This window comes from Amblyraja radiata, chromosome 6, assembly GCF_010909765.2.
Source record: "Amblyraja radiata isolate CabotCenter1 chromosome 6, sAmbRad1.1.pri, whole genome shotgun sequence".
Taxonomy (NCBI): domain Eukaryota; kingdom Metazoa; phylum Chordata; class Chondrichthyes; order Rajiformes; family Rajidae; genus Amblyraja; species Amblyraja radiata.
This window is the reverse complement of record NC_045961.1, coordinates 100,060,927-100,133,015: the sequence shown is the minus strand read 5'-3', so window position 1 is coordinate 100,133,015 and position 72,089 is coordinate 100,060,927. Positions and strand designations below refer to the sequence as shown.

General features: G+C 47.4%; 1 protein-coding gene across 1 annotated transcript; it reads right to left on the bottom strand.

Annotated features, from left to right (window-relative positions):
- Positions 1-38,521: 38,521 nt before the first annotated feature.
- On the bottom strand, positions 38,522-71,290 carry asmt (acetylserotonin O-methyltransferase). Its single transcript, XM_033022135.1, has 8 exons — positions 70,924-71,290; positions 67,096-67,270; positions 64,761-64,890; positions 60,725-60,793; positions 57,799-57,917; positions 54,115-54,255; positions 42,824-42,946; positions 38,522-38,733 (listed from the first exon to the last, which is right to left on the bottom strand). Exons 1-8 carry the CDS (start codon positions 70,996-70,998, stop codon positions 38,522-38,524), a joined length of 1,044 nt encoding a protein of 347 aa, XP_032878026.1. The 5' UTR covers positions 70,999-71,290.
- Positions 71,291-72,089: the final 799 nt, after the last annotated feature.

The window sequence follows — 72,089 nt, the reverse complement described above, 5'->3', positions numbered from 1 at the left end:
CAGTCTTTTCCGCTCCTGGACGGACAAGTTGCCGATCCAGGCCATGATGCAGCCAGTCAATATGCTCTCTACCGTGCACCTGTAGAAGTTCGAGAGAATCCTCCTTGACAAATCGACTCTACGTAATCTTCTCAGGAAGTGGAGGCGCTGATGTACCTTCTTTATATTTGCATCAGTGTTCTGGGACCAGGAAAGACCTTCGGAAATCAGGATTACAGTACCAGGGACCCGGGTTCGATCCTGACTACGAGTGCTGTCTGTATGGAATTTGTACCATGTGGGTTTTGTCTGGGTGCTCCAGGTTCCTTCCACACTGCAAAGACGTCTAGGTTTGTAGGTTAATGGGCTTCAGTAAAATAGCAAATTGTCCCGAATGTGTAGGATAGCAGATAGTGTACTGGGCGATCGCTGGCTATTGCGGACATGGTGGATTGAAGGGCCTGTTTCTGTGCAGTACCTCTAAAGTCGAAAACCCTAAGTCATTGAAACAGTTAACCATTGGACCACATTGTCATCATCTCCAACTGGATTTTATCATTCATTTACAGACTGGGGGCAATTTACAGTGGACAGTTATCTACCAACCTGTCTTTGGAATGTGTGAGTACACCAGAATATCCAAAGGATTCTATGTGTGTAAAGTACTATTGACACGGAGTCATTAAACTTCATAATAAGTACTTTAATCGGAATACATACAGAGACCATAGCAATAGGCGCTGTAGGCTTGAAGTCTTAAAGCCCTGTCCCACTGTACGAGTTCATTCAAGAGCTCTCCCGAGTTTTAAAAAAATCAAACTCGTGGAAGTACATAGAATGTATGTACCGGAGTTCGGGGACGTCTCTTAGCGGCTCGTAACGCTAACGGCAGGTACTCGGGAAATGCGGTAAGCTCGGGAAGACTCGTGAAGATTTTTCAACATGTTGAAAAATTTCCACGAGAGTCCCGCGTACCGACGAGCGGCCATTACCGTAAATCTCCGAATTCGATTCAGGGCAAACTCGGGAGAACTCTTGAATGAACTCGTACAGTGGGACGGGGCCATTAGGTAAAACTAAAACAGTATGGCTACTCGCATTCCACAAGATGACATAGTGGAAACCCGACATGGATTATGGATCGGGTCAGCTATAGAAAAACCAGACGTGGATCAAATCAGCAACAGTGATTGATCTCAACTATGTTGCCACAGAGAGACTGTGCACAGACATCATCTGAGGCCAGGACTGAACCAGGGTAGCTGGAACTCAAAGACAACAGTTCCACTTGCTGCATCATTGTGTGCTATGAAGAGTGAGAGTGCAGGACTTGCCTAAAGTATCCTCCACTGTTGCATCTGCTTACCAACCTGTAAATCAGTGACCAGCTGGGAGGCGTGATTACTGAATTGTATTATCTTGTCAGTTGCTCCATTTTATAGCAAGTCTCTAACAGAAGCGAAAGATTAATGTCAGAGAACTGTATGTTTAGAGATGTTTTCTTGGCGAGCCATTCATTCTTCACATCTCCCAAGGGCTTACAGCTCCTGCCTCATTGGAGGATACTTTAGGCAAGTCCTGCACTCTCACTCTTCATGTGCTGCTATCCCATCTTTAATAACTGATTCTAGCAGTTTCCCCACTACCGACATTAGACTAACTGGTCTGTAATTCCCCGTTTTCTCTCTCCCTCCCTTTTTAAAAAGTGGGGTTACATTAGCTACCCTCCAATCCTCAGGAACTACTCCAGAATCTAAAAAGTTTTGAAAAATTATCACTAATGCATCCACTATTTCTGGGGCTACTTCCTTAAGTACTCTGGGATGCAGCCTATCTGGCCCTGGGGATTTATCGGCCTTTAATTCATTCAATTTACCTAACACCACTTCCCGGCTAACCTGGATTTCACTCAGTTCCTCCATCTCATTTGACCCCCGGTCCCCTGCTATTTCCGGCAGATTATTTATGTCTTCCTTAGTGAAGACAGAACCAAAGTAGTTATTCAATTGGTCTGCCATGTCCTTGTTCCCCATGATCAATTCACCCGTTTCTGACTGCAAGGGACCTACATTTGTTTTAACTAATCTTTTTCTCTTCACTTATCTATAAAAGCTTTTGCAGTCAGTTTTTATGTTCCCTGCCAGTTTTCTTTCATAATCTATTTTCCCTTTCCTAATTAAGCCCTTTGTCCTCCTCTGCTGGTCTCTGAATTTCTCCCAGTAGGCTGCTTTTTCTGGCTAATTTGTATGCTTCATCTTTTGTTTTGATACTATCCCTGATTTCCCTTGTTATCCACGGATGCGCTACCTTCCCTGATTTATTCTTTTGCCAAACTGCCCCTGTCCCATTTAGGAAACCTGAACGGAAACCTCTGGAGACTTTGCGCCCCACCCGAGGTTTCCGGGCGGTTCCCGGAGGTTGCAGGTGGTTGCCGGAGGTTGCAGGTAGTGGAAGCAGGTAGGGAGACTGACAAAAACCTCTGGGAACCGCACGGAAACCTTGGATGGGGCGCAAAGTCTACAGAGGTTTCCGTACAGATTTCCTAAGTGAGACGGGCATTACTAAACTAAACTATCCACCTGTCCATCTTTGGAATCTGTGAAACTCATTGCCACAGAGAGCTGTGGAGGCCAAGTCAGTGGATATTTTTAAGGCAGAGATAGACAAATTCTTGATTTGAACGGTGTCAGAGGTTGTGGGGAGAAGGGAGGAAAATGGGAATTAGGAGGCAGAGATCAGCCATGATTGAATGGCGGAGTGGACTCGATGGGCCGAATGGCCTAGTACTACTCCTATAACTTGTGAACTTGTGACCTTTGGAAGACTAAGCAGACCTCTTTGGTCACCTCAAAACCTCAGCATGATACCGCAGCGCTCATACTAGCAAGCTAGACGCCATCCTCAACGACGCCATGTGGATCATCACCGGCTGCCTACGCCCTACTCTGACGGATCTTCTGCCGGTGCTCGCAGGTATCACACCCGCCAAGCTACGCAGAGAGTACTTCACCCACAGGCTGGTGTGTAAGACCCCATCAGATGCCAAAGATCTCTTGCACCAGCTCACCCAGGACACACAGCAACTGGGACCTCAACGCCTGTCATCTCATCGCCCCTTCTCCCGTCATGCAGCGACCCTCTGTGGTTCCGGTTTCAATACACTAGGAGCATGGAGAACCACCTGGGAACAGACTTCGCCACCTCCTCAATTCACTGTTGCACCGAACACCACAGACCCACCCAGCACGGACCTGGCCCGCAAAGAGTGGGTCGCCCTGAACCGGCTCCGTACAGGGGTCGGCCGGTTCAACGCCAACATGCCACGCTGGGGTCTGCCTGCGTGTGTGGAGCAGACCAGCAAACAGCGCAGCAGCGGCACGGCATTTTCGACTGCGCTGTCCTCAGCCCCCCTGGTGGAGGGGTAGACCTCACGGCCCTCGACACCAGCACATTGAACTGGCTGCAGCGCCTGGAGACCGTTACATAACTGTTCAAGAAGGAACTGCAGATGCTGGAAGATCAAAGGTACACAAAATTGCTGGAGAAACTCAGCGGGTGCAGCAGCATCTATGGAGCGAAGGAAATAGGCGAAGTTTCGGGCCGAAACCCTTCTTCAGACTGATGGGGGGTGGGGGGGGGGAGAAGGAAGGAAAGGGGGAGGAGGAGGAGCCCGAGGGCGGGCGGATGGGAGGGTGGGAGGAGACAGCTAGAGGGTTAAGGAAGGGGAGGAGACAGCAAGGGCTAGCAAAATTGGGAGAATTCAATGTTAATGCTATCCGGACGCAAGGTCCCCAGGCGGAATATGAGGTGCTGTTCCTCCAATTTCCGGTGTTGCTCACTCTGGCAATGGAGGAGACCCAGGACAGAGAGGTCGGATTGGGAATGGGAGGGGGAGTTGAAGTGCTGAGCCACCGGGAGTTCAGGTAGGTTATTGCGGACTGAGCGGAGGTGTTCGGCGAAACGATCGCCCAACCTCCGCTTGGTCTCACCGATGTAAATCAGCTGACATCTAGAGCATCACATCTAGACCGTTACATAACTGCTGCTGCCCCAAACGCAAGAAGAAGAACCACAAAACCCACAAAACTGGAGCGGGTGACCTACGGAGTACGTAGCTGAGTGGAGTTTGTACGTTCTCCCCGTGACCGCGTGGGGTTTCGCCAAGAACTTCGGTCTCCTCCCACACTCCAAAGATGTACAGGTTTGTAGGTTCATTGGTTTGTCCCTGGTGTGTGTAAGATAGTGTCTACCGGGAGGTCTATATTCAATGTGTATTTTGACTCTGGACTCATATTTAGATTATACCTGTTATTAATGTAATCCTGATCCCTATGTATCAATATCATTGTTATGTTTATCATTACTCTTTTTTGTTTTGTTTTTTAAACCTGGCTCGGACAAAACTTTGATTATTAATAACCAATCATCTGTTATTTGCACTTTATCATTTTATTTATTCATGTGTGTGTATATATTATATTATAGTATATGGACACACTGATCTGTTCTGTAGTCAATGCCTACTATGTTCTGTTGTGCTGAAGCAAAGCAAGAATTTCATTGTCCTATCAGGGACACATGACAATAAACTCACTTGAACTTGAACTTGAACTTTTGTTTTTTCTAATAATAAACAGATTTTAAAAGAAAGAAAGAAAGGATGGTGTTGATGCACGGGATCGCTGGTCGGCGCAGATTCGGTGGGCCGAAGGACCTGTTTCCGTGCTGTATCTCTAAACTAAACTAAACTAAGCTAAACTAAACTAATGGGTAAATTGGTAAACAGCAGCCTGAGGAAATCAGGAATTGTTGAAATGTACAATTCATTTCAGTCTCTGATAAGCAAAGCTCGTGCTTAAGGTTTGGATGCAGCTATACTACCTCGGGAGTCTACTGTACACATAGAGGTCATTAAAACAAGTGTAGTGGAGAAGCTGGAAGCAGCCAGGTTAGATTTTGTCACGTTCCAACATTACATGCTGGGATTTCGATACCTCCACAAATCAGGCTCTTCTTGAGAGAGCGGAGCTTGCGGTGAATCCAGATAAGACTTTTGATAGGCTTGTGCAGGCAGCTTACTGGAAGAACAGGAGCTGTCTGGCGTGGTGCCAGGTTACAGCAGGTGGGCCTGGGTTTTGGACAGTTTCTGCAGCAACAAACCTCCTTCTGCCAGGGCGAGACATCTGAGAAGGTTGTTCCTTCTTGCTGCGCTCAAGATGCTGGCTAATTGGATCCGGAATTCCAAGTATTTCTGAACTTTGAGGAGAGAAGACTGCGTCGGTCAAAACGTTATGCTTCGTTGTCGACTTCTCCTAGCTGACAATGATCTAGAAACATAGAAAGAGAAAATAGGTGCAGGAGTAGGCCATTCGGCCCTTCGAGCCAGCACCGCCATTCAATATGATTGTGGTTGATTGTGTACCCCATTCCTGCTTTCTCCCCATATCCCTTGATTCCTTTAGCCCTAAGAGCTATATCTTATGACCCTGTCCCACTTAGGCGATTTTTTCGGCGACTGTCATAGTCGGAGCAGGTCGCCGAAAAACCGTCGACTGGACCCCCCTACGACAATGTCTATGACAACCTACCACCTAGTCGGCATCAAGCTACGGCAAGCTACCGACAACCGGCAACCCATTAGGACGTCCACCTACGACAACCTAAGTCAACCCGCGACAAGCTACGACAGGCTATGACCCTGTCGGCAACAACTTAAGACAATTCAGTCGCTGGTACTTGTCGTCGGTTGGCGTAGGTAGTCGCCAATGGAATTCACCGGTCAGCACCGGCGACAACCTACGACAGCACCTACATCAGAAAACAAGCTACAATCATTGGTGTCACTTGACCAGCTAGATGCAGGAAAAATGTTCCCAATGTTGGGCCAGTCCAGAACCAGGGGCCACAATCTTAGAATAAAGGGGATGCCATTTAAGACTGAGGTGAGGAAAAACCTTTTCACCCAGAGAGTTGTGAATTTATGGAATTCCCTGCCACAGAGGGCAGTGGAGGCCAAGCCGCAGGATGGATTTAAGAGAGAGTTAGATAGAGCTCTAGGGGCTAGTGGAATCAAGGGATATGGGGAGGAGGCAGGCACGGGTTATTGATAGGGGACGATCATCCATGATCACAATGAAAGGCGGTGCTGGCTCGAAGGGCTGAATGGCCTCCTCCTGCACCTATTTTCTATGTGTCTATGTTTCTATGCGTCAAGCCAACTGTCGCCGACGGTTGCCGAAAAGTTTTGAACATTTCAAAATCCAACGGCGACCCGAAAAACGCTACGACTCTTTGGACGACTTGAGGACACTACTCACGAACATATAGGCGACACCCCACGACCATGTGGTGTCAGCCTAGTCGCCTGTAGTCACCAACAAAATCGCCTAAGTGGGAGAGGCCCATAACTCTCTCTTGAAAACCTCCAGTGAATTGGCCTCCACTGCCTTCTGTGGCAGAGAATTCCACAGATTCACAACTCTCTGGGTGAAAAGGTTTTTCCTCATCTCAGTCCAAAATGGCCGACCCCCTATTCTTAAACTGTGAGCCCTGGTTCTGGACTTTTGAACGGTTTCTGTAGCAACAGACAGGGTGGGTCTGCTGAGACGAATGTTCCTCAAGGTGTCCGCTAATTCTGGGACGACAGATGGCACAATGGGCTAAGTGTTCGGCTGGCAACCGGAAGGTAGCCGGTTCGAATCCCGCTTGGAGTGCATACTGTCGTTGTGTCCTTGGGCAAGACACTTCACCCACCTTTGCCTGTGTGTGAATGTGTGTGAATGTGTGTGAGTGATTGGTGGTGGTCGGAGGGGCCGTAGGCGCAGATTGGCAGCCACGCTTCCGTCAGTCTGCCCCAGGGCAGCTGTGGCTACAGAAGCAGCTTACCACCACCGAGTGTGACTGAGGAGTGAATGAATAATGCGATGTAAAGCGCCTTGAGTATTAGAAAGGCGCTATATAAATCCTATCCATTATTATTATTATTAATTGGGTCGGGGATTCCAAGTATCTCTGAACTTTGAGGAAAGAAGACTACATTGGTCTGGACGCAGTCAAAACGTTATGCTTCGTGGTCACCTCCCTTAGCTAACAATGTTAATCGATTCTACATTTTCATTGAGCTTCATCCCCTTTGATGTCTCGTTTTCACACCTTACCCTTCCATATCTCTAAGTTTCCCTCTCCCCTAACACTCAGTCTGAAGAAGGATCTTGAGCCGAAACGTCACCCATTCCTTTTCTCCAGGGATGCTGCCTGGCCCGCTGAGTTAAGGCCCTTTCCCACTTTCCTGAGTTACTCACGAACTCTCCCGAGTTTTCCCTTTGATTCAAACCTGGGGAATTACGGTAATAGCCATACTCAGTGCTATTTTTTTAACTCGTGGACATTTTTCAACATGTTGAAAAAACTTCCTGACTTACCTGATGCCCCGAGTTCCTACGGCTGGCATTACGAGCCGCTATGAAACATCTACGGACTCCTATGAGCTCACTACCGACATTATCCGACATTCCCCGAGTTCAAACCAAGGGGAAAACTCGGGAGAGTTTGTGAGTAACTTGGGAAAGTGGGACAGGGCCTTTACTCCAGCATTTTGTGTCTATCTTTAGTGTAAACCAGCATCTGCAGTTCCTTCCCACGCGTATCTCAAAACAGTACCACAAGATATTTTTGAATTGAAAATTTAAATGAAAGATACATACAGCGTGGATACAGGCCCTTCAGCCCACTGGGTCCATGCCGACCATCGATCATCTGTTCTCATTAGTAAGGCAGAGGTTCACTTGCACCACCTCCAACCTCATCTACTGTATCCGCTCTTCCAGGTGTCAACTTCTCTACATCGGCGAGACCAAGCGCAGGCTCGGCGATCGTTTCACTGAACACCTCCGCTCAGCCCGTCTTAACCTACCTGATCTGCCGGTGGCTCAGCACTTCAACTCCCCCTCCCATTCCTCAATCTGACCTTTCTGTCCTGGGCCTCCTCCATTGTCAGAGTGAGGCCCAGCGCAAATTGGAGGAACAGCACCTCATATTTCGCTTGGGTAGCTTACACCCCAGTGGTATGAACATTGACTTCTCTAACTACAGATAGCGCTTGCTTTTTCACTCCAACCCCTTCCCCTTCCCAGTTCTCCCGCTAGTGTTACTGTCTAAGATTGTTAAGGGTTTGGACACGCTAGAGGCAGGAAACATGTTCCCGGTGTTGGGGGAGTCCAGAACCAGGGGCCACAGTTTAAGAATAAGGAGTAAGCAATTTAGAACGGAGATGAGGAAACACTATTTCTCACAGAGAGTGGTGAGTCTGTGGAATTCTCTGCCTCAGATGGCGGTGGAGACCGGTTCTCTGGATGCTTTCAGGAGAAGCTAGATAGAGCTCTTAAAAATTGCGGAGTCAGGAACGGGGTACTGATTGAGGATGATCAGCCATGATCACAATGAATGGCAGTGCTGGCTCGAAGGGCCGAATGGCCTACTCCTGCACCTATTGTCTATTGTTTATTGTCTCCGATTACATTCTATCTTTGTCCCGCCACCTCCCCTGACATCAGTCTAAAGAAGGGTCTCGACTCGACCCGAAGATTAGTTAAAACAAATGTAGGTCCCTTGCAGTCAGAAACAGGTGAATTGATCATGGGGAACAAAGACATGGCAGACCAATTGAATAACTACTTTGGTTCTGTCTTCACTAAGGAAGACATAAATAATCCGCCGGTAATAGCAGGGGACCGGGGGTCAAATGAGATGGAGGAACTGAGTGAAATCCAGGTTAGCCGGGAAGTGGTGTTAGGTAAATTGAATGGATTAAAGGCCGATAAATCCCCAGGGCCAGATAGGCTGCATCCCAGAGTACTTAAGGAAGTAGCCCCAGAAATAGTGGATGCATTAGTGATAATTTTTCAAAACTCTTTAGATTCTGGAGTAGTTCCTGAGGATTTGAGGGTAGCTAATGTAACCTCACTTTTTAAAAAGGGAGGGAGAGAGAAAACGGGGAATTACAGACCAGTTAGTCTAACGTCGGTAGTGGGGAAACTGCTAGAATCAGTTATTAAAGATGGGATAGCAGCACATTTGGAAAGTGGTGAAATCATTGGACAAAGTCAGCATGGATTTATGAAAGGTAAATCATGTCTGACGAATCTTATAGAATTTTTCGAGGATGTAACTAGTAGAGTGGATAAGGGAGAACCAGTGGATGTGTTATATCTGGACTATCAGGAGGCTTTCGACAAGGTCCCACATAAGAGATTAGTATACAAACTTAAAGCACATGGTATTGGGGGTTCAGTATTGATGTGGATAGAGAACTGGCTGGCAGACAGGAAGCAAAGAGTAGGAGTAAACAGGTCCTTTTCACAATGGCAGGCAGTGACTAGTGGGGAACCGCAAGGCTCAGTGCTGGGACCCCAGCTATTTACAATATATATTAATGATTTGGACGAGGGAATTGAATGCAATATCTCCAAGTTTGCGGATGACACGAAGCTGGGGGGCAGTGTTAGCTGTGAGGAAGATGCTAGGAGGCTGCAAGGTGACTTGGATAGGCTGGGTGAGTGGGCAAATGCATGGCAGATGCAGTATAATGTGGATAAATGTGAGGTTATCCACTTTGGTGGCAAAAACAGGAAAGTAGACTATTATCTGAATGGTGGCCGATTAGGAAAGGGTGAGATGCAACAAGACCTGGGTGTCATGGTACACCAGTCATTAAACGTAGGCATGCAGGTGCAGCAGGCAGTGAAGAAGGCGAATGGTATGTTAGCATTCATAGCAAAAGGATTTGAGTATAGGAGCAGGGAGGTTCTACTGCAGTTGTACAGGGTCTTGGTGAGACCACACCTGGAGTATTGCGTACAGTTTTGGTCTCCTAATCTGAGGAAAGACATTCTTGCCATAGAGGGAGTACAGAGAAGGTTCACCAGACTGATTTCTGGGATGTCAGGACTTTCATATGAAGAAAGACTGGATAGACTCGGTTTGTACTCGCTAGAATTTAGAAGATTGAGGGGGGATCTTATAGATACTTACAAAATTCTTAAGGGGTTGGACAGGCTAGATGCAGGAAGATTGTTTCCGATGTTGGGGAAGTCCAGAACAAGGGGTCACAGTTTAAGGATAAGGGGGAAATCTTTTAGGACCGAGATGAGGAAAACATTTTTCACACAGAGAGTGGTGAATCTCTGGAATTCTCTGCGACAGAAGGTAGTTGAGGCCAGTTCATTGGCTATATTTAAGAGGGAGTTAGATGTGGCCCTTGTGGCTAAAGGGATCAGGGGGTATGGAGAGAAGGCAGGTACAGGATACTGAGTTGGATGATCAGCCATGATCATATTGAATGGTGGTGCAGGCTCGAAGGGCTGAATGGCCTACTCCTGCACCTATTTTCTATGTTTCTATGTTTCTATGAAATGTCGCCCATTCCTTCTCTCCAGAGATGTTGCCACTCCTGCTGAGTTACTCCAGCATTTTGTGTCTACCTTCAATTTAAACCAGCATCTGCAGTTCTTTCTTACACTCATCAGTTCTCTGTTGACCCACTTTTACACCACTCCCTACACACTGGGGGCAGTCTCACAATGGCCTATTAACCTATAGACACGCACGTCTTTGGGATTTGTGAGGAAACCGGAGCACCCGGAGGAAAGGAGCATCGCCACGGGGAGAACGAGCAAACTTACTGAAAGGCAGCGCCCAAGGTCAGGCTGAAAACAAGGGTCACGGGCGCTGTGAGGCGGCAGCTCTACCACCACTGTGCCACTGTGCTGTTAATTGGATCGGGCATTCCAAGTATCTCTGAACTTTGAGGAAAGAAGACCGCAGATTAGCCTGGATGCTGTCAAAACTTGGGCCAAAACACATCTCATCTGCCTAAACATCACATCTCAGGCCAAAACACATCTGCCTCAGAGGGCGGTGGAGGCAGGTTCTCTGGATGCTTTCAAGAGAGAGCTAGATAGGGCTCTTAACAATAGCGGAGTCAGGGGATATGGGGAGAAGGCAGGAACGGGGTACTGATTGGGGATGATCAGCCATGATCACATTGAATGGCGGTGCTGGCTCGAAGGGCCAAATGGCCTACTCCTGCACCTATTGTCTATTGTCTATTGTCTATCTCTAAACAGGCATCAGGGGATCTTTGTTGAATTGAATCGAACTGAATTGTATTGAAAGATAGGGCATGGAAATAGGCCCTTTGTCCCACACTGACCGTCAATCACCCGTTCACACTAGTTCTCCATCAACCCGCATTCTCACCCACTCCCCACGCACTAGGAGCAATTTTACAGAGGCCAATTAATCTGTAAAGCTGCGCGACTTTGGAATGTGGGAGGAAACCGGAGCACCTGGAGAAAACCCACACAGTCACAGAGACATTGTGCAAACCTCTACCGCTGCACCATCGAGAGCATCCTTACCAACTGTGTCACAGTATGTTATGGCAACTGCTCTGTCTCCGACCGGAAAGCACTGCAGAGGGTGGTGAAAACTGCCCAACGCATCACCGGTTCCACGCTCCCCTCCATTGAGTCTGTCCAAAGCAAGCGTTGTCTGCGGAGGGAGCTCAACATCGCCAAGGACTGATCTCACCCCAACCATGGACTGTTTACTCTCCTACCATCCGGGAGGTGCTACAGGTCTCTCTGTTGCCGGACCAGCAGGTCCAGGAATAGCTTCTTCCCTGCGACTGTCACACTACTCAACACTGTACCTCGGTGATTGCCAATCACCCCCCCCCCCCCGGTCACTCCTCCCACCAGGAAAAACACTATGACTGTATGCACGTAAATATATTTATTTATTGCTCATATTCTATGTCGCTCTTCCAGGGAGATGCTAACTGCATTTTGTTTTTCTCTGTATTGTACACTGACAACTTTACACTGATAAAGTTGAATCTGAATCTGAATCTGAATCTGAAACTACACAAAGACAGCACCCAAGGTCAGGATCGAACCCGGGTCTCTGGTGCTGTGAGGCACCCCTTGTCGACATGGGAACCATATTGGGCGTTTTTGTCCATAAAAGGCACCTTTGACAGTACAGCACCCCATCAGCACAGAACAAATATAACACTCACCTGAAATGTCTACAGTGTGAACCAAACCCATGATACGCTGTTGGATGCAGAGTCTCCACTTGATGGGCTAACTGGTACGCAGGGTGATAAAGAGAATGGTACGTTTAAGAAGTAGGAAGGAACTTCCTTAAGAATAAGGAGTAAGCCATTTAGAACGGAGACGGGGAAATTTTTTCTCACAGAGAGTGGTGAGTCTGTGGAATTCTCTGCCTCAGAGGGCGGTAGAGGCAGGTTCTATGGATGCTTTCAAGAGAGAGCTAGATAGGGCTCTTAAAAATAGCGGAGTCAGGGGATATGGGGAGAAGGCAGGAACGGGGTACTGATTGTGGATGATCAGCCACGATCACATTGAATGGCGGTGCTGGCTCGAAGGGCCGAAAGGCCTACTCCTGCACCTGTTGTCCATTGTCTATTGAACTGCAGATGCTAGTTTAAACCGAAGATCGACACAAAAAAGCTGGAGTAACTCAGCGGGGACAGGCAGCATCTCTGGAGAGAAGGAATGGGTGACGTTTCGGGTCGAGACCCTTCTACAGACTGGTTAGGGATAAGGGAAACGAGAGATATAGATGGCGAGATGTGGAGAGATAAAGAACATCGAATGAAAGATGCGCAAAAAAAAGTAACAGTGACAAAGGAAACAGGCCATTGTTATGCCCCTGTCCCACTTAGGAAACCTGAACGGAAACCTCTGGAGACTTTGCGCCCCACCCAAGGTTTCCGTGCGGTTCCCGAAGGTTTTTGTCAGTCTCCCTACCTGCTTCCACTACCTGCAACCTCCGGCAACCACCTGCAACCTCCGGGAGCCTCATGGAAACCTTGGGCGGGGCGCAGTCTCCAGAGGTTTCCTAAGTGGGACAGGGGCATTAGCTGTTTGTAGGGTGAAAACAAGAAGCGAGTGTGACTTGGGTGGGGGATGGATAGAGAGAGAAAGAGGGAATGCCGGGGCTACCTGAAGTGAGAGAAATCAATATTCATACCACTGGGTTGTAAGCTGCCCACAAGCGGAATATGGTGAGTTTATGGGCCAGCTAAGGAGTATTCATGGTTCAGAGGGTCTTTCCTTGTTTTCTCTGAGATGCTGCTCTGATTTCTGAAGGTGTTCTTGAAGCTTCAGTGGCAGCAAGAACAAAAATTCATCGAACGCACTTACTTGATCGTTTTGAAACTAAAGGACACGAGCAAATGTACATTGCTCTTGAAGTATTGTCACTGTTAGGAATGTGTGCCGATATAAATAAAGGAAATATTTTGGGCCTTTGTTCTTTCCCAAGGTAAGTAATCTTTTGCCCCTGTTTGCGTCCGTTTTAATAAAGCTACCACGTCGGTGTTTCGCCAGTCACCTTCTCCCAAAGGTATTCGGAAGGAAAACCAATTACTGTCACGAGTTAAATCACCTCCCTTTCAGTCTTACTGCTTGCGGCTAGACGGCAAATGAGAAACAAACCATGCGGTTCACAGAACATACTGGCAGCACATAAAATATTCCAAGTCTATTGAAAGCCGTCAGCTGCAGTGTGCTTTACTAATCACAAGCGGAACAGAGCCAAATACCAACACCTCCAAAAGGTGCTGCCATTTATTGCGCGCAAATAGCAAATTAAATTATTTAAAGGTGAATATTCCACCTTGATTTCTAATTTCACTTCCTAATTTCGCTGAGATTTCATAAATTCATTGTGATAGGAGCAGAACCAGGCCATTCGGCCCATCATGTCTGCTCCGCCATTCAATCATGGCTGATCTATCTTTCCTTCCTAACTACATTTCTCCTGCCTTCTCCCCATAACTCCTGACACCCATACTAATCAAGAATCTATCTATCTCTGCCTTAAATATATCCTCTGATAGAACTCTTAACGATAGCGGAGTCAGGAGATATGGGAAGAAGGCAAGAACGGGGTACTGATTATGGATGAACAGCCATGATCACATTGAATGGCGGTGCAGGCTCGAAGGGCCGAATGGCCTACTCCTGCACCTATTGTCTATTGACTTGGCCTCTGTTGAGGCTGGGGCGATCCCAACATTTAAGAAATTGATAGATAGGTACATGGATTGGACAAGTTTGTAGGGATATGGACCGAAAGCGGGCTGGTGGGACTAGTGTAACTGGGGAATGTCGGCCAGTGTGGGCATGGGCGGAAATCCCAGGGCGGGGGGGACAGGGGGGACACGTCCCTTCCATGCTTTGAGAGGTGGGGGATAATACTCCCCATGTTTTGTAATCTGGATTTTGAAATTCAGTGGAAGAAAATCTATTAAAATCTCCGCTTTCCGGGAGACATAGAAACATAGACAATAGGTGCAGGAGTAGGCCATTCGGCCCTTCGAGCCTGCACCGCCATTCAATATGATCATGGCTGATCATCCAACTCAGTATCCTGTACCTGCCTTCTCTCCATACCCCCTGATCCCTTTAGCCACAAGGGCCACATCTAACTCCCTCTTAAATATAGCCAATGAACTGGCCTCAACTACCTTCTGTGGCAGAGAATTCCACAGATTCACCACTCTCTGTGTGAAAAATGATTTTCTCATCTCGGTCCTAAAAGACTTCCCTCTTATCCTTAAACTGTGACCCCTAGTTCTGGACTTCCCCAACATCGGGAACAATCTTCTTGCATCTAGCCTGTCCAACCCTTTAAGAATTTTGTACGTTTCTATAAAATCCCCTCTCAATCTTCTAAATTCTAGCGAGTACAAGCCGAGTCTATCCAGTCTTTCTTCATATGAAAGTCCTGACATCCCAGGAATCAGTCTGGTGAACCTTCTCTGTACTCCCTCTATGGCATGAATGTCTTTCCTCAGATTAGGAGACCAAAACTGTACGCAATACTCCAGGTGTGGTCTCACCAAGACCCTGTACAACTGCAGTAGAACCTCCCTGCTCCTATACTCAAATCCTTTTGCTATGAGACAGTGGGGGTGTCATGGTTAAGCGCTTGTTAAATGTCTCTATTAACATCGTATTAACACGATGTGTCACCAACTGTGTTTTGACCTTCAAGTGTTACTGAAGGTATTCATGGAGAATTTCTTAAAGCTGTCTGATGCGGGTACAGTTACCATTTGAACTCATTGGATGTATTGGTGGATGGGAAAGATTTAAACATGGATCGGAATTAAACGGGTCAGGTCAGTCAGGGCTCCGGTCGAATGGGTTTCGTGGCTGGCTTGCAGGTAAGTCCCTGCCACCAGTCACGGTCACTCACATTATTTAGTATGTTTTTCCCATCTCTCTCTCTCTCTCTCTCTCTCTCTCTCTCTCTCTCTCTCTCTCTCTCTCTCTCTCTCTCTCTCTCTCTCTCTCTCTCTCTCTCTCTCTCTCTCTCTCTCTTCCCCCCTCCAAAGTTGGTTCTTCTGTTCATCTTTATTTGCTTCAGTTTTATTTGTTTGTGTTATTTATCACATTGTAGTTTTTGAAAGATTCAGATGCTTTCTGAGGGCTGAATCGGCTCTTACGTGGGGCCTTTCATCGCCCCACATGGCTTAAAATCGGCCGCAAGGGGTAGGATGGGGACCCACTGTCCCGTTTATATCAACGGGTCAATGGTGGAAAGGGTCAAGAACTTCAAATTCCTGGGCGTGCATATTTCCGAGGATCTCTCCAGGTCCCAGAACACTGATGCAATTATAAAGAAACCACATCAGCACCTCTACTTACTGAGAAGATTACGGAGTCGGTTTGTCAAGGAGGACTCTCTCGAACATCTACAGGTGCACAGTAGAGAGCAGGCTGACCGGTTGCATCGTGGCTTGGTTCGGCAACTTGTGCGTCCAGGAGTTGTAAACATTGCCCAGTCCATCATTGGCTCTGACCTTCCTACCATCGAGGGAATCTATCGCAGTCGCTGCCTCAAAAAGGCTGGCAGCATTCTCAAGGACCCACACCATCCTGGCCACACACTCATCTCTCCGCTGCCATCAGGTAGAAGGTACAGGAGCCTGAAATCTGCAACATCCAGGTTAAGGAACAGCTACTTCCCCACAGCCATCAGACTATTAAACACAACTTCAAACAGACTCTGAACTATAACAGCCTATTGCACTTTATCTGTTTATTTTTTTGTGTGTGTGTATATATATATATATTCTATGGTATATGGACACACTGATCTAATCTGTATTTAAGCCTACAATATTCTGTTGTGCTGCAGCAAGCAAGAATTTCATTGTCCTATCTGGGACACGACAATAAACTCTCTTGACTTGACTTGACTGCTTTGATGTGTCGTTTTCTCACCTTACCCTTCCATATCTCAGGTCTCCCTCTCCCCTGACTCTCAGTCTGAAGATGGGTCTCGACCCAAAACGTCACTCACTCCTTCTCTCCAGAGATGCTGCCCGCCCCGCTGAATTACTCCACCACTTCATGTCTAACTCAGATGTAAACCAGCATCTGCAGTTCCTTCCTACAATACTTACTCCATATTCTTGGTCAGTCACAACTCTATCCTTCTGCAACGGCATCTTTACCCCCTCGCCTAGACTTGTGTTCAAGCTATGTCCTGGGCCTTGAGGGAATGCCCTTTTAACTCCAAAGGTAGGATTTGCACATTCATCCAATAATCGGTCTTTGAATTTCAGTTCCTCCAGCCATACCTGTCATGTTTAACAGGCACTCAGTCTTATGTCCCTGTCCCACTTAGGAACCCTGAACGGGAACCTCTGGAGACTTTGCGCCCCACCCAAGGTTTCCGTGCGGTTCCCGGAGGTTGCAGGTGGTTGCCGGAGGTTGCAGGTAGTGGAAGCAGGTAGGGAGACTGACAAAAACCTCCGGGAACCGCACGGAAACCTTGGGGGGGGGGGCGCAAAGTCTCCAGAGGTTTCCGTTCAGGTTTCCTAAGTGGGACAGGGGCATTACCGAATAGTGAAAGGCCTGGATAAAGTGGATGTGGGGAGGATGTTTCCACTAGTGGGAGAGTCTAAGGTCAGAGGTCATACCCTCAGAATAAAAAGGATGTTCGTTTAGGAGGGAGATGAGAAGGAATTTCTTTAGTCAGAGGGTGGTGAATCTGTGGAATTCATTGCCACAGAATACTGTGGAGGCCCAATGGATGTTTTTAAGGCAGAGATAGATAGATTCTTGATTAGTACGGGTGTCAGGGGTTATGGGGAGAAGGCAGGAGAATGGAGTTAGGGGGGAGAGATAGATCAGCCATGATTGAATGGCGGAGTAGACTTGATGGGCCGAATGGCCTAATTCTGCTCCTTTCTCTCACGAACATGAACTTATGAGCTCAGTCGCTGTGGAAAATCTTTTATGGTAATGTCAAGGGTTCAGAGAAGCATAATGTTCCATTTTTAAATTCCGAGTGCAGTGTGCCCGGCACCAAATTAGCATATGTTTGGTTCTATCATCGTGAAGCAATCTCACGTCCACACTCCTTTGTTTCAACGGTTCGGAGGTCTTAATGTGGAAGGACAGGACGAGAAGGAGCCCGAGGCGGAGAGGACTACGAGAAAAAAATTAGCTTGGGACTGTGAGTGTGTGTTGGGGGGAGAAAGATCAGGTCACACGGATAACTTGGCAAACTGCATTTCACATGTCCAGACAGGTGGAGATCTATGTCAGTGTAGACTGTGGTAAATATATATATTTCATAGTCATACAGTGTGGAAACAGGCCCTTCGGTCCAACTTGTCCATGTTGACCAACATGCCCCATCTACACTAGTTCCATCTGCCCGCTCATATACCTCTAAAACTATCCTCTCCATGTCATAGAGTCATAGAGTAATACAGTGAGGAAACAGGCCCTTCGGCCCAACCTCTCCACACCGGCCAACATGTCCCATCTACACTAGTCCCACTTGCCTGTGTTTGGTCCAAATCCCTCCAAACTTGTGCTATCCACGTACCTGCCACGAAAGTTAGTTTCTTAAGCGTTGGGATAGTCCCAGCCTCAACTACCTCCTCTGGCAGCTTGTTCCATAAACCTACCACCCTTTGTGTGAAAATGTTACACCTCAGATTCCTACTAAATCTTTTCCCCTTCACCTTGAACCTATGTCCTCTGGTCCTCGATTCCCCTACTCTGGGTGAACGTTTTTGTGCATTTATCTCATCTCATATTCATAAGTTATAGGAGCAGAATTAGATAATTTGACCCACCAAGTCTATTCAGCCATTCATACCACCAGGGGGCGCCGACGATGGCAACCTCGCAACAGTCTGTCTGTCTTTTTGTTATTTTTAGTGTGTTTTAAAAGTTTGTTTTAATGTTCTCCGGTGTGTTTTATGTGTGGGAGGGGGTCGGGGGAAACATTTTTCAATCTCTTACCTTGCCGGAGATGCGATTGTTTTCCGGATCGTATCTCCGGTCGCTCTGCGGCCTAACATCATGGAGCTTAACCCTAACCTTTCTCGGGACTGACTTTGAGCCCCACCGCGGGGACATGGACTTACCATCGCAGCCGATCCCTTGCCTGGGATCCCTTGACACTCCAACCGCGGTCTATGGATTTCGCCATCAAAGAGCTCGCATTCTCGGGAAGAGACCAATGTGTTAGTGGCGGCGCCTAACGGCAGCGGCTCGACTACAGTCGTCTGTCTTTTTTTATTTTTGTCTTGTTAAATGTATGTCTTGAGGTAGTTTTTATTATTTTTTTATAGTTGTGTATATGTGGGGGGGCTGTGGGGGAAACCGTTTTAAATCTCTTCCCTGTGCGGGGACCCGACTATTCCCTGTCGGGTCTCGGATGTCGTTGGGCCTAACATCATGGAGCCGGCGGCGACCTCCGGCAGGGACTAACCTGAGGGCTCCAGTTGCAGAGCCTGCGGAACTGACATCGCGGAGCTGGCCAACTTCGGAGCGGGAAGAGCTGTGGTGGCGCGCGGCTGCGACCCGACTTTGGAGTTTGGAGGCGCCGGCTGCAGACCCGGTGGACGGGAACATCGGGAGCTCGCAGGTCCCTGGTGGGAGACCGCTTTTCCGATCTCCGCAACGGCGACTTCTCCCGCTGGAACCGCGGGTTTAAAGGACATGGAGCCGGGGCCTAACATCGCCCGGCGTGGCTTAAACGGCCTCAGGACTTACCATCGCCCACCGGGGGCTTTAACATCGGAGCCCCAGTTCACCTCGACACTGCAGTTGGACTGCTGGACCACGGGAGAAGGAACAAAGGGAAGAGATAAAGACTTTGCCTTCCATCACAGTGAGGCGATGTTGGAGACTCACTGTGATGGATGTTTATGTAAACTGTGTTAAGTGTGGGTCTTGGATTGTTTTGTAATGTAAAAAACTGTAGAAATTATATTTCGTTCAAACCTAGGTTTGAATGACAATAAATGCATTCTATTCTATTCTATTCTATGTCGGGAAACTCCAAAGAAGGTTTTGACCAGCCCCGACCCGGGGTCCGATCGCCCGGCGTGGGGCAGCTGAGATTCCCTCCTGATGCAGGAGCTTGATCGTCCCGACGCGAGGGCCCAAACGCCACCGGCTACAGGAGTTAAGATCATCCCGTCGACAGGAAGGCTCGAGGCCCCCGACTACGGGAGAACAAAGATGGGAAGAAATTGAACTTTTTTTGCCTTCCACCACAGTGAGGAATGTGGAGGAGTCACTGTGGTGGATGTTTATGTTAAAATGTATTTGTGTGTTCTGTTGCTTTTTATTGGTATGACTATACGGCAAATGAAATTCCTCGTATGTTGCAAAACATATTTGGCTAATAAAATAGAAATATGATTTATTATGATTATTATGAATTATGGCTGATCTATCTTTCTCTCAACCCCATTCTCCTGCCTTCTCCCCATAACCCCTGACACCTGTACTAATCAATAACCTATCAATCTCTGCATTAAAAATATCCAAAGACTTGGACTCAACAGCCTTCTGTGCCACCGTGTTCCACCAATTTACCACCTTCTGTAAATAAATTCCTCCTGTAGTTTAGTGTAGTTTAGTGTAGTTTAATTTAGTTTAGAGATACAGCATGGAGATAGAACATTCGGTCCACTGAGTCCGCATGGACCTACGATCCCCGCACACTAACACTCTCCTAAACACTCTAGGGACAATTTACATTTATACCAAGCCAATTAACCTACAAACTTGCGTAACGGGTCCCCTTCAAACGGATCCCCACACACTAACACTATCCTCTGCACACGTTGTCGTGGTGGAGAAGCTTGTGTGGTCCTGAGATCCTGAGAGCGATGCCGTCTGTAGCTATGCTCCTGGTAGGGCCACCCATGGCGGTAAGGTCGAGGGGGAGGTCTCTGACAAAGAGCAATCCAACCAAGACCTCAACGGTGGAACAGGCGGAGGATGTTCAATGACCCTACTGGAGCGTCACAACGGCTGGGAAGGCGGATGAAGGCTGCAGCAGAAAAGGACTTGGACTCCATGCCACTGGAACCTGACCCAGATCTGTCAAGGACTGTGTGGTGGCTGTCTTGGGGGTGAGGGGTGCGGGATGAAACCGAAGATCTCGGAGAAAACCCACGCGGTCACGGGGAGAACATACAAACTCTGTACAGACAACCACCCGTAGTTGGGATTGAACCTGGGTCTCTGGTGCTGTAAAGGCAGCAACTCTACCGCTGATTTACACGCTGCCCACTCCTCATCTCCCCTCTATAGGAGTGTCCAGCTTTAAGTTTCTGGGCAAGAAGGCACAGCAACGACTGTTCTTCCTGAGGACATTAAAAAAGACTGGTCTGCCCCAACAGCTGCTGACAACCTTCTACCGCTGCACCACAGAGAGCATATTAACGTATGGCATCTCTGTGTGGTATCTCAGCTGCACGGAGGCGGAGAGGAGAGCTCTTTAGCGCGTCGTCCACAGAGCCCAGAAGATTATTGGGACCCCGCTACCAGCCTTGGAGGGCATCTACCACACGCGGTGCCTCAGGAAGGCCGTCAGCATCCATAAAGACTCCTCACACCCTTGTAATGGACTGTTCGAACTACTTCCCTCCGGCAGACGTTACAAGGCCTTCTACGCCTGAACCTCCAGACTCAGGAACAGCTTCATTCCCAGAGCTATAGCGGCTGTGAACCGGCCCTGCTGAGTGCCCCCCACCCCCCCCCCTGGACTGTCTTCCTCGGATGGTCACGTCACACAGACACATCTGCACTTTAGTCTGTTGAACTGTTTTGACTATTTTACTGTTCTTTTACAAACCATGTTCTCGGGGTATCTAAATCTAAATCTAAAAGTTATTAGTTATTTATGTTATGACATCGGATGGAAGATGCATACCAAATCTCGTTGCGCTTATGTGCAATGACAATAAAATATATTATTATTATTATTATTATTATTATTATTATTATTGGTACGTCTATTCCTCTCATGATTTTGTACACCTCTATAAATTCACTCCTCACCATAAACCTATGTCTATTTATGCAGACTGAGCTGACGGGTCGGTCCCAAGTAAGAATAGTTGAGTCAAACATATCAAAGAAAATGAGCAGCCTTTGAATTGAATTGCAAGGCCCCTGAAGAATTACTAGGCTGTGTGACTCAATCCAACATTACCATAGATCGAGATACTTACCATTTCTTAGCCTGCCTGTGATCAAGCTAAATATAGCCATGTAAGGTTCATTAAGTATCATGCATTTCTGGAGCTGATACAGTGATGGAGCTAAAACTGTCCAGTTGTAACAATTTGCAAAACATTCAAAGACTCTCGATTACATTCTGTTAGTATCAAACTACTCAAATTTTTTTTTTCAGCTTATTTTAGAGGTACAGCACGGGAAAAGGCCCTTCGGCCCACTGACTCTGCATTGGCCAGCAATCCCCGCACACTAACACTAATCTCTGCACACCTTGTCGTGGTGGAGAACTGAGATCCTGAGAGCGATGCCGTCTGGAGCTATGCCCCTGGTAGGGCCACCCATGGCTGTAAGGTCGAGGGGGAGGTCTCTGACAAAGAGCAATCCGACCAAGACATCAACGGTGGAACAGGCGGAGGACGATGGCTGACCTTAGTGGAGCGTCACAACGGCTGGGAAGGCGGATGAAGGCTGCAGCAGAAAAGGACTTGGACTCCCTGCCACTGGATCCTGACCCAGATCTGTCATGGACTGTGTGGTGGCTGTCTGTGCACCAGTCTCCCCACGTTAAACAATGTCACGCACAGGCGTCCTCAGGAGAGGACAGTCATACTCGTTTTGAGTGACCCCCAATGATGATGAGGGACAATTTACATTTATACCAAGCCAATTAACCTGCAAACCTGCATGTCTGTGGAGTCTTGGCAGATATTTGCTTGTGGTTCAATAAAGTGATTGTGGAGAAAGTCACTCCAGCTTTTTGTGTCTATCTTCTGTTTAAACCAGCATCTGCAGTTCCTTCTCACACATTGCCTCGAGACCTTTCTTGTTCATGTACCTACCCAAATGTCTTTTAAATATGGCCGAAGATAGACACAAAACGCTGGAGTAACTCAGCGGGACAGGCAGCATCTCTGGAGGAAAGGAATGGGTGACGTTTCGGGTTGAGACCCTTCTTCAGACTGAAGAATTGCCCTTGCGCCCATCTCTACCGCATCGTCTGGCAGCTCATTCCGTGGTCTCTGATCCTGTGATATATAATTCAACACAGTCACGGTGGCACAGCGGTAGAGTTGCTGCCTTACAGCGAATGCAGCGCCGGAGACCCGGTTTTGATCCCGATTACGGGTGCTGTCTGTACGGAGTTTGTACGTTCTCCCCGTGACCTGCGTGAGCTTTCTCCGAGATCTTCGGTTTCCTCCCACACTCCAAAGACGTACAGGTTTGTAAGTTAATTGGCTTGGTAAATGAAAACAATTATCCCTCATGTGTGTAGGATAGTGTTACTGTGCGGGGATCGCTGTTAGCGCGGACCCGGTGGGCCGAAGGGCCTGTTTCTGCGCTGTATCTCTAAACTAAACTAAACTAAAGCGCAGCATCTTGCATTATGAATAGGTTTCCCCAACCATGGTCGACAGTTTGTGTCGGGTACAATTTAATAACAAAATAAATAAATCCTTGCAAGTTTTGTTTCCCTCCCTCTGCTCCCAATACATACGTTATCTACTGTGGAAACAAGGAACTGCAGATGCTGTTTTACAAAAAAACCCACACAAAGTGCTGGAGTAACTCAAGCGGCATCTCTGGAGAGCATGGATAGGTGACCTTCTTACACTTTAGAGGCACAGCCCGGAAGCAGCTCCTTTGGCCCGCTGAGCCCGCACCGACCAGCGATCACCCCACACACTAACACGCAACAAAAGCCTTTCACTGTACCTCGGTACGCGTGACAATAAACCAGACCAAACTGAAACTGAAACAATCCTACACACTAGGGACAATTTACAATTTTACAGAAGCCAATTAACCGACAAACCTGCACGTCGTTGGAGTGTGGGAGGAAACCGGAGCACCCGGAGAAAACCCACGCGGGTCACGGAGAGAACGTACAAACTCCATACAGACAGCAACTGTAGTCAGGATCAATCCCGGGTCTCTGGCGCTGTGACTCTACCAAGGATTAAATGGTGGAGCAGACTTGATGGGCTGAATGGTCTTATGATCTTTTTTTTTAGAAGTTTAGGAGTTTAGAAGGATGAGGGGGAATCTTCTAGAAACATATAAAATTATAAATGGACTGGACAAGCTAGATGCAGGGAAAATGTTCCCAATGTTGGACGAGTCCAGAACCAGGGGCCACAGTCTTAGAATAAAGGGGAGCCCATTTAAGACAGGTGAGAAAAAACTTTTTCACCCAGAGAGTTGTGAATTTGTGGAATTCCCTGTCACTGGATAGATTTAAGAGAGAGTTAGATAGAGCTTTAGGGGCTAGTGGAGTCAAGGGATATGGGGAGAAGGCAGGCACGGGTTATTGATAGGGGACGATCAGCCATGATCACAATGAACGGCGGTGCTGACTCGAAGGGCTGAATGGCCTCCTCCTGCACCTATTTTCTATGTTTCTATATGTTTCTTGCGTATGGCGTGCACAGCCTAAAGTTGTAGGACAACTTGTTCTATTTGAGTCTTATGACCTTATGACCATGTTCTCCAGGGATGCTGCCTGACCAGCTGAGTTACTCCAGCACTTTGTGTCTATATCTTGTTAATATACTGACTATACCCTGACTGTTATTCTCCTAACTAACAGCTGTTATGCTATCCCTAACGCACTCGGTGATTCAAACTGGCATCATTAAACTGCTACCCTAATATTTCTTCCCTCTCTTCCATACACGGTCCCGTTAACTTGATTGAACACGGCCGTCCCGGAGGTTGAAACGGCATTCAATATCCAAGGATGAGGTGTAACAAAAGTCTATTTATCACTGGTGTGAGACGAGATGTAGCTTTAGCACCATCCCTCACGCCCGCCAAAAGAAAATCCTCCTTCAGAACTAAGGCTTTGTCACCTGCGCTGTGAATGACCAGCAGACAGAAATTACCCTTCAGACGTCCTCCGCGGTAAATCAGTTCATCAGACAGGCAGAAAGCCTGGAGACTGCTCCAAGGTAGAGAGAGCGGGAGCGAGAGAGAGAGAGAGAGAGTGAGAGAGAGACAGAGAGAGACAGAGAGAGAGAGAGTTTAGAGAGAGATACAGCGCGGAAACAGACCCTTTGCTCCACCGAGTCCGTGCCGACCAGCCTTCCCCGCGCACTTATTCCCCTGTCCCACTTAGGAAACCTGAACGGAAACCTTTGGAGACTTTGCGCCCCACCCAAGGTTTCCGTGCGGTTCCCGGAGGTTGCAGGTGGTTGCCGGAGGTTGCAGGTAGTGGAAGCAGCTAGGGAGACTGACAAAAACCTCCGGGAACCTCCGGGAACAGGGGCATAACACTCTACCACTGCGCCACCCTGCCGCCCAAGCATTAGTCCAGCACTTGATCGGTATATGGACGGGAAAGGAATGGAGGGTTATGGTCTGAGTGCAGGTAGATGGGACTAGGTGAGAGTAAGTGTTCGGCACGGACTAGAAGGGCCGAGATGGCCTGTTTCCGTGCTGTAATTGTTATATGGTTATATGGTTACTTAGTGTCTATCCTCTAATTAGATTTCTGAGCCTTGGTACAATGCACTTATGTGACACTTGGCAGCATTTGAACATTTCAGGGGTTATGGGGAGAAGGTAGGAGAATGGGGTTACATAGAAACATAGAAAATAGGTGCAGGAGGAGGCCATTCGGCCCTTCGAGCCAGCACCGCCATTCATTGTGATCATGGCTGATCGTCCCCTATCAATAACCCGTGCCTGCCTTCTCCCCATATCCCTTGACTCCACTAGCCCCTAGAGCTCTATCTAACTCCCTCTTAAATCCATCCAGTGACTTGGCCTCCACTGCCCTCTGTGGCAGGGAATTCCATAAATTCACAACTCTCTGGGTGGAAAAGTTTTTTTCTAACCTCAGTCTTAAATGGCCTCCCCTTTATTCTAAGACTGTGGCCCCTGGTTCTGGACTCGCCCAACATTGGGCACGTTTTTCCTGCATCTAGCTTGTTCAGTCCTTTTATAATTTTATATGTTTCTATAAGATCCCCCTCGTCCTTCTAAACTCCAGTGAATAGGTTAGGAGGGAGAGATAGACTTGCTTTCCCTCTATTTTTAAACATTGTGCCAGACCAACAAGTAATTTATTGACAATCTCTCACAACCTTGAGGAGGTGGCAGTAAGATTGCTTCTTGATCCTCTGACAATCCTTGTGATGATAGCAGCTCCCAGATCTCTAAGAGGTTTTAAGGTGGCAATTGTTGTTCAGACTTGAAGTAAACGCTAGTATATCCGCTGAGGTTAACTCTAAAGTCCAAAGTCTAGTGTGAACGAGTGTTAAGCTCCGTGACTAGGATACTTCCTACAGTACAAGTTCACATGTTATAGGAGTAGAATTAGGCCATTCAGCCCATCGAGTCGAGTGCAGCGTAGGTTCACGAGATTGATCCCTGGGATGGCGTGACTGTCATTTGAGGAAAGATTGAAAAGACTAGGCTTGTATTCACTGGAGTTTAGGAGGATGAGGGGGATCTTGTAGAAACATATAAAATTATAAAAGGACAGGACAAGCTAGATGCAGGAAAAATGTTCCCAATGTTGGGCGAGTCCAGAACCAGGGGAGGGACTTTCTGGAGCGCTAGTATGGGTGGTGTGGGCTGAAGGGACTGGTTTCCAGAGGGCTAGTATGGACATTGTGGGCCGAATGGATTCTTGGGCTGACGGCTCACTCAGTCACTCAAGCCTGTTGGTCAAGATCAGACTTTTAGTAATATAGATATAGTACTAACACACTAATCTACATCCTCCCTCTTAAAGAATTAAATGCAAATATAAAACTACTGATTATACAGAGCACGTATAGTATGTGTCAATAAACTAGAGAAAGTTCAAACTTAGCCCGGGTAATTTACCGTGGGCTTACAAACACGACCTGCACGTGTACGATACAGTCCTGCATCTCCTCCCTTCACCGGAGACACGATCGGTGGTCAAGGAGGTGTCGGAGATTGAAACGGCATTCCCGGCGTTGAAACAGGAGACTTTGGCACGGGTGGAGGCGGCGTGGCCATGGGCGAAGTAAGCGGATCAGAAACAGGTTGTGGTGCTGGTGCAGTCGGGTCGATGTGGATGGAAGTACACTGGTGCGGTCAGGATAGTACGGAGGAGGGGCTGGCTCACTAGCTCGCTAGAATTTAGAAGATTGAGTTTAGACTACTCGCTAGAATTTAGAAGATTGAGGGGGGATCTTATAGAAACTTATAACATTCTTAAGGGGTTGGACAGGCTAGATGCAGGAAGATTGTTCCCGATGTTGGGGGAAGTCCAGAACAAGGGGTCACAGTTTAAGGATAAGGGGGAAATCTTTTAGGACCTAGATGAGAAAAACATTTTTCACACAGAGAGTGGTGAATCTGTGGAATTCTCTGCCACAGAAGGTAGCTGAAGCCAGTTAATTGGCTATATTTAAGAGGGAGTTAGATGTGGCCCTTGTGGCTAAGGGGATCAGAGGGTATGGAGAGAAGGCAGGTACAGGATACTGAATTGGGTGATCAGCCATGATCATATTGAATGGCGGTGCAGGCTCGAAGGGCCGAATGGCCTACTCCTGCACCTATTTTCTATGTTTCTATGTTTCATTCACAGGCTGGATATGTTGCCTATTACATCTGTAGGTGCCGCCATCGACGTTGACCAAGTATGAACTCAGTGGCTCAGAGGCAGTTCCTGAAATGACACCGATGCGGCCGTGACCTTTATCGGTTTGCAGACGCACCACCTGTCCCTCGGATAGCGGTGGAAGCGGTCTGCTCGTCTTATCATACCACCCTTTCTGAACGTCGCGCTCTTGTTGTAGGCTGGACTGGACTTCTGACGGCAGGAACACATGCAGTACCAATGCCTGTTTCGCCGCAGGCAATGTGGCTCGGGTCTGCCCTGATATCAGACGCTGAGCGGGTGAACACAATATCGGGTCGCGGGAGATGTTGCGCTCCAATTGCACTCAGAACCCACTTCTGACACCATGTTGAAATGATCAGACTCACACATAGTGATTAGAATCCATAGTCTCTTATTAGCAACTCTGCGGAGGAAACACAAGGTGCTTTAGTCTCCATGAATTCAGCTAGTCTAACTAGAGAGAGAGAACTCACTATCAAGCCTGTGGGCGGATCAGCAGTATGAGTGATAGACAATAGACAATAGGTGCAGGAGTAGGCCATTCGGCCCTTCGAGCCAGCACCGCCATGCAATACGATCATGGCTGATCATTCCCAATCAGTACCCCGTTCCTACCTTCTCCCCATATCCCCTGACTCCGCTATTTTTAAGAGCCCTATCCAGCTCTCTCTTGAAAGCATCCAGAGAACCTGTCTCCACTGAGACAGAGAATTCCACAGACTCACCACTCTCTGTGAGAAAAAGTGTTTCCTCGTCTCCGTTCTAAATGGCTCACTCCTTATTCTTAAACTGTGGCCCCTGATTCTGGACTCCCCCAACATCGGGAACATGTTTCCTGCCTCTAGCGTGTCCAAGCCCTTAACAATCTTATACGTTTCAATGAGATACCCTCTCATCCCTCTAAACTCCAGAGTGTACAAGCCCAGCCGCTCCATTCTCTCAGCATACGACAGTCCCACCATCGCGGGAATTAACCTTGTCAACCTACGCTGCACTCCCTCAATAGCAAGAATGTCCTTCCTCAAATTAGGGGACCAAAACTGCACACAATACTCCAGGTGTGGTTTCACTAGGGCTCTGTACAACTGCAGAAGGACCTCTTTGCTCCTATATTGGATTCCTCTTGTTATAAAGGCCAACATGCCATTCGCTTTCTTCACTGCCTGGTGTACCTGCATGCTTACTTTCATAGACTGCTGTACAAGGACCCCAGATCCCGTTGTACTTCCCCTTTTCCCAATTCGACGCCATTTAGATAGTAATCTGCCTTCCTGTTTTTGTTACCAAAGTGGATAACCTCACATTTATACGCATTAAACTTCATCTGCCATGCATCTGCCCACTCCCCCATCCTGTCCAAGTCACCCTGCATTCTCATAAGGAAGGTGCAGCATGCATAATCTGGGTGGCAACATATATACTGTATATATTACCAACACACTAATCTACAGTGCCCAAGTTCATTCCCAACTTCACTTTGCTGGTGAGTGCAAAGGGGAGTTCAAGGACTGCAATAAATGCAGACGTCTATCACTTAAACTCAGTGAACTTTTCAGATGACATTTCCACGGGGCAGGTCATTGCTGCTGATATGTGCGCTGGTGATAGCTGCCAAACAACGCCGCAAGGCTCCTTCCAGCTTTTATCTCAATAACTCTGTCCACTGTGACAGCCCTCCTAGGGGGAAAGCAGCAGAGATCTCTCTCTGGTGTGCCTGACATATATATTTTGTTGTTCTTTTCTCCCCTTGGTGAACGAAAACAGGAAGGGATTGAAGATGGAGCAGGAAGCGCGGGGTCTGACGGATAACCTCAGCGTTGCTTCCCCTGGCTCTTGGCTGCAGGAGGAAATGTATAAAAAGAACATTTTGCTTCTCCGCTTGCCCAAACAAATGAATGTCACTTAATGCGGTCATCTTCTTGTGTGCGTGTGTGTGTGTGTGCACATATTCATATGTGCATATATGTGTGTGTGTGTGCGCGCGCGCATATGTGTGCATGTATGTTTGTGTATGTGTGTGCATCTATATGTGTGTGCATGCATGCATGTGTGTGTGTGTCTGTATGCATGTGCATGCATGTGTGTGTGTGTGTGTGTGTGTGTGTGTGTGTGTGTGTGTGTGTGTGTGTGTGTGTGTGTGTGTGTGTGTGTGTGTGTGTGTTTGTGTGTGTGTGTGTACGGATGCATGCGTGCATATGTGTAGGTGTGCGCGCATATGATTGCATGTGTGTGCATGTGCGTGTACGTATGTGTACGTGTGTGCATCTGTATGTGTGTGCATGCATGTGTGTGTGTATGTGTGTGCATCTGTATGTGTGCACGCATGTGTGTGTGTGTGTGTGTGTGTGTGTGTGTGTGTGTGTGTGTGTGTGTGTGTGTGTGTGTGTGTGTGTGTGTGTGTGTATGTATGTATACACATGTGAGTTAGAGTCACTGAGTCAGAGAGTGATACAACACAAAAGCAGGTCCTTCGGCCCAATTCATCCATGCCGACCAAATGCCCCATCTGAGCTAGTCCCGTTTGGCCATTTTTGGCCTGTATCCCTCTAAACCTTTCCTATCCATGCATTCCAAAGAATAAAGTCCTCTCCCGCTCAACCTTTCCCTATAGTTTTAGGCCGTTGAGTCGAGGTGACATCCTCGTAAATCTTCTCTGCACTCTCTCCAACTTAATTCTTGATTAGTACAAGCGTCAGGGGTTATGGGGAGAGGGCAGGAGAATGGGGTTAGGAGGGAGAGATAGATCAGCCACGATTGAATGGCGGAGTAGACTTGATGGGCCGAATGGCCTAATTCTGCTCCTATCACATGACCTTAATGATATCCTTCCGATGGCAGGGTGACAAAAACTGAGCACAAGAGGGCAAATGTGGCCTCACCAATGTCTTGTGAACCTGTAACATAAAGTGTATTCTTATATGACCTTGGTTAGGCTTTGTTGCTGGAAATGCTAAGTGAATCTGAATAAACAAGAACCCACCCCTGATCTTTCATGGCAGCTAATCTAAGGGCAGTGCGGTGGTGTAGCGGTAGAGTTGCTGCCTCACAGCGCCAGAGACCCGGATTTGGTCCTGACTATGGGTGCTGTCTGTATGGAGTTCGCACGTTTTCCCTGTGGCCACGTGGGTTTTCTCCGGGTGCTCCAGTTTCCACGCACATTCCAAAGATGTGCAGGTTTGTAGGTTAAATGCCTTCTCTAAATTGTCCCTAGTGTGCAGGATAGAACTGGTGTAGGGGGGATCGCTAGTCGGTGCGGATTCGGTGGGCCGAAGAGCCTGTTTCCGCGCTATATCTCTAAAACTAAAACTAATCTCTGGAATTCTCTGCCACAGAATGTAGTTGAGGCCAGTTCATTGGCTATATTTAAGAGGGAGTTAGATGTGGCCCTTGTGGCTAAAGGGATCAGGGGGTATGGAGAGAAGGCAGGTACGGGATACTGAGTTGGATGATCAGCCATGATCATATTGAATGGCGGTGCTGGTTCGAAGGGCCGAATGGCCTACTCCTGCACCTATTGTCTATTGCCTCTTCCCATTGCAGTAAACATTAGCACTTTTAAACATGCTTCCCAAGACAAAGTATGCATCCACAGACACTTCCCCACGGGACGAATCACCATCTGGTTTGGCTAAGCGAAGAGAAAGTTCTCCGAGCAAAATCACGAGTTGGAATAAACATGGAAATGTTAAAATGTGTTTCCACAACATGTTAATCAATCCTCCTCGTCAAACCCTAATCTCTTTGTGCGCTTGTTCTTTTTAATGTTTTATCGTTGCCTAGCTGAGACTTACATTGGAACAGCATGGTGGCACAGCGGTAGAAACATAGAAACATAGAAAATAGGTGCAAGAGTAGGCCATTCGGCCCTTCGAGCCTGCACCGCCATTCAATATGATCATGGCTGATCATCCAACTCAGTATCCTGTACCTGCCTTCTCTCCATACCCCCTGATCCCTTTAGCCACAAGGGCCACATCTAACTCCCTCTTAAATATAGCCAATGAGCTGGCCTCAACTACCTTCTGTGGCAGAGGATTCCACAGATTCACCACTCTCTGTGTGAAAAATGTTTTTCTCATCTCGGTCCTAAAAGACTTCCCCCTTATCCTTAAACTGTGACCCCTTGTTCTGGACTTCCTCAACTTCGGGACCAATCTTCCTGCATCTAGCCTGTCCAACCCCTTAAGAATTTTGTACGTTTCTATAAGATCCCTCCTCAATCTTCTAAATTCTAGCGAGTACAAGTGGAGTTGCTGCCTTACGTCACCAGAGACCCAGGTTCGATCCTGACCATGTCCGCACGTAGTTTGCACCTCCTCCCGAGTGACCTGCGTGGGTCTTTTCCATGATCTCTACTTTTCCTCTCACACTCCAAAGATGTACAGGTTTCATACGGTCATAAGGAATGGGGGGGGGGGGGATCATGACAGGAGCCCCCTGGTGGCGATCCCCGGAAAAGACGACACGATACACTCTGTGGCGCGTCGGGTGGCCAATTCTACCAACACGTTGGCAACTACGGAAGCCAGCAGCGAGCTTTACGTCGTCTGACATACGAGCGAACGATAAGGAATGGGAGTAGAATCAGGCCATTCGGCCCGTCAAGTCTACTCTGCCATTCAATCACGGCTGATCTCCCTTCCCCTCTCAACCCCATTCTCCTGCCTTCTCCTCACAACCTCTGACACATGTACTAATCACAAATCCATCTGTTTCCACACAGTATGACTCTATGAATACTGGATACTGAATACTTGGATACTGAGTTGGATGATCAGGGCCGAATGGCCTACTCCTGCACCTAATTTCTATGTTTCTATGTTTCTATGACATATATATATTTACACTGAGATACATTGAGCTGTGCTACAGTCTACACTGACTTAGATCTCCACCTGTCTGGCCATGTGAAATGTGGTTTGCCAAGTTATCCATGTGACCTGATCTTTCTTCCCCCAACACACACTCACAGTCCCAAGCTAATTTTTTTCTCACAGTCCTCTCCGCCTCGGGCTCCTTCTCATTCTGTCCTCCCGCATTAAGACCTCCGAACCGTTGAAACAAAGGAGTGTGGACGTGAGATTGCTTCACGATGATAGAACCAAGCATATGCTAATTTGGTGCCGGGCACTCGGAATCTCAAAATGGAACATTATGCTTCTCTGAACCCTTGACATTACCATAAAAGATTTTCCACAGCGGCTGAGCTCATAAGTTCATGTTCGTGAGAGAAAGGAGCAGAATTAGGCCATTAAGTCTACTCCGCCATTCAATCATGGCTGATCTATCAACCCCATTCTCCTGCCTTCTCCCCATAACTCCTGACACACGTACTAATCAAGAATCTATCTATCTCTGCCTTAAATATATCCACTCTCCTCTCATCTTACAAACTTTTAAATGTTTTTATAGTACCTGTCTTAACTACCTCCTCTGGCAGCTCGTTCCATACACCCACCACTGTCTGTGTGGAAAATGTATCACTCAAGTTCTTATTAAATCTTTTCCCTCTCACCTTAAACTTATTTTTCCCCTGGTTCTTAATTCTCCTACTCTGGGTAAAAGACTGTGAATTCTCCTCATGATTATATACACATCTATAATATCACCGCTCATCCTCCTGCACCCAATGGGATAAAGTCCCTGCCCGCCCAACCTGTACCTGTAGCTCAGGTCGTTTCGCCGAACACCTCCGCTCGGTCTCACCGATGTAGATCAGCAGACATCTAGAGCAGCGGATGCAATAGATGAGGTTGGAAGAGAGGCAGGTGAACCTCTGTCGCCGAACACCTCCGCTCGGTCCGCTTTAATCAACCTGACCTCCCGGTGGCTCAGCACTTCAACTCCCCCTCCCACTCCATATCCGACCTCTCTGTCCTGGGTCTCCTCCATGGCCACAGCGAGCAACACCGGAAATTGGAGGAACAGCACCTCATATTCCGCTTGGGGAGTCTGCATCCTGGGGGCATGAACATTGAATTCTCCCAATTTCCAGTAGCCCTTGCTGTCTCCTCCCCTTCCTGTCTCTCCCTCAGCCCTCGGGCTCCTCCTCCTCCTTTTTCCTTTCTTCTCCCTGCCCCCCCCCCCCCCCCCCCCCCCCCCCCATCAGTCTGAAGAAGGGTTTTGGCCTGAAACGTTGCCTATTTCCATCACTCCATAGATGCTGCTGCACCCGCTGAGTTTCTCCAGCATTTTTGTGTACCTTCGATTTTCCAGCATCTGCAGTTCCTTCTTAAACACTTTACCTGTAGCTCAGGCTCTCAAGTTCAGGCAACATATGTGATGACCTTTTAAATGTAGATGAAGCTGGATCAGGAAGAAGCCTGCACAATTATGACTGATGTAGAAACAGCGAATGCAGATGCTGATTAATACACAAGGACACAAAGTGCTGAAGGAACTCAACGGGTCCGGCAGCAATTCTGGAGAAGACATCTCAACCCGAAACATCACTCATCCATCCATGTTCCCCAGAGATGCTGCCTGACCCGCTAAGCACTTTGTGTCCACGATTAGTGATGCTCTACCTCATCTCCTTTATTGCCCAATACGGTCCTCTAGATAGCCTGAAAATCTATTGATCTAAAAATCTATTCATCTTCACCTTGAATATAGACAATGGCTTGCGATCAAAATAGTTTGAGTGAAAAGAATTCACATCGCAGTTCTAAAAAAAATCAACGTTTATCCTTGCGCTTCTCGTTCCTCATTCCAAAAGGGATTCACAGTTGCTACATCCACACTCATAAATTCCTCTCATAACATATAAAATTATAAAAGGACTGGACAAGCTTGATGCAGGAAAAATGTTTCCAATGTTGGGCGAGCAGAACCAGGGGCCACACACAGTCTTAGAATAAAGGGGAGGTCATTTAAGACTGAGGTGAGAAAAAACTTTTTCACCCAGAGAGTTGTGAATTTATGGAATTCCCTGCCACAGAGGGCAGTGGAGGCCAAGTCACTGGATGGATTTAAGAGAGAGTTAGATAGAGCTCTAAGGGCTAGTGGAATCAAGGGGTATGGGGAGAAGGCAGGCACGGGTTATTGATTGGGGACGATCAGCCATGATCACAATGAATGGCGGTGCTGGCTTGAAGGGGCAAATGGCCTCCTCCTGCACCTATTTTCTATGGTTCTATGTTTCTATGTTTCTATCTGTAAAGTTTAGTTTAGAGATATAGCACGGAAACAGGCCCTTCGGCCAACTGAGTCTTCATCGACCAGCGATCCCCGCACACTAACGCTACCTACACACACTAGGGACAATTTGCAATTATACCAAACCAATTAACCTGTAAAGCTGGATTACTTCAATGGGGGCCACGTTAATGGATATTTTTAAGGCAGAGTTCGATAGATTTTTATTAATCGTGCACAATAACATCTTTTGGACCACAAAAAGAAGCACCACCTCCAGTAACTGTAACCTCCAAGGAACTGCAGATGCTGATTAATACACACAATGATACAAAGTGCTGGAGTAACTCAGCGGGTCAGGCAGCATCTCTGGAGAACATGGATAGGTGACCTTTTCTTCAGCCCTCCAATGATGTACAGGTTTGGATTCGGTAAGTTGTACAATTTAGTTTAGAGATACAGCGTGGAAACAGGTCCCTCGGCCCACCAAGACCGCGCCGACCAGCGATCCCCGCACATTAACACTATCCTACACGAGGGACAATTTTTACATTTACCAAAGCCAATTAACCTACCAACCTGTACGTCTTTGGAGTGTGGGAGGAAACCGAAGTTCTCGGAGAAAACCCACGTAGGTCATGGGGAGAACGTAAAACTCCGTACAGACAAGCACCTGTAGTCGGGATCAAACCAAGGTCTCTGGTGCTGTAAGGTAGGAAAAGTTCATAGGGATACGGGTTGGGACGTTTCAGGTCGGGATCCTCCTTCAGACTTGAGCTCCGCTGCTGTCTGTGTGGAGTTTGCACGTTCTCCGTGTGGCAGTAGCACGTTCTCCTCCCACATCCCAGAAGCATGCCTGTAGGAGTAACTCAGAGGGTTAGGCAGCATCTCCTGGGAACATGGATAGGTGACGTTTCAAAGGATCGCGATCGGAGATAGATAGATTATTGAATGGTATAGGTGTTAAGTCAAGTCAAGTCAAGTTTATTCGTCACATAAGGTTTACTTATAATCTTATGATCATGTTTTTATACACTTCTGTAAGATATCACCAGTCGAAGCATTCTCTGCATCCCAAATATTGCTTGTTTAATGATAGGTAGGCAAAAAAGCTGGAGAAACTCAGGTGGTGAGGCAGCATCTATAGAGGGAAGGAATAGGCGACGTTTGAGCAAAGACTGATGATAGTCTTTTAGGCAGCCATATTTCCTTGTGACTTAGGAAGACATTTGGTCCATCGAGTCTATGCCGGTTTCAAGTACAATCCCTTTCCCCACTATTTTTCCCTGTAACTTATTCTCATCTACTTCCCATCCACTTCCCACAGATTCCACCATTCACCTAAGCACTAGGGATAATTTTAAATGGCCAATTAACCCATCAACTGCAGAAACAAGGAACTGCAGATGCTGGTTTACAAAAAAATGCGACACAATCTGCTGGAGTGACTCAGCAGGTCAGGCAGCATCTCCGGAGAACATGGAGAGATGACGTTTCCGGTTGGGATCCTTTGAAACGCCTCCCATCTATGTTCTCAGGAGATGCTGCCTAACCCTCTGAGTTACTCCAGCACTTTGTGTCCTTTTTAAAACCGTATCAACTGACATACTTCTGAATCATAGTCATAGAGTGATACAGTGTGGAAACAGGTCCTTCGACCCAACTTGCCCACACCGACCAACATGTCCCGGCTACACTTGTTCCACCTGCCTGCTCTTGGTCCATATCCCTCCAAATCTATCCCATCCATGTACCTGTCTAACTGTTTCTTAAACGTTGGGATAGTCCCTGCCTCAACTACCCCATCTGGCAGCTTGTTCCATACACCCACCACCCTGTCCAGAGATGCTTCCTGACCGGTTGAGTTACTCCAGTACTTTGTGTTCTTTTCTGTATGAACCAACATCTGCAGTTCTTAAAGGTTGCAGTTACTGGAGGCAGTGTTGTCAAAAAGGTGTTGTTGTGCACGATTAATAAAAATGCGCGTGACATGGCCAGAGAACAAAACAATGACGTTTAACTCTTTAGAGATGCTGGTATGCCAGACCGGGGCGATCCCGCACAAAGAAAGCACTGCTGGACACTTTGGAAACAGTCTTAAAAGATTCGCAAAAGTATAATGTTTCAGCCTGCATTTTCCCAGATAATTTAGATGTTTACTTAGCTGAGTGTGCCCTCTAGTGGCAAGTGTCCACGTGCAATTTAATCTCAAAAATGGAGAGCACGTCAATAGACAATAGACAATAGACGCAGGAGTAGGCCATTCGGCCCTTCGAGCCAGCACCGCCATTCAATGTGATCATGGCTGATCATCCCCAATCAGTACCCCGTTCCTGCCTTCTCCCCATATCCCCTGATTCCACTATTTTTAAGAGCCCTATCTAGCTCTCTCTTGAAAGCATCCAGGGAACCGGCCTCCACCGCCCTCTGAGGCAAGTCCTAGAATAATGAGTCACCAAATCATTCAAAATAGTAACAGGCCCTTCAGCCCACTGAGGGGATTGAGGGGTGTTTAGTTTAGTTTAGTTTAGTTTAGTTTAGTTTAGTTTAGTTTAGTTTAGTTTAGTTTAGTTTAGTTTAGTTTAGTTTAGTTTAGTTTAGTTTAGTTTAGTTTAGTTTAGGTAGGCACAAAATGCTAGAGTAACTCAGCGGGACAGGCAGCATCTCTGGACAGGGTGGTGGGTACAATCCAATACAATAGAGTTTCAATGCAATACAATTTCAACACAATACAATACAATAATACTTTATTAGCCAAGTATGTTTTGCAACATACGAGGAATTTCATTTGCCACACAGTCATACAACTAAAAAGCAACAGAACACACAAAATACATTTTAACATAAACATCCACCACAGTGACTCCTCCACATTCTTCACTGTGATGAAAGGCGAAAAAAAATTCAAATCTCGTCCCATCTTTGTTCTCCCGCGGTCGGGGGCCTCGAGCATTCCGTTGACGGGACGATCTTACTCCAGGGCCCGACTAGCAGGAGGTCAAGCCCTCCGCGTCGGGGCGATCGAGCTCCTGCATCGGGGGGGAATCTCAGCTACCCCGCACCAGTGATCGGACCCCGGGTCGGGGCTGGTCGAACCTTCCGCGTCGTTTGGAGCTTCCTGACATCGGTTTCTACCCGAGACTGCGAGCTCCTCGATGGTGAAATCCGCAGGCTGCGGTTTGAGCGTCGATCCCAGGCAAGGGATCGGCTCCGATGGTAAGTCCACGGTCCCGCGGTGGGGCTCAAAGTCAGTCCCGAGCGAGACCTCTAGCTCCACGATGTTAGGCCGCAGAGTGACTGGAGATACGACCTGGAAAACAATCGCATCTCCGGCAAGGTATGAGATCGGAAAAAAGTTTCCCCCTCCCCCTCCCCCTCCCCCTCCCCCTCCTCCTCCCCCTCCCCCTCCCCTCCCCCTCCCCTTCCCCTTCCCCCTCCCCCTCCCCTCCCCCCCTCCCCCTCCCCCTCCCCCCACATAAAACAAACCAGAGAACATTTACACAAACTTTAAAAACACAGGAAAAATTACAAAAAAAAGACAAAAAAACAGACAGACCGTTGGCGAGGCTGCCAATCGTATGGCTCCCCTGCTGGTAAGTTTCGGGTCGAGACACTAAGTTTAATTTTGTTTAGAGATACAGTGTGGTAACAGGCCCGTCGGCCCACCGAACCCACACAGAGAGTGGTGAGTCTGTGGAATTCTCTGCTTCAGAGGGCGGTGGAGGCAGGTTCTCTGGATGCTTTCAAGAGAGAGCTAGATAGGGCTCTTAAAGATAGCGGAGTCAGGGGATATGGGGAGAAGGCAGGAACGGGGTACTGATTGGGGATGATCAGCCTTGATCACATTGAATGGCGGTGCTGGCTCGAAGGGCCGAATGGCCTACTCCTGCACCTGTTGTCTATTGTCTATTGTCTATTGACGACGTAGGCGTCTGAAGAAGGGTCTCGACCTAAAATATCTCTACAGCTATGCTGCCCGACCCACTGAGTTATCTATCTTCGGTGGGCTGGAGTGCCTGTTTCCATGCTGTGTCCTCAAAACTAAAGTAAATCAATATGTTGAGGAAGCCTGAAGGTAGACAAAATTGCTGGAGAAACTCAGCGGGTGCAGCAGCATCTATGGAGCGAAGGAAATAGGCGACGTTTCAGGCCGAAACCCTTCTTCAGACTTGAGGAAGCCTGATCAATAGACGGCAGCTCATTTTCTGCCCAAAATGGCATCGTAAATTTTCCCCGTCCTCTGGACTTGCACATCCGTGAATCCGGCCAGCTCCAGTAGGTTGGCATACTCTGAGGCCATTCGTTCCTTGCCCTCTGTCTGTACTAGCATATTGAGAGAGTACAGCTGAGCGGTGAGGGGGCCTCTGCGATCTTCATTCAATAAGGCTTCAATCAGGAGCACTCCACCACCTAATTAGAAGCAGCAACGGATAGAGCCATGAGCTTTGTATTAGCTTATTGAATCTATTAATATTCTATTCTATTGCAGTGTCGGGGACCCGGGTTTGATCCCAACTATGGGTGCTGTCTGTACAGAGTTTGTACGGTCTCCCCGTGACCTGCATGGATTTTCGCCGAGATCTTCGATTTCTTCCCACACACCAAAGATGTGCAGGTTTGGTAAAAATGTAAACATTGTCCCTCGTGTGTGATAGTGTTAGTGTGCGGGGATCGTTGGTCGATGCAGGCTCGGTGGGCCGAGGGACCTGTTCCGCGCTGTATCACTAAACTAAACTAAACTATTCCATTCTTGTCGACCCCTAATTACTCCTGAACCCAAAGACATTCAATAACATTACACAAGGCACATCTCTCCATGGAAGATAGACATAAAATGCCGGAGTAACTCAGCGGGTCAGGCAGCATCTCTAGCGAAATGGAATGGAATGGAATAGGTGACGTTTCGGGTCGAGACTGAAGAAGGGTCTTGAGATAGGGTCATGAGGCTGAATAGACAATAGATTCTTCTCACCTATTCCTTGTCAACGTAGGTTTACAAGGTTAATTCCCGGGATGGCGGGACTGTCATATGCTGAGAGAATGGAGCAGCTGGGCTTGTACACTCTGGAGTTTAGAAGGATGAGAGGAGATCTCATTGAAACATATAAGATTGTTAAGGGTTTGGACACGCTAGAGGCAGGAAACATGTTCCCGATGTTGGGGGAGTCCAGAACCAGGGGCCACACAGTTTAAGAATAAGGAGTAAGCCATTTAGAACGGAGACGAGGAAACACTTTTTCTCACAGAGAGTGGTGAGTCTGTGGAATTCTCTGCCTCAGAGGGCGGTGGAGGCAGGTTCTCTGGATGCTTTCAAGAGAGAGCTAGGTGGGGCTCTTAACGATAGCGGAGTCAGGGGATATGGAGAGAAGGCAGGAACAGGGTACTGATTGTGGATGATCAGCCATGATCATATTGAATGGCGGTGCTGGCTTGAAGGGCCGAATGGCCTACTCCTGCACCTATTGTCTATTGTCTATAATAGAAATGCTGCCTCACCCGCTGAGTTACTCTTGCATTTTATGTCTATCTTCGGTGTAAACCAGCATCTAAAGTTCCTTCCTACACTCTGTGCCAAATGGAATTGAAATTTCCTATTCTCAAGGAGACTGTGAACAAGGCAAACACAAAAAGCTAAAGTAACTTAGCGGCTCAGGCAGCATCTCTAGAGAAAAAGAATAGGTCGATAGAATCTATTTAAGAAAGAACTGCAGATGCTGGAAAAATCAAAGGTAGACGAAAATGCTGGAGAAACTCAACGGGTGAGGCAGCATCTATGGAGCGATAACATCGGTGAGACCAAGCGCAGTCTTGGCGATCGCTTCGCCCAACACCTCCGCTCAGTTCGCAATAACCAACCTGATCTCCCGGTTGCACAGCACTTCAACTCCCCCTCCCATTCCGAATCCGACCTTTCTGTCCTGGGCCTCCTCCATGGCCAGAGCGAGTCCCACCGTAAATTGGAGGAGCAGCACTTCATATTTTGCTTGGGTAGTTTACACCCCAGCGGTATGAACATTGACTTCTTCAATTACAGGTAGTCCTTGCTTTCTCCCTCCTTCCCCTCCCATTCCCAGCTCTCCCACAGCCTACTGTCTCCGCCTCTTCCTTTCTTTTTCCCGCCCGTCCCACATTAGTCTGAAGAAGGGTCTTGATCGGAAACGTTGCCTATTCCTTCGCTCCATAGGTGCTGCCTCACCCACTGAGTTTCTCCAGTATTTTTGTCTAGAGGTGAATAGATTCTAGGTTGCTTGTTTAGTCATTTACTCATGACCCTATCTCAAGACCCTTCTTCAGTCTCAACCCAAAATAACACCTATTCCTTTCCTCCAAGGATGGGGATGTGGATGGAGATAAGGTCCTCGGGACATTGCTTTTCTCCCAATGGATTAAGCAACTAATTCTCTTCGTCTCTCATGCCCTAGCCACTACTTTCCAAGTAAGATTAGGACCTGGAGTTTGAACCTGACACACAAGGGGTGGCACGGTGGCGCAGCGGTAGAGTTGCTACATTACAGCGCCAGAGACCCGGGATCGATCCTGACTGCGGGCGCTATCTGTACAGAATTCATACGTTCTCCTTGTGACCGCGTGGGTTTTCTCTGGGTGCTACGGGTTCCTCCCACGTTCGAAAGACGTGCAGGTTTGTAGGTTTGTTGGAAGGAACTGCTAATGTTAGTTTAATCCGTAGATAGACACAAAAAGCTGGACTAACACGCGGGTCAGACAGCATTTCTGGAGAAAAGGTGGCGTTTCAGGTTGAAGGGTGTAACGGTGGGTCTTTTGTGTCCATCCAGGTTTGTAGGTTAATTGGCTTCTGTAAATTGTCCCTCGTGTGTTGGATTGAACGAGTGTACGATAGTGTGTAGGATAGAACGAGTGATCTGCAATCACTCATTACTATGGTCAATACCAGAGATGCTGGCTGACCCGCTGAGTTACTCCAGCACTTTGTGTCTATCTAAACTAACTCCGGACCCGACCTTCAGCAGTTCCAACAGGCTCACTGCTCCCACGATTTGCCGGAGATTTTCTGGGATAGGCATGGATATCCAATCTCAACAGAGGCATCAAAGATACAGATGGTTCGTTTTCTACAGGAGATAAATTACACATAGGGCGGCACGGTGGCGCAGCGGTAGAGTTACTGCCTGACAGCGCCAGAGACCACGGGTGCTGTCTTTACGGAGTTTGTACGTTCTCCCCGTGACCTGCGTGGGTTTTCTCTGAGATCTTCGGTTTCCTCCCACACTCCAAAGACGTGCAGGTTTGTAACCTAATTAGCTTGGTAAAAATGTAAATTGTCCCTAACTTCCTTTGTCGTTTTACACTCAATTTTATATATTAGATGTTATATTTTTATATAAATCTGTATTTTTGTTTACATAGAAACATAGAAACATAGAAATTAGGTGCAGGAGTAGGCCATTCGGCCCTTCGAGCCTGCACCGCCATTCAATATGATCATGGCTGATCATCCAACTCAGTATCCTGTACCTGCCTTCTCTCCATACCTTCTGATCCCCTTAGCCACAAGGGCCACATCTAACTCCCTCTTAAATATAGCCAATGAACTGGCTTCGACTACCCTCTGTGGCAGAGAGTTCCAGAGATTCACCACTCTCTGTGTGAAAAAAGTTCTTCTCATCTCGGTTTTAAAGGATTTCCCCCTTATCCTTAAGCTGTGACCCCTTGTCCTGGACTTCCCCAACATCGGGAGCAATCTTCCTGCATCTAGCCTGTCCAACCCCTTAAGAATTTTATAAGTTTCTATAAGATCCCCTATCAATCTCCTAAATTCTAGAGAGTATAAACCAAGTCTATCCAGTCTTTCTTCATAAGACAGTCCTGACATCCCAGGAATCAGTCTGGTGAATCTTCTCTGCACTCCCTCTATGGCAATAATGTCCTTCCTCAGATTTGGAGACAAAAACTGTACGCAATACTCCAGGTGTGGTCTCACCAAGACCCTGTACAACTGCAGTAGAACCTCCCTGCTCCTATACTCAAATCCTTTTGCTATGAAAGCTAACATACCATTCGCTTTCTTCACTGCCTGCTGCACCTGCATGCCCACTTTCAATGACTGGTGTACCATGACACCCAGGTCTTGCTGCATCTCCCCTTTTCCTAGTCGGCCACTGTGATTTTATGGAAAGCACTTTGAGTTGCATTCAATTGCATGAAAAGTGCTATACAAATAGTTCTTATTATTATTATTATTATTATTATTATTATAGTGTGTGATGGATAGTGTTACGGTGCGGGGATCGCTGGTCAACGATCCCCGCACTCGATGGGCCGAAGGGCCTGTTTCCGCGCTGTATCTCTAAACTAAACTAGACTACATATAATGTTTTTAAGAAGGATGTCTGAAGAAGGGTTTTGGCCCGAAACCTTGCCTATTTCCTTCGCTCCACAGATGCTGCTGCACCCGCTGAGTTTCTCCAGCTTTTTTGTGTACCTTAGACTACATATAACCCTTTACCTGGGGAATACCCACCTGGTTTACAAGCTTTGTGGACTTTGGTGAGCAGTTCCACGCATTTATCCTGAGACCAGTCATGAACTATTCTAGCCAGAATGTAGAGGTCCGCTTCAGGGATGGGATCTTTGAAGAAGTCTCCTATATTTGGAGAGAACATGGCATTAACATAAAATGTAGAACATGGAACGTAGACCTTTAATCCAAGATGGCGTCCAAGCAAGGCGAGTCTCCGCGTGGATCTGCAATCGCTCATTACAATCGCTACACTCTTTTAAACCTCTAGTCATGGAGTCACAGTCATTCAATGTGGAAGCAGGCCCTTCGGCCCAACTTGCCCACATGTCCCAGCTACACTAGTCCCACCTGCCCGCGTTTGGTCCATATCCCTCCCAATGTGTCCTATCCATGTACCTGTCTAGATGTTTCTTAAACTCCGCGATTGTCCCTGCCTCAACCACCTCCTCTGGCAGCTTGTTCCATACCCTTTGTGTGAAAATGTTACCCCTCAGATTCCCGTTAATTTTTTTTCCCCTTCACCTTAAACCTGTGTCCTCTGGTCCTCGATTCATCTACTCCGGCCAAGAGACTCTGTGCATCTACTCCAACAGCAACTATCCTACGCACTGGATGATTCAATTGTGATCATAGAAAGATGGAAATTAGGTGCAGGAGTAGGCCATTCGGCCCTTCGAGCCTGCACCGCCATTCAATATGATCATGGCTGATCATCCAACTCAGTATCCTGTACCTGCCTTCTCTCCATATCCCCTGATACCTTTAGCCACAAGGGCCACATCTAACTCCCTCTTAAATATAGCCAATGAACTGGCCTCAACTACCTTCTGAAACAGGTGAATTGATCATGGGGAACAAGGACATGGCAGACCAATTGAATAACTACTTTGGTTCTGTCTTCACTAAGGAAGACATAAATAATCTGCCGGAAATAGCAGGGGACCGGGGGTCAAATGAGATGGAGGAACTGAGTGAAATCCAGGTTAGCCGGGAAGTGGTGTTAGGTAAATTGAATGGATTAAAGGCCGATAAATCCCCAGGGCCAGATAGGCTGCATCCCAGAGTACTTAAGGAAGTAGCCCCAGAAATAGTGGATGCATTAGTGATAATGTTTCAAAACTCTTTAGATTCTGGAGTAGTTCCTGAGGATTGGAGGGTAGCTAATGTAACCCCACTTTTTAAAAAGGGAGAGAGAGAGAAAACGGGGAATTACAGACCAGTTAGTCTAACGTCAGTAGTGGGGAAACTGCTAGAATCAGTTATTAAAGATGGGATAGCACACATTTGAAAAGTGGTGAAATCATTGGACCAAGTCAGCATGGATTTATGAAAGGTAAATCATGTCTGACGAATCTTATAGAATTTTTCGAGGATGTAACTAGTAGAGTGGATAAGGGAGAACCAGTGGATGTGTTATATCTGGACTTTCAGAAGGCTTTCGACAAGGTCCCACATAAGAGATTAGCATACAAACTTAAAGCACACAGTATTGGGGGTTCAGTATTGATGTGGATAGAGAACTGGCTGGCAGACAGGAAGCAAAGAATAGGAATAAACGGGTCCTTTTCACAATGGCAGGCAGTGACTAGTGGGGTACCGCAAGGCTCAGTGCCGGGACCCCAGCTATTTACGATATATATTAATGATTTGGACGAGGGAATTGAATGCAACATCTCCAAGTTAGCGGATGACACGAAGCTGGGGGCAGTGTTAGCTGTGTGGAGGATGCTAGGAGGCTGCAAGATGACTTGGATAGACTGGGTGAATGGGCAAATGCATGGCAGATGCAGTATAATGTGGATAAATGCGAGGTTATTCACTTTGGTGGCAAAAATAGGAAAGTAGACTATTATCTGAATGGTGGCTGATTAGGAAAGGGGAGATGCAACGAGACCTGGGTGTCATGGTACACCAGTCATTGAAAGTAGGCATGCAGGTGCAGCAGGCAGTGAAGAAAGCGAATGGTATGTTAGCATTCATAGCAAAAGGATTTGAGTATAGGAGCAGGGAGGTTCTACTGCAGTTGTACAGGGTCTTGGTGAGACCACACCTGGAGTATTGCGTACAGTTTTGGTCTCCTAATCTGAGGAAAGACATTCTTGCCATAGAGGGAGTACAGAGAAGGTTCACCAGACTGATTCCTGGGATGTCAGGACTTTCATATGAAAAAAGACTGGATAGACTCGGCTTGTACTTGCTAGAATTTAGGAGATTGAGGGGGGATCTTATAGAAACTTACAAAGTTCTTAAGGGGTTGGACAGGCTAGATGCAGGAAGATTGTTCCCGATGTTGGGGAAGTCCAGAACAAGGGGTCACAGTTTAAGGATAAGGGGGAAATCTTTTAGGACCGAGATGAGGAAAACATTTTTCACACAGAGAGTGGTGAATCTCTGGAATTCACCACTCTCTGTGCCCCTGCATTCCTACTTTTAATGACTGGTGTACCATGACACCCAGGTCTCGTTGTATCTCCCTTTTTCCTAATCGGCCTCCATTCAGATAATAGTCTACTTTCTTGTTATTGCCACCAAAGTGGATAACCTCACATTTATCCACATTATACTGCATCTGCCATGAATTTGCCCACTCACGCAGCCTATCCAAGTCACCTTGCAGCCTCCTAGCATCCTCCTCACAGCTAACACTGCCCCCCAGATTCGAGTCATCCGCAAACTTGGAGATGTTGCCTTCAATTCCCTTGTCCAAATCATTAATATATATTGTAAATAGCTGGGGTCCCAGCACTGAGCCTTGCGGTACCCCACTAGTCACTGCCTGCCACTCTGAAAAGGACCCGTTTACTCCTACTCTTTGCTTCCTGTCTGCCAGCCAGTTCTCTATCCGCATCAATACTGAACCCCCAATACCGTGTGCTTTAAGTTGGTATACTAATCTCTTATGTGGGACCTTGTCGAAAGCCTTCTGAAAGACCACTGGTTCTCCCTTATCCACTCTACTAGTTACATCCTTGAAAAATTCTATAAGATTCGTCAGACATGATTTACCTTTCATAAATCCATGCTGACTTTGTACAATGATTTCACCACTTTCCAAGTGTGCTGCTATCCCATCTTTAATAACTGACTCTAGCAGTTTCCCCACTACCGATGTTCGACTAAGTGGTCTGTAATTCCCCGTTTTCTCTCTCCCTGCCTTTTTTAAAATGTGGGGTTACATTAGCTACCCTCCAATCCTCAGGAACCACTCCAGGATCTAAAGAGTTTTGAAAAATTATTACTAATGCATCCACTATTTCTGGGGATACTTCCTTAAGTACTCTGGGATGCAGCCTATCTGGCCCTGGGGATTTATCGCCCTTTAATCCATTCAATTTACCTAACACCACTTCCCGGCTAACCTGGATTTCACTCAGTTCATCCATCTCATTTGACCCCCGGTCCCCTGCTATTTCCGGCAGATTAATTAAGTCTTCCTTAGTGAAGACAGAACCAAAGTAGTTATACAATTGGTCTGCCATGTCCTTGTTCCCCATGATCAATTCACCTGTTTCTGACTGCAAGGGACCTACATTTGTTTTAACTAATCTTTTTCTCTTCACATATCTATAAAAACTTTTGCAGTCAGTTTTTATGTTCCCTGCCAGTTTTCTTTCATAATCTATTTTCCATTTCCTAATTAAGCCCTTTGTCCTCCTCTGCTGGTCTCTGAATTTCTCCCAGTCCCCTGATAGGCTGCTTTTTCTGGCTAATTTGTATGCTTTGTCCTTTCCACCGACTGGTTAGCATGCAACACAAGCTTTCCACTGTACCTCGGTGTACATGACAATAAACTAAACTGTAAACTATAACAACATTGCAAGCGACAGAGCAGGAACAGGCCCTTTGGCCATCAGTCTTGACCCGAAACGTCATCTATTCCTTTTCTCCAGAGACGCTGCCTGACCCGCTGAGTTACTCCAGCTTTTTGCATCTATCTTTGGTCCACAATGCCTGTGCTGAACATAATGCCAAGGACAATGTTTATTAAGTTAGCAAGCTGCTGATATAGGAACCATTTAACGAATAACTTCAGAGGGAAAATATATAATTAATGGCATGACCCCTCACATCATTGATGTATAGAAGGATCTTGGGGTCCGAGCCCATAACTCCCTGAAAGTGGTAACAGAAGTAGATAGAGTGGTAGGTAGATAAAATGCTGCAGAAACTCAGCGGATGAGGCAGCATCTATGGAGCGAAGGAATAGGTGACGTTTCGGGTCGCGACCCTTCATCAGACTGATGTGGGGGTGGTGGAGGCGGGAAGAAGAAAGGAAGAGGCGGAGACAGTGGGCTGTGGGAAAGCTGGGAAGGGGAGGGGAAGGAGGGAGAAAGCAGGGACTACCTGAAATTGGAGGTCAATGTTCATACCGCTGGGGTGTAAACTACCCAAGCGAAATATGAGGTGCTGCTCCTCCAATTTACGGTGGGCCTCACTCTGGCCATGGAGGAGGCCCAGGACAAAAAGGTTGGATTTGTAATGGGAGGGGGAGTTGAAGTTCTGAGCCACCGGGAGATCAGATTGGTTAATGCGGACCGAGCGGAGGTGTTGGGCGAAGAGATCGCCAAGCCTACGCTTGGTCTCACCGATGTAGAGCAGCTGACACCTGGAGCAGCGGATGCAATAGATGAGGTTGGAGGAGGTGCAGGTGAACCTCTGCCTCACCTGGAAAGACGGCTTAGGTCGTTGGATGGAGTCAAGGGGGGGAGGAAAAGCGACAAGTGTGGCATTTCCTGCAGATGCAATGGAAAGTGCCAGGGCAGGGGGTGGTTCGGGTGGGAAGGGACGAATTGACCAGGGTGTTACGGAGGGAGCGGTCTCTGCGGAAAGCTGAAAGGGGAGTAGATGGGAAGATGTGGCCAGTGGTGGGGTCCCGTTGGAGGTGGCGAAAATGTCGGAGGATTATCTGTTATAAACTGTTGTAATCGGTTATCTGTTGGGCTAGATAGAGTGGTGAGTGAGTCATATGTTATGCTTCAGGGAATGAAGTGCAAGAGTCACGAGTCATGATGTAGCTCTATAGGACTTTGCTTAGGCCGCATTTGGAGTATTGTCTGCAGTTCTGGTCGCCCCATTACAGGAAGGATGTGGAGGCTTTGGAATGGGTGCAGAGGAGGTTTACCAGAATGAACTATAGGTTGAAATCACTTCAACCCCTCCCTCCCATTCCCAATCTGACCTTTCTGTCCTGGGCCTCCTCCATTGTCAGTGAGGCCCAGCGCAAATTGGAGGAACATCACCTCATATTTCGCTTGGGTAGTTTACACCCCAGCGGTATGAACATTGACTTCTCTAACTACAAATAGCCCTTGCTTTCTCTCTCCATCCCCTCCCCCTTCCCAGTTCGCCCTCCAGTCTTACTGTCTCCCCTAGGGTTGCCAACTGTCCCCTATTAGCCAGGACATCCCGTATATTGGGCTAAATTGGTTTGTCCCATACGGCACCGCCCTTGTCCCGTATTTGACCGCTACTTCTCGGGTCGAGGGGACTGTCGGGTCAGAGCGCCGCGTCCGGCCCCGCCTCACCCGTCCCGACGTAGTGCAGCCCATGGAGTGCAGCAGCAGCATCTCGCCCGTGGCCCTGTCGGTCGGCAGCCCGGCCAGCTGTCCGAGCTTCGGACCTTCGCTTACCGCCGACACCACCACCACCACTCCTCCTCATGGCCGATCATCGGTTCATGAGGTGGATGGGGTGCGTGCAGCAGAACACAAAGCACAAAGCCCAGCCGGCCGGGCCAGCTGAGGAGCTGTGACCTGGGCCGCACGACATCGCGTGCAAAGTCTGGCGCCCGGGCCAAAACTCCTCAGCTGGCCCGCCGGCTGGGCTTTGTGTGCAGTCCAGCAACTGGCAAATGGTAAATGGCAACCCTAGTCTCCGCCTGCATTCTGTTTGTCCCGCCCCCTCTCAGTCCGAAGAAGGGTCTCAAGCCGAAACGTCGCCCATTCCTTCTCTCCAGAGATGCTACCTCACCCGCTGAGTTGCTCCAGGCAGATAACACAAGGCAGATACACCTGGCGACACAACCAGGTGCTGAGGTGTTTTGTAGCTGAACTCGAGTGCAAAAGAGTTACCACCAACGCCATGCCTATCAATGCCCAGAAAGCATTCCCGCAAAGACCATCCTTCATCCGGGAAGGAGACAAACGGAGGACTAACCCCTCGCCTCTCATGCCCACTGAACGCAGCCAGGGACTGGGAAATACGTGTTGACCGAGGCCAGAGGCTTTCGGTCCCAGTTGAAATCGCAGTTACCAACCTGTGACCAGACCTCGTTCTCTGGCCCAACTCCTGTCGGCGTGTTTTCATCATTGAGCTGACGGTCCCATGGGAGGAGGTTGTGGATGAGGCTTATGAAAGGAAAAAGCTTTGATATTCAAACCTTGCAGCAGAGGCAGAGGAGAGAGGTTGGAGGGTAAGGTGTGTGTCCAGTGGAGGTGGAGTGCAGGGGCTTTGTAGCCAATTCCATCGCAAGGCTCCTGAGGGAAGTAGGAGTCAAAGGGCAGGCACAAAGGAGGGCAACAAAACAACTTGCCAATGCCATCAAACGGAGCAGTCACTGGCTGTGGCTGAAGAGGAAAGATGCTGTCTGGGCTGCCATGTGACCATCTAGAGGGTAACAATAATACACACACCCAGGTCTGATCAATGTGCCTCGACTGAGTGTCTTGTGATAAAAGGCCGAAACTGAAGATGTGTCTGATTGTTAGCAAATTCATCCCCAAGAATGTAAATTGTAGTGAAATCTTAGGGATTGTAACATCCAGAACTACTAATCAATTAGCATTTTGTGTCTACCAGAACGACGCGTGTATTATGGGGTATTAGCCATAGGGAGAGGTTGGACAAACTTGGATTGTTTTCTCTGGATCGCTGGAGGTTGTGGGGAGACCTGATAGAAGTATCTAACATCATGAGAGGCGAGGATATGGTAGAGAGTCAGAGCCCTTTTCCCCCAGGTGGAAAACTCGAATACCAGAGGGCACAGCTTTAAGGTGAGAGGGGCAAGGTTTAAAGAAGGACGGCCAAGTTCTGGCAACACCATCGTAAATATTCTCTGCACTTTTTCCAGCTTAAAAAAAAACCTTTCCAACAGCTGGGTGACCAAACTGAACACCAAACCACCCCCCACTCCTCCACTCCTCCAAATATATATTAATGATTTGGACGAGGGAATTGAATGCAATATCTCCAAGTTTGCGGATGACACGAAGCTGGGGGGCAGTGTTAGCTGTGAGGAGGATGCTAGGAGGCTGCAAGGTGAATTGGATAGGCTGGGTGAGTGGGCAAATGTATGGCAGATGCAGTATAATGTTGATAAACGTGAGGTTATCCACTTTGGTGGCAAAAACAGGAAAGTAGACTATTATCTGAATGGTGGCAGATTAGGAAAAGGGGAGATGCAACGAGACCTGGGTGTCATGGTACACCAGTCATTAAAAGTAGGCATGCAGGTGCAGCAGGCAGTGAAGAAAGCGAATGGTATGTGAGCATTCATAGCAAAAGGATTTGAGTATAGGAGCAGGGAGGTTCTACTGCAGTTGTACAGGGTCTTGGTGAGACCACACCTGGAGTATTGCGTACAGTTTTGGTCTCCTAATCTGAGGAAAGACATTCTTGCCATAGAGGGAGCTTGTACATCTCACAGAATATGGTTTATAGTCAATGGGATAGAGGAAAATCAGACAGTATGGACTGTTCAGAAGCCTGATAACAGAAGGGAAGAAGCTGTACTCGCTAGAATTTAGAAGATTGAGGGGGGGGATCTTATAGAAACTTACAAAATTCTTAAGGGGTTGGCCAGGCTAGATGCAGGAAGATTGTTCCCGATGTTGGCGAAGTCCAGAACAAGGGGTCACAGTTTAAGGATAAGGGGGAAATCTTTTAGGACCGAGATGAGAAAAACATTTTTCACACAGAGAGTGGTGAATCTCTGGAATTCTCTGCCACAGAAGGTAGTTGAGGCCAGTTCATTGGCTATATTTAAGAGGGAGTTAGATGTGGCCCTTGTGGCTAAAGGGATCAGGGGGTATGGAGAGAAGGCAGGTACAGGATACTGAGTTGGATGATCAGCCATTATCATATTGAATGGCGGTGCAGGCTCGAAGGGCCGAATGGCCTACTCCTGCACCTATTTTCTATGTTTCTATGTTTCTCTCCCCTCTTTCCATAACTCCCCACCTTCCACTCCCCAAATATGTGAGGTAAATTATAGATTACATCTAGTTTAGTTTAGTTCAGAGATACAGCTCGGAAACAGACCCTTCGGCCCACCGGGTACGTGCCGCCCAGCGATCCCCGCACACTAACAGTACCCTACACTGACTAGGGACTATTTTTACATTTACCAAGCCAATTAACCTACAAACCTGTACGTCTTTGGAATGTGGGAGGAAACCGAAGACCTCGGAGAAAACCCACGCAGGTCACGGGGAGAACGTACAAACTCCGTAGCCTCCGGCGCTGCGTTCGCTGTAAGGCAGCAACTCCACCGCTGCGCCACCGTGGCCTCCCAAATCACTTTTTAATGAAAGTAAATGTTCGAAGAACATGCTTTCCAATTGCAATGCAGTAAACTCCATGCAATGCAGTTAAAACATGGAGCGTTGACTGTAGGCCTTAATTAACGTAATAATGAATCTCCAAAAGAGCATTTTCAAGCTCCATGTAGGAGCAATGTGACACATGATATCTGGTGTGTGTCGTGCCTGAGGGGAACGGATGAATTAGGATTTATGGCTTTGAAAGGTTTCCCTCACCTGCAGTTTTCTCACCTTATGTCAGGTAGTGCTCTGGACGAATCGACAGAGATTGATGATGATGATGGGAGAGTCCACTATCTTTGCTTTATAGACAATAGACAATAGACAACAGGTGCAGGAGTAGGCCATTTAACCCTTCGAGCCAGCACCATCTTTCAATGTGTTCATGGCTGATCATCCGCAATCAGTACCCCGTTCCTGCCTTCTCTCCATATCCCCTGACTCCACTATCTTTAAGAACTCTATCTAACTTTCTTGAAAGCATCCAGAGAAATGGCCTCCACTGCCTTCTGAGGCAGAGAATTCCACAAATTCCCAATTCTCTGGGAGAATTTTTTTTTCCTCATCTCCGTTCTAAATGGCCAACCCCTTATTCTTAAACTGTGGTCCTTGGTTCTGGACTCCCCCAACATTGGGAACATGTTTCCTGCCTCTTGGATGTTTCAATAAGATACCCTCTCATCCTTCTAAATTCCAGTGTATACAAGCCCAGTCGCTCCATTCTTTCAACATATGACAGACCCGCCATCCCGGGAATTAACCTTGTGAACCTACGCTGCACTCCCTCAATAGCAAGGATGTCCTTCCTCAAATTTGGAGACCAAAACTGCACACATTACTCCAGGTGTAGGTAGTCTCACTAGGGCACTGTACAACTGCAGAAGTTTGCTCCTATACTCAACCCCTCTTGTTATGAAGGCCAACATGCCATTAGATAGACACAAAATGCTGGAGTAACTCTGCGGGACAGGCAGCATCTCTGGAGAGAAGGAATGGGTGACGCTTCGGGACGAGACCTTTCCCCAGTATTCAACACGCTGACCAATGTGGGCCAGGGTGGTCTTCAATATCCTGTCCACCTGTGTCACCACCTACATGGGACTATACCCTTTGGGTCTCTCAGATCTACATGGATTGTCGGGTTAATTGGACTGTAAATGGCCCCTAGTGCATCGGGGGTGGATGGAAAAGTGAAATGACACGGACTAGTGTGGACGGGCGATCGATGATGGTCGGTGCGAACCCGGTGGGCCAAAGGGCTGTGTTACTCCACCCTTTTGTGTCTATCTTCGATGTAAACCAGCATCTTCAGCACCTTCCGACTCCCTTTGCTTTTGTGTGACATCGGTCAAGGGCCTGTCCCACTTGGGCGTCATTTGCGCGTAATTTACGCGACATCATTCATGCGTCACAACGCACGACCCGCGCGTCGTGACATGCACGTGATGCGCGCAAGGTGAGCATTATGCACGCATGATGCGTGATGACATAGGCAGTAACGGGCGGCCGCGTGCGACGTCGCAGCATTTTGTGATGTACAAAATCTTTGCGCCATCCGCATGACTAGGTGGACAAGACTAGGTGGAGATAGAACCTAGAGCAGTACAGCACAAGAACAGGCTGAAGAAGAGTCTCAATCCAAAACGACACCCATTCCTTCTATCCAGAGATGCTGCCTGTCTCGCTGAGTTACTACGGCATTTTGTGTCTATCTACAAGAACAGCCCCTTTGGCCCATATATATGTGGCAAACATAATGCCGAGACCATCTCCTATCAGCCTGCACAAAATCCATATCCCTCCATTCCCTGCATATCCATATGTCGAACCAAAAGTCCCTTAAATGCCACTATCGTATCTGTCTCTACAACCAGACCTGGCAGCTCATTCTAGACAGTCAGCACCCTCTGTGTAAATATATTTCTCCTCATCTCCTAGTCCTAGAGGTCATGGAAGGCCAAGCACCAAATGCTGGTAAATTGGATTAGCATGGGTACTCCATAGCATGGACTAGGTGGCCATAGAATATAGAACACTTCCTTTAAACTTTGCCTGCTTCACCATAACGCTACGCTAAAGGGCCTGTTTCTGTTCTGTGTGACCCCCTGAATCTATGAGTGTCACTGTCAAATAGGTAGACAAAAGTGCTGGAGAAACTCAGCGGGTGCAGCAGCATCTATGGAGCGAGGGAAATAGGCAGCGTTTCGGGCCGAAACCCTTCTTCAGACTGATGTAGGGTGGGGAGTGGGGGGGTGGGGGGGTGGGGGGGGGGGGCGGGGAGAAGAAAGGAGAAATGAAGAGGAGGAGCTAGAGGGCTGAGGGAGAGCTGAGAAGGGGAGGAGACAGCAAGGGCTACTGGAAATTGGAGAAGTCAATGTTCATGCCACTAGGGTGCAGACTGCCCAAGCGGAATCATGCCGCTGAGTTTATCCAGCACTTTTGTCTCCATAGATGCTGCTGCACCCACTGAGTTTCTCCAGCACTTTTGTCTACCTTCGATTTTCCAGCATTTGCAGTTCCTTCTTAACACTATCAAATAGGTAGAAGGTCAACTATATAGACTTCGAGTGTAGGAAGGAGCTGCAAATGCTGGTTTACACTGAAGATAGACACAAAATGATGGAGCAACTGAGCGGGCCAGGCAGCATCTCTGGAGAGAAAGAATGGGTGACACTTCAGGGGGCGAGACCCTTCTTCACTATGGACTTCAAAGTCCTTTGGCCATTGAGTTGTTCTGGTGGCCCGAGTTACCTTCATGAAATAGAATCCGCTTTTCATCTTGGGGCACAAAGTGTTTTCTTGCCATCTCCAGAACTTTGGGGAGATCGTAGATAGTTACTCGTGAATGTGGATATGCAGAGATACATTCCTTCGCTACTGCACCACTGCATCCTGAGAAACAATGGAAAATATATACATTTAATTAAAAATAAATCCAGTTAACTTCCACATCGTAGAGCCAAGTTGACTCCCACAACTGCAGGCTTGTATAGAGTGGATGTGGAGAGGATGTTTCCACTAGTGGGAGAGTCTAGGACCAGAGGTCACAGCCTCAGAATTAAAAGACGTTCTTTTAGAAAGGAGATGAGGAGAAAGTTCTATAGTCAGTGGGTGGTGAATCTTTGGAATTCTTTGCCACAGAAGGCCGTGGAGGCCAAGTCAGTGAATATTTTTCAGGAAGAGATAGATAGATTCATGATTAGTCCAGGTGTCAGAGGTTATGGGGAGAGGGCAGGAGAATGGGGTTGGGAGGGAGAGATTTATAAGCCATGATTGAATGGCGGAGTAGACGTGATGGGCCGAATGGCCTAATTCTACTCCTATTCATTGATGACCTAATGATCAGTTGGTACGACAACGGGCCTTTATGGCCAATTTAAGACTAGATCGGACTTGAAGATTGTAGGATAGTGTTTAAATACATGGAGACTCTTGTGTACTGACTCAGTGTGGTCTTCTATCTTAGACTCTAATACTTAGTATGATTGTGTGTAATGTACAGAAGGATTGTCACTGAACTTTATGCAAAAAATGAATTTTACTGTACTTAACTGTCGGGACTGTCATATGCTGAGAGAATGGAGCTGCTGGGCTTGTACACTCTGGAGTTTAGAAGGATGAGAGGGCATCTCATTGAAACCTCTAAGATTATTAAGGGTTTGGACACGCCAGAGGCAGGAAACATGTTCCCGATGTTGGGGGAGTCCAGAACCAGGGGCCACACACTTTAAGAATAAGGGGTAAGCCTTTTAGAACGGAGATGAGGAAATACTTTTTCACACAGAGAGTTGTGAGTGTGTGGAATTCTCTGCCTCAGAGGGCGGTGGAGGCAGGTTCTCTGGATACTTTCAAGAGAGAGCTAGATAGGGCTCTTAAAAATAGCGGAGTCAGGGGATATGGGGAGAAGGCAGGAACGGGGTACTGATTGGGGATGATCAGCCATGATCACATTGAATGGCAGGCTGGCTCGAAGGGCCAAATGGCCTACTCCTGCACCTATTGTCTATTGTCTATTGTCTATTAAGTGCACGTAGCTATAAAGTATATTTAAACTTTAGACTTTAGACTTTGGAGAAACAGCGCAGAAACAGGCCCTTCGGCCCACCCAGTCCACACCGACCTGTGATCCGTGTACACCAACACTATTCTACACACTAGGGACGATTCGTCTTTAGAATGTGGGAAAGAAACTGGAGCAGCCGGAGAAAACCCACGCGGTCACGGGGAGAACGCATGAACTCTACACAGACAGCACCCGTAGTTAGGAACACTCAGAGAAAACCCACGGTCAAGGGGGAGAACGTACAAACTACGTACAGACAGCACCCATGGTCCGGATCGAACCTGGGGTGCCTGGCGCTGTAAGGCAGCAACTCTGCCGCTGCGCCACCGTGCCGCCCTAAGGATTTTGTGTCCTTTTTAGATTTTAAAATAATATTTTGTTGTATTTCTCCAAATAAATTCTTCAAGTAAACATATTTGGGAAAAGGCACATGTGCTACTTATTAATCACTGGGGTCGTACAGCGGTAGAGTTGCTGCTTTACAGCACCAGAGCCCTGGGCTCAATCCTGACTATAGGTGCTTGTCTGTACGGAGTTTATACCCGGAGTTTAAGTGGCGGCGCTGCCCTGGCAGCAGCGGCTCGCCTGTAGTCCGTTTGTTTTTACTTTTTTGTGTTGTTTTTTTTCGTTTTGTCTAGTTAAGTTTTTGGTTTTTAGGTTGTGTTTATGTGGGGGGGGGGGGGGGGGGTTGAAACGGGGCTTGCTGTCTCTCCCTTCGGGGGAATGCGACTTTTTTGTCGTATCCCCCTTCTCTGCCTCCGTCTGCGCTGAGGCCTAATGGCGGAGCTGGCGACCTCGAGACTCCGGAGGCAGAGCCAGTCAGGACTTGCCCTGGGCTCGCTCCCGTGAGGGCGGTCCGGCTCGGGGCTGGAACGGCGCTCCCGTGAGGGGCTGTGACGCTCCCGTGAGGGCGGCCTGGCGCGGGGCTGAGACTCTCCCGTGAGGGGCTGTGGCGCTCCCGTCGGGGCGGCCCAGCCCGAGGGAGGGCGATCCGGCTCGGGGCTGGAACGGTGCTCCGGTGGCTGGGACGGCGTTCTGGCGGCGGTGACCTGAGTCCGGGGTTCAGCCGCGGGCCAGCGGCTGCATCCGCTGGACTGGAGGGCGGCAGCTTCGACCACCCCGGGCCGCGGTGTTTGAGCCGGCCCGTTTGCGGGGTTCGGTGAGCCGCGGGACTGTTTGTACCATCGCCCGGTGGGGAATCGCCTCAGCGCAGAGGGAGAAGAGGAGGGAAGAGACTGCAGCCCTAAGATTTTTGCCTCCACCACAGTGAGGAGGTGCTTGGAGGACTCACTGTGGTGGATGTTAATTTGTGTTTGTTGTTGTTTATTATTGTATTATTGTATGTATGACTGCAGGCACGAAATTTCGTTCAGACCGTAAGGTCTGAATGACAATAAAGGTAATTCTATTCTATTCTATACGTTCTCTCCCCGTGACCTGCGTGGGTTTTCTCCAAGATCTCCGGTTTCCTCCCACACGCCAAAGACGTACAGGTTTGTAGGTTAATAGAAACATAGAAACATAGAAAATAGGTGCAGGAGTAGGCCATTCGGCCCTTCGAGCCTGCACCGCCATTCAATATGATCATGGCTGATCATCCAACTCAGTATCCTGTACCTGCCTTCTCTCCATACCTCCTGATCCCTTTAGCCACAAGGGCCACATCTAACTCCCTCTTAAATATAGCCAATGAACTGGCCTCAACTACCCTCTGTGGCAGAGAATTCCACAGATTCACTCACTCTCTGTGTGAAATAAAAAATTCTCATCTTGGTCCTCAAACTGTGACCCCTTGTTCTGGATTTCCCCAACATCAGGAACAATCTTCCTGCATCTAGCCTGTCCAACCCCTTAAGAATTTTGTATGGTATTAATTGGCCTGGTGTAAATGTAAAATTGTCCCTCGTGTGTGTGTAGGGTAGTGTTAAGGGCCGGTCCTACCAACATGCGACTGCATGCGGCAAGCACGACCAAACCGGAAGCGGGGGCCGTGCGGGGGCCGTGCGGAGGTCGAGTGATCCCGTACGAGTTGACGGGAAGTTCGCGCTAGGCGTACGCCGTCAAGACGCTGCGTACGGCCTCAATGTGGCTGCGGGCCGGCAGGCAGTTGCCTTGCGGAGTTTTTGAACAGTGTCAGTTTTTCGGAGCCCCGCGCGATGTCGGGACCAACTTCGCACAACTCCATGCGGCTCCGGTGATCGAAGTGGGTCCGTACGGCTCAAGCGACCACGGTAGATCGCGCTTGCCACATGCAGTCGCATGCTCGTGGGACAGGCCCTTTAGTGTGCTGGGATCGCTGGTCGGTGCGGACGCGGTGGGCCGAGGGGCCTGTTTCCGCGCTGCGCCTCGAAAAGAAACTAAACTAAACTTACCTCCAAGATCGAAGATGTTTGTAAAAGTCGACAGATCAAAGGCTGTGACCACGTCCTTTCCACAGATGTTCCACGTCGAGTTCATCAGCTGCATAAACCTCAGCATTTCCTCCTCAGACCTGTTGTGGCATGGTATTAATTTACTGACGAGATGTCACAGGAAGAATAACGCTACTCACAGGCAGCTATTCTACTTATTATTATTTTAATAGCAATTTTAATTAACCCATTTAAACTATATTGCCAACAGCTGTGTTAAAATTACAGACCAGGAAACTGTCTGGGAATGGAGTTTAGATTAGATTAGATTAGATTCGTTTATTGTCATTCAGACCTTTCGGTCTGAACGAAATGTTGTTTCCCTGCAGTCATACATATAATTTAAAAAATGACAAAAACACAATCAACACAAATTTAACATCCACCACAGTGAGTTCACCAAACACCTCCTCACTGTGGTGGAAGGCAAAATCTTAAAGTCCCTGTCTCTTCCCTCTTTGTTCTCCCTCTGCGCCGAGGCGACGGTTCAAACTCCGCGGGTGGTCGCTGCCGCCGCCGCCACAGCTCCGAGGCCGAGTCGGGTCTCCGCTGCCGCTACCTCCGCCACAGCTTCGGGGTCGAGTCGGGTCTCCGCTGCCGCTGCTTCCGCCACAGCTTCGGGGCCGAGTCAGGTCTCCGCCGCCTCCGCCACAGCTTCGGGGCCGAGTCGGGTCTCCGCTACCGCTGCCGCTGCCACTGCCGCCGCCATAGCTCCAGGACCGAGTCGGGTCTCCGCTGCTGCTGCCGCCGCCACAGCTCCAGGACCGAGTCGGGTCTCCGCTGCTGCTGCAGCCGCCACAGCTCCAGGACCGAGTCGGGTCTCCGCTGCCGCTGCTGCTGCCACCGCCACAGCTCCAGGACCGAGTCGGGTCTCCGCTGCCGCTACCTCCGCCACACCTTCGGGGCCGAGTCGGGTCTCCGCCGCTGCTGCCGCTGCTACAGCTCCGATGCCGCCAGCTCTGCCATTAGGCCTCGGCGCAGACGGGGACGGGGAATACGACCGAAGAAAAAGTCGCATCCCCTGAAGGAAGAGACCAAAACATGTTTCTCCCACCCCACCCACACACATACACAACTTAATAAAACAAAATTAACTAAAACATGACAAGGAACAAAACGAAAGAAAAAAAACCAGACGGACTGCAGGTGGGCCGCAGCTGTTAAGCCAGCGCCGCCATCTTTAGAATGACAAGCACCCATACAGAAATACCTCAGGATCTCTGAACTAGAGAGCTCTTACGGCACGGAGAGAGGCCATTTGACCTACCGAGTTTAAGCATCCTGTCATAAGTTCATAAGTGATGGGAGCAGAATTAGGCCATTCGGCCCATCAAGTATTCCACCATTCAATCATAGCTGATCTTTCTCTCCCTCCTATCCCCATTCTCCTGCCTTCTCCCCATATCCCCAGACACCCTCTACTAACCAAGAATCTATCTGTCTTAAAAATATCCATTCACTTGGCCTCCACAGCCTTCTGTGGCAATGAATTCCACAGATTCACCACCCTCTGACTAAAGAAATTCCTCCTCGTCTCCTTCCTAAAGGAATGCCCTTTAATTCCGAGGCTATGACCTCTGGTCCTCGATTCTCCCACTAGTGGAAACATCCTCTCCACACCCACTCTATCCAGGCCTTTCACTAGTCAGTAAGTTTCAATGAGGTTTCCCCTCATCCATCTAAACTCCAGCGAGTACAGGCCCAGTGCCATCAAATGCTCATCATCTGTTAACCGACTCATTCCTATCAGTAACATATTCCCCATGGCATCTCTCCCAAGTGTTTGTCTCATCGCCCCTTGAACACACTAGATTGTTATTACCATCTATGTAGGCAATGAGTTCCAAATCTTAATCACTCTATGTTTTGCCTAACATCCCTCTTGTGTATTTTGCCCTGAGTTTTTAAAAGAGTTCTTCCTGATCTTTGAATCACCCACCACTAAAGGGAAGCCTTCCTTTCTTTCTACCGAGCAATAGTCGTTTTTAACAATTTGCCAAATTTTCCTTCTTTTTTGCTCCACAGAATACAATCTTTCATCATTGTTCAACTTCTGCCAAGGAGAAGCAATACTTCACCCTCGTTAGATCTCATTTGGATTACGCAGTTGCAGCATGGGACCCATACACAAATAAAAACATTTCTTCCATCGAACGTGTCCAAAGACAGGCCGCTCGATTTGTTACTAACACCTATGAGAGAGAAGCGAGTGTCACCAAACTTCTGAATTCTCTGGGGGTGGAACCCTCTCCAAGACAGACGTGAAGCTCACCGTTTGACCTGTTTTTACAAAATGTTAAATGGTCAGCTCGACATAGATTACAAGACCTACACCAAACCCAAACTAATTAGGAGCAGACGAGGGCATTCGATCCAATTTGTGATCCCAGCTACAAAGACAGATGTGTACAGCAATTCGTTCTTCCCCCGCACAATTAAAGCATGGAATAATCTCCACCCAACTATAGTTACCCAACCAGATGCAACTAAATTTAAAGTAGCTCTTTCTTCCCAATAACCCTTTCTGGCTTAATCCCTCCCTTCACCACCTCCAGATTAAATTCCATTTGGAATATTTTGGAGGACCAAGAAACCAAGAAGACCAAGAATCCTAGCTTCTCTATTCTCACCTCGAGGTCAATCAGGATCCTGCTGCAATTTTTCACAACCATCTTCAAAACCACTTACTTTTGAATCATCGGCAAACTTGCCGATCTTGCCCTGCACATTGGCAATTTGTATGGCCATGTATATGGGGTCAATGGAAGGGAGGTTGGTTTGCCCGTTGGTCTGGGATGCAGCCACAGTTCTTAATGTTTGAGATGAACTACTTTGAAACTCATTGTTCAAGGATTCTAAAGAATAGCACAGCATTGTAATTACTTACCTGTAGATAGCTTCAAAGATTTCATCAGATGAAACACCAAATGCCCGCAAATGTTGGCTTTTCCCTTCCCTGAAGCAGAATATTGAAAGATAAATTCTCACTGAAACGAGAGATTAATACTTATAATAAGCATTTTCACAAACTAAAAACGTTTAGGTTCTTTGGCTGAAATCCAAGTTCCATTCCTTTCTCTATCTTGCTCAACGCTCATGTATAAACCATCAGACACAAGACACTATCTACGCCATTGCATCCATGCCGGCTTACTGGTAGAGTACTTCAATCATTACGTGGAGGATGAAACTGCACATGCTGGTTTATACTGAAGATCGACACAAAATGTTGGTACAACCTAGCGGGCCAGGCAGCATCCCTGGAGAAAAGGAATAGGTGGTGTTTCGGGGTCTGAACCTTTCTTCAGACTGGGTGCAGTCTGAAGAAAGATGCAGTCTGAAGAAGGGTTTTCGATCGGACCGGAGGCAAGGATCAAACGCAGGAGATTGGAGTTGAGAGGTGCAGGGCGGCACGGTGGGGCAGCAGTAGAGTTGCTGCCTTAAGCGGCCTTTTCACGGGGCGACTTGACGCAAGAGTTAACCAGAGTTTAACATCGTGGGAACCTCGTGCGATAACAGTACGGCATTCGTGGACCACCGTGGACCACCGTAGCGCTAACGGCAGGTAATCGTGTAACTTGGTCACTCGGGAGTAAATTCAAGAAAGTTTGAATTTCTCCAAGAGTGACTTGTACACTTGTGGTTGAGCATTGCAACATTATATGGACGTAGTGGCCAGTGCGATATCCGTAATAACTCTTGCGGGTACCATGGGAACTCCTGCGAATGGTGAACCCGGAAGCTGGACAGAGGGGACAGAAGGTGAGTAAAAATTGTCTTCTGTGGGATTGAATTTAAAAAATAAATAAAAATAAAGATTTGCATCCGCATATGGACATCAACTTATTCATGAGTTATGTTAATGAGATTCAAGAAAATAACTATAATCTTTAAAAGGGACTTTAAAAGGGACTTTACTGAAAGGTTACGCATTTTTATGGTCCGTGAGAAATTTTTCACATGTACTTCTTTGAGAGATACAGGTCGGAGTCCTCGCCGACTAGCGATCGATGCCTTTCCGAAGCAGGGTCCGGAACGCTACCAATCAATGTTGTACAGAGACCCGTGTAAGGAGTGAACTGCACATGCTGGTTTAAACCGAAGACAGACACAAAAAGCTGGAGTAACTCAGCGAGTCAAGCAGCATCTCTGGAGAAAAATAGCTGATGTTTCGGGACGAGACACATCTTCAGACTCAATTCCGATTAGGCTGTCTGAAGAAGGGTTCCGATTCGAATCGCCACCTATTCTTTTTCTCCAGAGATGCTGCCTGACCCGCTGACTTACTCCAGCTTTTTATGTTTTTCTTCCCAGATCTGACTTACCTGCTGAGTTACACCAACATTTTGTGTCCTTCTGTGCGTATTAACCAGCATTAACCAGCGTCTGCAGTTCCTTTAGACATTACCTAACTTCAGATTTTAGAGATATAGCGCGTGAGAACTCCTGCGAACGGTAAACCCGGAAGCTGGACAGAGGGGACAGAAGGTGAGTAAAAAAGGTGGTCTCAATATCGACAAGGGAACATGTGTCCTTCGAGGACGTCCCACCTAATTGTCATTGTTGGATAATCTTTTTAACAGGAACACTTGCAGAGATGGCTCCCAGAAAATCTCAAAGAAAGGGGGTAAAGCGTGTCAGAGATGTTTTTGCCATGTTGCTCTATTTAATTTCTATATTGTTTCAGTTTCTATATCTATATTGTTGCTCTATTCAGTCGGGACGGGACTGGAGTTGGGAGGGAAAGGTGGGGGAGTCGAGGGAGAGGAGGGGGAGACAGATGGGGGTGTCTTCATTTACTGGCGGCGGGTGTCTGTCACTGAAACAGGCAGGTGAGATTTCACATCCACCTTGTGTGTGCCTCTCTCTCTCTCTCCCTCCCTCTTACACAGGCTGAGAGACTCTGCCTCTGTGAGTGTACGTCTCTTTCTCCCCCTCTCCCACACACAGTAAGACCGAGGTACTGTGCTCAGTCCATCTGTGTCTCCCACATACACAGTAAAACATGTCTCCAAATGAGCCAATTCAACCAAGGGAGGATATTTATAGTGTGTGAAAAAAAAGTTACATCATTTGTGTCACGTGTAGTTCACGATGTTCATTCAAGATTTAACGCGAAAGCTCGGGAAACGGACAAGTCACTCGCACAAATAACAGAAATGCCGAGTACCGTGGGAACTCTTTATCTACCCCCCGTTATATCGTGCGAGACTCGTGCTGGACCACGACCTCTTCACTCTGGTGACATCTTGCGTCAACTCGCCCCGTGAAAAAGCCCCATTACTGCATCAGAGACCCGGGTTCAATCCTGATTACGGGTACTTTGCACATTATCCCTTTGACCTGCGTGGGTTTTCTCCGGGTGCTCCAGTTTCCTCCCGCACTCCAAAGACATGCAGGATTAGAAACATAGAAACATAGAAAATAGGTGCAGGAGTAGGCCATTCGGCCCTTCGAGCCTGCACCGCCATTCAATATGATCATGGCTGATCATCCAACGTAGTATACTGTACCTGCCTTCTCTCCATACCCCCTGATCCCTTTAGCCACAAGGGCCACATCTAACTCCCTCTTAAATCCAGCCAATGAACTGGCCTCAACTACCTTCTGTGGCAGAGAATTCCACAGATTCACCACTCCCTGTGTGAAAAATGATTTTCTCATCTCGGTCCTAAAAGATTTCCCCCTTATCCTTAAACTGTGACCCCTTGTTCTGGACTTCCCCAACATCGGGAATAATCTTCCTGCATCTAGCCTGTCCATTGTAGGTTCCTTTTGCTGTTCTCCAGAGATGCTGCCTGACCCGCTGAGTTACTCCAGCTTTTTGTTTCTGTCTTTGGTTTAAATTAGCATCTGCAGTTCCTGCCTACACAGGATTGTAGGTGGCCCCATAGCAGAAGCTTCCACGTCGCGGGGCTGGAAACTGGAAGTATCCCGAGCTAATTCCGCTACCACCATCATCTACTCTGCATCAAGTCTATCTCTGCCTCAGAGGGCGGTGGAGGCAGGTTCTCTGGATGCTTTCAAGAGAGAGCTAGGTAGGGCTCTTAAAGATAGCGGAGTCGTGGGATATGGGGAGAAGGCAGGAACGGGGTACTGATTGTGGATGATCAGCCATGATCACATTGAATGGCGGTGCAGGCTCGAAGGGCCGAATGGCCTACTCCTGCACCTATTTTTATGTTTATATGTTTCTATGAGGTCATAAGCAATAGGAGTAGAATTAGGCCATTTGGCCCATCAAGTCTACTCCACCATTCAATCATGGCTGATCTATCTCTCCCTCCTAACTCCATTCTCCTGCCTCCCCATAACCTCAGACACCTATACTAATCAAGAATCTATCTATCTCTGCCTTAAAAATATCCACTAACTTGGCCTCCACAGCCTTCTGTGGCAAAGAATTCCACAGATTCGCCACCCTCTGACTAAAGAGATGTTTGAAATGGATTTCAAACATTTAAAACACAAACATCCTGAACAAGCCTGACTGTGAACTGTATCTCCTGCATATTCAACAATCATTTGAAATTCACCTTGTCTTAATGCACCTTGATATATATGTTCATAAACCTGTTGTCAGAGCAGAATTAGGTCATTCGGCCCATCCGACATTGAATCATGACTGATCTATCCTTCCCTCTCAACCCCATTCTCCTGCCTTCTCCCCATGACCCCTGACACCCGCACTTATCAAGTCTATCTCCACCTTAGAAATATCCATTGACTTGGTCTCCACACCCTTCTGTGGCAATGAATTCCACAGATTCACCACCCTCCGACTAAAGAAATTCCTTCTCATCTCCTTTCTAAAGGTACGTCCTTTAATTCTTAGGCTGTGGCCTCTGGTCCTAGACTCTCCCACTGAACTCTACCGCAGTAGAAAAGTTAGCAACAAAACGAAAAACCTACGGCGTTCTTACCTGATGGCATCAGTCACGTAGGAAAAACAATGGTAGATGGTTTGTGAGTAGTATGTGATTGAATGATGCAATGTCTTGGGACTTGTCTTGGTCAGGTAGAGTCTGGATAAATCTGTATTATTGTACACGGCTGCACATGAAAGAAAATATAATCAATGCTTTGACTGGTTATCATAAAGTCATAAGTGATATGAGCAGAATTAGGCCATTCGGCCCACCAGAATTAAGCCATCAAGTCTACCCCGCCACTAAATCAGGGCTGATCTATCTCTCCCGCCTAACCCCATTCTCCTGCCTACTCCCCGTAACCACCGACACCGTACTAATCAAGAATCTATCTATCTCTGCCTTAAATATATCCACAATGACTTCTGTAGCAAAGGAAAGGTGTTATGTCAAAGGAAAAACTTGAATCGCTTTTCCATTCACAAGAGGAAGAGGACTGGACTTTGCTGCCTTCCCTCACAGTGGGAACCATTGTGGGTGGATGTTTTTATGTTTTATGTTAAATTCTTCGTTAATGTTGTGTCTTATTTTTATTGGTCTGCTGCAAATGGCAACTCAAATTTCACTACACCAATTGGTGTATGTGACAAATAAATGTCCTTTGTCCTTTATTCAGTACATTCCCAACATACAAATCCCAACATTTAGGAAACAGATAGACAGGTACATGGATAGGACAGGTTTGGAGGGATATGGACCAAACGCGGGCAGGTGGGACTAGTGTAGCCGGGACATGTTGGCCGGTGTGGGCAAGTCGGGCTGAAGGGCCTGTTTCCGCACTGTAACATTCCATGACTCTACGACAATGCACTGTAGATGGCAATTACATTTCCAATGCAAATGTTTTCACAATCAGACTTCCTTGGAGCAACATATGAAGTACCGAAGATAGACACAAAAAAAGCTGGAGTACTCAGCTGGTTAGGCAGCATCTCTGGAGAAAAGTAGTAGGTGACGTTTCGGGTTGAGACCCTTCTTCAGACGAAAATGCGCAGAATATGCCAAAATTATACACGGTAATTTTTGTATGCACAATGTAGATTTCTTCATGTGATTTCAAGTTTAGTTTACTTTAGAGATAGAGAGTGAAAACAGGCCCTTCGGCCCACCGCGTCCGTGCTGACCAGCGATCACCTATGCACTACTTCTATCCTACACACACTAGGGACAATTCACAGAAGCCAATTAAGCTACGAACCTGCACGTCTTTGGAGTGTGAGAGAAAACGGGAGCACCCGGAGAAAACCCATGCGGGTCACGGGGAGAACAATGTACAAACTGCGTACAGACAGCACCTGAGGTCAGGATCGAACCAGGATCATTGGCGCTGTAATGCAGCAGCTCTGCCAGCTTTGATCTGAGCTCAGAGTATGATTCATGAGAAAATTGGCATCTCAGAAGGTTCGGGAGTAGAGGTACGTTTAATTGTCTTAGGGTATTATTTTAATTGGATATGCTAATATATTTGCACAAAATATTTGTGCTTCTTTAGCAATGAAGTGAATCCATTTATTAACTCAGATAGAGTGTCAGCATTAAATTAGCACGGGGCCAAATGTTAATGAGAATGTTAATGTGTGGACTTTAAATGATGTGGATAGGGAGGACTGGGGCAGCACGGTGGCTCAGCGGTAGAGTTGCTCCTTACAGCGGCAGAGACCCGGGTTCGATCCTGACTACGGGTGCTGTCTGTACGGAGTTAGTATGTTCTCACCCTTCACCTGCATGGGTTCTCACTGGGAGCTCCGGTTTCCCCTCATACTCCAAAGACGTACAGTTTTGTAGGTTAATTGGCTTCGGTAAAATGGTGACATGGTTTAAGAATAAGGGGTAGGCCGTTTAGAACGGAGATGAGGAAAAACTTTTTCACCCAGGGAGTTGTGAATCTGTGGAATTATCTGCCTCAGAAGGCAGTGGAGGCCGATTCTCTGGATGTTTTCAAGAGAGAGTTAGATAGAGCTTTTAGAGATAGCAGAGTCAGGGGATATGGGGAGAAGGCAGGAACGGGGTACTGATTGTGGATGATCAGCCATGATCACAGTGAATGGCGGTGCTGGCTCGAAGGGCCGAATGGCCTACTCCTGCGCCCATTGTCTATTGTCCTTATTGTGTATCGGATAGTGTTAGTGTGCGGGGATCGCTGGTCGGCGTGGACTCGGTGGGCCGAAGGGCCTGTTTCCGCTCGCTGTATCTCTAAGACTAAAACGGAATGTACAAGAAATACAAAGGGCTTGGTTAATCTAAATAAAACATCATGGGGTCCTTGCAAACCACAATTTCTTACCGCGTTCTTGGATTGACAACTAAGAAACATCCACAAGTTGAGTACCTTCACCGTGATGCTCCCTGACCTCGAGCAGCTGCAGTCCGACGCATGCAGAGAGTAGTCTTTCCATGCCATCAGCACTGGTGCCAAGGCGCTCCGCAACAGCACTGGAGGAGAGTGGAACAGCACCCTCCTGAAGGACATCAAACACTCCCAATTCACAGGCAGCAAACATTGTCTGTAACCAGATTCATATCATGCTTCACATCAGTCATACTAGGCTTTACAATAGATAATAGACAACAGGTGCAGGAGCAGGCCATTCGGCCCTTTGAGCCAGCACCGCCATTCAATGTGATCATGGCAGATCATCCACAATCCGTTCCTACCTTCTCCCCATAACGTTGTCTATTTCCTTCACTCCATAGATGCTGTTGCACCCGCTTAGTTTCTCCAGCTTTTTTTGTGTGTGTACCTTCACTTGACTCTGCTATCTTTAAGAGCTCGATCTAACTTTCTCTTGAAAGCATCCAGAGAATCGGCCTCCACTGCCCTCTGAGGCAGAGAATTCCACAGATTCACAACTCTCTGGGAGAAAAAGTTTTTCCTCATCTCCATTCTAAATGGCCTACAGCTTATCCTTCACTTACCTTGCACTAAATGTTATTCAGGCTATCCCTTTATCATGTATCTGTACACTGCTGATTGCAAAGGGTGTAGGAAAGAACTGCAGATGCTGGTTTAAATCAAAGATAAATGCAAAATGCTGGAGTAACTCAGCGGGACAGGCAGCATCTCTGGAGGGAAGGAATGGGTGACGTTTCGGGTCGAGACCCTTCTTCTTCTTTAGGCTTGATTGTAAACATGTATTGTCTTTCTGGTTAGCATGCAACAAAAGGCTTTTCACTGTACCTCAGTACACGTGACTATAAACTAAACTCAAACTCATAGTCATACAGCATGTAAACAGTGGAGTGGCAGATTCAAGAGATTGTTCCCTATAGCCCAGGGGTGGGGAACCTGTGGCCTTAAGGCCACATGCGGCCTTCTAGGCCATTAAGTGCGGCCTTTTGAATGAATCCAAATTTAGTAGAACAAATCCTTTTATCTTTATTCAAGAAGGAACTGCAGATGTTTAAAAAGGGTTCTAAGAGTGAACCTAGCAATTATAGACCTGTTAGTTTGACGTCAGTGGTGGGCAAATTAATGGAAAGGATACTTAAAGATAATATATATAAGCATCTGGATAAGCAGGGTCTGATTAGGAACAGTCAACATGGATTTGTGCCTGGAAGGTCATGTTTGACTAATATTCTTGAATTTTTTGAAGAGGTTACTCGGGAAATTGATGAGGATGTTGTCTATATGGACTTCAGTAAGGCCTTTGACAAGGTTCCTCATGGAAGGTTGGTTAAGAAGGTTCAATTGTTGGGTATTAATGGTGGAGTAGCAAGATGGATTCAACAGTGGCTGAATGGGAGATGCCAGAGAGTAATGGTGGATGGCAGTTTGTCAGGTTGGAGGCCAGTGACTAGTGGGGTGCCTCAATGATCTGGATGATGGTGTGGTAAATTGGATTAGTAAGTATGCAGATGATACTAAGTTGTTGTGGATAATGAAGTAGATTTTCAAAGTCTACAGAGAGATTTAGGCCATTTGGAAGAGTGGGCTGAATGATGGCAGATGGAGTTTAATGCTGATAAGTGTGAGGTGCTACATCTTGGCAGGACAAATCAAAATAGGACGTACATGGGAAATGGTAGTGAATTGAGGAATGCAGTTGAACAGAGGGATCTGGGAATAACTGTGCACAGTTCCCTGAAGGTGGAATCTCATGTAGATAGGGTGGTAAAGAAAGCTTTTGGTGTGCTGGCCTTTATAATTCAGAGCATTGAGTATAGAAGTTGGGATGTAATGTTAAAATTGTACAAGGCATTGGTGAGGCCAATTCTGGAGTATGATGTACAATTTTGGTCGCCTAATTATAGGAAGGATGTCAACAAAATAGAGAGAGTACAGAGGAGATTTACTAGAATGTTGCCTGGGTTTCAGCAGCTAAGTTACAGAGAAAGGTTGAATAAGTTAGGTCTTTATTCTTTGGAGCGCAGAAGGTTAAGGGGGGAACTTGATAGAGGTCTTTAAAATGATGAGAGGGATAGACAGAGTTGACGTGGATAAGCTTTTCCCACTGAGAGTAGGGAAGATTCAAACAAGAGGACATGACTTGAGAATTAAGGGACAGAAGTTTAGGGGTAACATGAGGGGGAACTTCTTTACTCAGAGAGTGGTAGCTGTGTGGAATGTGCTTCCAGTGGAGGTGGTGGAGGCAGGTTCGATTTTATCATTTAAAAATAAATTGGATAGTTATATGGACGGGAAAGGAATGGAGGGTTATGGTCTGAGTGCAGGTAGATGGGACTAGGGGAGAATAATGTTCGGCACGGACTAGAAGGGCCGAGATGGCCTGTTTCCATGCTGTAATTGTTATATGGTTATATGGTTATATGGTTATATGCTGGAAAATCGAAGGTAGACAAAAATGCTGGGGAAACTCAGCGGATGAGGCAGCATCTATGGAGCGAAGGAAATAGGCGGCGGTTCGGGTCGAGACCCTTCTTCAGACCTAACCTAACCCCACTGAGATAATAATCTGCCCCCTTGTTTTTGCCACCAAAGTGGATAACCTTACATTTATCTATATTATACTGCATCTGCCACACATTTGCCAACTCACTCAACCTGTCCAGGTCACCCTGCAACCTCCTCTTCACAGTTCACACTGCCACCCAGCTTTGTGTCATCCGCAAACTTGATAGTGTTGCTCCTAATTCCCTCTTCCAAATCATTAGTATATATGGTAAACAGTTGCGGCCCCAACACGGAGCCTTGCGGCACTCCATTCGCCACTGCCTGCCATTCTGAACAGGACCCGTTCACTCCTACTCTTTGCTTCCGGTCTGCCAACCAATTTTCTATCCATGTCAACTCTCTACCCCCAATACCATGTGCTCTAATTTTAGTCACCAGTCTCCCGTGCGGGACCTTATCAAAGGCTTTCTGGAAGTCTGGATACACTACATCCACTGGCTCCCATTCATCCATTTTACTTGTCACATCCTCAAAAAATTCCAGAAGATTAGTCAAGCATGATTTCCCTTTTGTAGATCCATGTTGACTTGGACTAATCCTTTTACTGCTATCCAAATGCCCCATTATTACCTCTTTAATAATTGACTTTGTGTATCCTACACACTAGGGGGGCAATTTACCAAAGCGAATTAACCTGCAAACCTGCACGTCTGGAATGTGGGAGGAAATCGGAATATCCGTAGAAAGTCGAGGGTCTGAGCTTTAGGGAGAGGTTGAGCAGGCTGGGACTCTATTCCTTGGAGCGCAGGAGGATGAGGGGTGCTCTTATAGAAGTGTACAAAATCATGAGAGGAATAGATCGGGTAAACGCACAGTCTCTTGCCTAGAGTAGGGGAATCGAGAACCAGAGGACATGGGTTTAAGATGACGGGGGAAAGATTTAATAGGAACCTGAGGGGTTATTTTTTTTTACACAAAGGGTAGTGGGTGCATGGAACCAGCTGCTGGAGGAGGTAGTTGAGGCGGGCACTATCGCAATGTTTAAGAAACATTTAGACATGAATAGGATAGGTTCAGAAGGATGTGGGCCAAACGCTGGCAGGTGGGACTAGTGTAGATGGGACATGTTGGTCGGCATGGGCAAGTTGGACCGAAGGACCTGTTTCCACACTGTATGCCTCTAACTGGACTGCCATATCAATATTGTGTTAGATCCGAATGACCAGTAAATACATTTCAGATGAAACGTGATCAATAACATGCATTCTCTTCCATCCACGGCTTCCTAAAATGCTTGCTTACCTTGGATATCAGAAACCCGTTCATGTAATTCAGCAGCTTCTGTGGGTACTCAAGTTCCTGGTTGGCGCATTCCATGATAGAAAGATCGCCACAAAGGGCAACTCAACGCTTCGTGGTTTCCATCAGATAAACAGCATCTCGGCGCGATTTATAGATTCTCCCAGCACACGGACAGAACAAAAGGCATCTGTTCAACTGCTCACACTCTCCCTGGCTCCTGAGGTGCATATTCCTAATACCTACTAATCACTTAAGGAGATTAAGGCTACATGTGATCAGCTTTGACAATCACTTTGATTGTAATGTTGCATGGGACTTAAAATACAAAGCCTACATTTTAAGTGCCTCTTTTCATGGCCCTTGCCAACTGAACTGGTCCGAGGATTCTTGAAGCCTCATCAGATCACCTCCAGAATCTTACCTCTCTCCATAACTCGTTAAAATGATGGATCGTGGAATATTATATTCAACATGTACAGTTGCGTACAGTTTTGGTCTCCTAATCTGAGGAAAGACATTCTTGCCATAGAAGTACAGAGAAGGTTCACCAGACTGATTCCTGGGATGGCAGGACTTTCATATGAAGATAGACTGGATAGACTCGGCTTGTACTCGCTAGAATTTAGAAGATTGAGGGGGAATCTTATAGAAACTTACAAAATTCTTAAGGGGTTGGACAGGCTAGATGCAGGAAGATTGGTCCCGAAGTTGAGGAAGTCCAGAACAAGGGGTCACAGTTTAAGGATAAGGGGGAAGTCTTTTAGGACCGAGATGAGAAAAACATTTTTCACACAGAGAGTGGTGAATCTGTGGAATCCTCTGCCACAGAAGGTAGTTGAGGTCATTCATTGGCTATATTTAAGAGGGAGTTAGATGTGGCCCTTGTGGCTAAAGGGATCAGGGGGTATGGAGAGAAGGCAGGTACAGGATACTGAGTTGGATGATCAGCCATGATCATATTGAATGGCGGTGCAGGCTCGAAGGGCCGAATGGCCTACTCCTGCACCTATTTTCTATGTTTCTCTGTGACACAGCAGTCTAAATATTTTGTTCATAAGTTAATAAGTTATAGGAGCAGAATTAGGATATTCGGCCTATCTAGTCTACCCCGCCATTCAATCATGGCTGATGTATCTTTCCCTTGAGTCATAGAGTCAAATAGCATG

Coding starts and splice junctions, on each gene's coding strand:
- asmt (XM_033022135.1), bottom strand. CDS start 70,998: ATGGAATGCGCCAACCAGGAACTTGAGTACCCACAGAAGCTGCTGAAT. Junction 64,891..67,095: donor CAGGGAGCATCACGGTGAAG/GTACTCAACTTG, acceptor TTTCATGTGCAG/CCGTGTACAATAATACAGAT. Junction 42,947..54,114: donor GCGGATTCTATTTCATGAAG/GTAACTCGGGCC, acceptor CTCCAAATATAG/GAGACTTCTTCAAAGATCCC.